The sequence below is a fragment of the Ranitomeya variabilis genome, chromosome 7, assembly GCF_051348905.1.
Source record: "Ranitomeya variabilis isolate aRanVar5 chromosome 7, aRanVar5.hap1, whole genome shotgun sequence".
In the NCBI taxonomy this organism is placed as follows: Eukaryota; Metazoa; Chordata; class Amphibia; order Anura; family Dendrobatidae; genus Ranitomeya; species Ranitomeya variabilis.
The window spans coordinates 165,597,325-165,669,413 of record NC_135238.1 but is presented as its reverse complement, the minus strand read 5'-3'; positions in this window follow the sequence as shown (position 1 = coordinate 165,669,413).

Genomic DNA, 72,089 nt, shown 5'->3' with positions numbered 1-72,089 from the left:
AGGTGATGTACTCTAGAGGCCACAGGAGTGCTTGCTGCTTTCTTGGCAGCCTGGTCTGCCAGTGCGTTACCCTTTTGTCCGTCCATCAGTGCCTTTGGTATGTGCCTTTACCTTTATGATGCCTGATTGGGTGGGAAACTGTAGTGCATTCATAAGTTGCTGGACTGCCTCAGCATGTTCAAAGGGGTGGCCATTTGCTGTCAGAAAAGCCCTGGCTCTCCAGATAGGCCCATAATCGTGTGCAATGTCAAAGGCATACCTGGAATCAGTGTAGATATTTACAGTCTTACCTTCTGCTAGTTTGCACGCTTCTTGTGCAGACATATGAGCTGGCATTGACTCTGCCTTGATTACCTCATGTTCTGAGACCACAGCATATCTGGTACAGAAGCATCCTTGGTCATCTTGGTGATGGGATCCATCTACAAAAAGCTCAAAATCAGCATTAGAATAGGCACACTAGAGACCAGCCGTTTCCTAAGACATTAATTCCAGACAATCATGTGGTTTGGAAACCTAATCTTGTTCCTCTGGATCCATTCTAGAAAGAAAAAGAGTGTCCTTGCTCATGTCACCTACTCCTCCCCCCTTTGGATCCAGGGGAACTAGGAGAAAAGTAGCGGGGTTCAGAACAGTGCACCTTTTCAAAGTCACATTAGTAGGCATGAGAATAGCACACCGAAGTCGCAGCTGTCCAGCCATGGACATGTGGCCAGGTTGTACTTGGTTAAAGATACTATGTACATCGTGTGGAGTGTGGACCATAGCTTCTCCTGGTTGCAAGGGGCCATAAGTGGCAAGGTAGGCCTGACACTCTTGGGCTATGACTGGGCTTCCCTTGTTGGCTATCTGCTGGGCCAAACAACCTCTATGTGACAGGATAGAGTTGACTGGGTTCACTATGGCTCCTGCCTGGTGGGTAATTATGTCCCCATACCCCTACTGAGAAAAGAACCTGGGAGCCCTGAGGTGTAATGTAGTAGCGTGAATGACAGGGGAACCAACTTCAGGTTCTTGGAGAGTCTGGCCTTGTAAGTGTGAAGGTTTCACTGGAAGAGGAGATCTAGGGGCCTTTCCGGGCTGGGGGGGGTCTGCCATTTACACCGATTAAAACAAGCTCTTGGTCTGAAAATTGACATAAGGAAGCTGGGAGGGAGTTAGATTCCTATACAGGGTTAAAGGTGTATTGGAGTGTGAAGCTGGACTTGCATGTACGATAGGAGGAGACAGAAACTAGAGTCTGTTACATGGAGATAAGGAACACTATGACCTCGCAGCTACAGCGGTGGGGGCCAGTGAGCGAGCAAGAATTACTAGGCTAGTGATTTAACCCTTATCTTTCCTGCTAAGCTAAATTCTTTTGAAAACCTTTTACTATTTGCAATGCATCATCCGGAGTGGAAATCTCAATATCGGGTCTACTACAAAAAAGTATGAATGGGCTTTTTGTTACAGTGAGAATCCCAGATCTTCAAACACTACCATAAGACGCCCATAGAACTTCTCGGCAATCCAGGATATATATTGCTGTAAGGGGCACAGGGTTTACAGTCGGGAGTAGAGGCTTAATTTCCTGGGGAGGGACCATATTATCCAGCAGGGAGACCCCCCCCTATCCCAAATTTTTAATTGCTTGCTTTACTCAACTCTTTTACCAATCTTTCAATTACACTGATACAAATTTCCTTATAAAACCAGGCACTATATTTCACTTTCAAAGTCCAGATTATAATATTTCTTCATACTTCAAAACAATGTTGTCGCTTTAAACCAGACACAGATCTACCAGAGAAAATACAGAGAACACCGTTACAGTATGTGCTCTCTCCATTCCAAGGACACAGAGATAAGAGAGATCACAGCATTCCTCTACACAGAGAAAAGAGACTACTAGAAACAGCACAGAATTCCTCAGCGTACAAGGGAGAATATTGAGCCCAGCTCTTTGCCCCCCCTCCTTCTCCGGCACGTAGCGTAGATAAGGAGAAGAGAGGAGAACTGACAAAGAAATCTCGCAGCGGTCTGCCTCGCCCCTCCCCTACACTACACAGCACTGATACAAAGCTCCGTATCCTCTACAAAGTCACAAATTACAGCAGTTTTCAGACCTAATTTCTACAAAACTTTCCTATAATCCTCCGTGGTCTGGGCGGAGCCCCAAGGACGGTCCGTACACACACACGCGGCAGGTCTCCACCCAGGTTGGATTCTGCACAACACAAACAGGACACCCCTACGCTTCTGGAGAGCTCGTCTCGCCACCATTACAGGGCGCTGGCTGGGACTACATTTTCATCATCAGTGGCACGGCGGCCATTTTACAATCTGTAAGATCACAGTTCACAGGCATTTTATAACCAAACACGGGCTCTACATTATCTGATCCTTCCTCTCCATCAACGTATTTTCATCCTTTGTTCTTTAAGCCTCGCGCAACTCGCAGATAAGCTTCTTGACTGCCTCTTGCCCTCCCGTGACCATTGTCTTGACTTCCACGACATCCTCATCTAACTTGTGGGGCACAGACTTCTTTTGCTTTAAGATACGCAGCTTGGCTCCCAGGATACTATGGCCTCCTGCAGTAGGCCACTGGCAGCGATCTTCAACACTGGGTTCCACAATACGGAATCTCGCTCAATGTATTAGAAAAAGAAGAGCCTCGCGCTCAATATTTTCTGTCCCTAACCTGAACACCAGTGATTAACAGACTATCCTGCCACGATATCCTAAACAGTCGGGAGGCGGTCTCCTAGTGAGAGCCCTCCACAGAAATACAGGTGGTCCCTGCTCGGGACGTCTTAATTACCTAGCTGGTACAATATCACAGAGGCTGCGTCTCCTATCCCTTCTCTAAGCTGCCCCACAATCTACAACTAGCTCAATTTATCACTCCACTTCACTACTAGACAATAGTCACGGGTAGGGTGGTTGAATGGAGGAGTACAATGACCGGTGGGGGAGGTGTGGTGTACAGAGGTCGCACAGGATGCGACGTCTCTCAGTTGCTGGTTCAGAGCGTGGCACAGGATCGCGTTCGGTCTCACCACTCGACCGGTCACTCTCCAGACCCAAAGAGACCACAGACAAACCAATAACGGCTGAGACACTAGCAAGTGTGACACATACAGTGTATATGATCGCCACTTACCGTGTACAGAGGGTGATCAGTCCTCGAGGTCAGCCACTACGGGTATCATCCACAGACATCCAGGCATGGGTCCAGAGGGTCTCGGATCGCTGGCCACGCCCCCCGTTGGGCTGCCAAAATTGTCGGGGTCGTAAACGACAATTACCCTTCCTTCACCAGTCATTCCAAATTAAAGTATGAGCCGAGCATTTGGTACCGGGTAAGAATGACTCAGACAAGGTGCTGATTCAATCTCAATTGAATGCCCGTGCATCTACTCATGTCTGCAACGGTCACAACAACTGGCTTTATTCTAAAATACACAATACTATATTGAGTGTTAGGGGAAGGCGTGCATTAGGCGGGGTTTAAGCTAGCATCCAGTCTTTCTGATTTGTTCTGACGTCTTCTGGTGGATTCCTCCTTTTCTTCACATTCCTTAAGTTTCGATTTCCAAAGAAATGACTTAACCCTTCGGTCACTAACCTGAAACGAAACTGAACACTGGCAACCATCTTTAAATACAATTACATATGCATTAGCTAGCAGATAGGAAAAAACTTATTGTTTCACAGTATAAGAGTATAAAAGTACAAAAAGATATATAAGAAATATATTTTCACCTTGACAGGATATTGCCCCTTTTTCCAGATTATTAACATCAGCCCCCAGCTAAAGGCAACAAAAAATCAATTGTGTGTCCGTGTTTGTATTTAGGGCTCGTTCACATCTGCTTATATAAAATCGTCTTAGGCAAGATGAACGGTTGTGTGAAGTCAGCATAGGCCAGCACGGGGGCCTCCGTCAATGCCTTCTTCAAAGCCAAGAATGCCTCCTCCTGATGCTTCCCCCACTGTATGTTCCTGTTTTTGGCGCAAGAGGGCACTCCCCTCAACAACTCCTGGAGTGGATTAGCAAGGCGGGTAAAGTATTTTACAAAGCGTCTGAAGTATCCCGTGAGTCCCAGGAATGAACGCACATCTTTCACCGTTTTTGGAGTTGGCCACTCTTGTACCGCAGCGATCTTCTCCTGGGAAGGCCTCACCCCTTCAGCGGAGACAACATGTCCCAAGTATTCAATCTCGGTACGGAAGAGGTGACATTTCTGGGGTTTCACTTTCAAGCCATACTTCTGTAGCCGACTCAGAACTTGCTCTAATCTCTGCAGATGCTCCTCAAAGGTGGGGGCAAAGACGATGATATCATCCAAGTAGATCAAAGTGGCTTCAAAGTTCAGGTCTCCCAGACATCTCTCCATGAGTCACTGAAATGTTCCTGGGGCGTTTGCTAGGCCGAAGGGCATCCGGTCAAACTCATACAGTCCCATCGGAAGGATGAAGGCCGTCTTGGCTCGGTCTTGCTCAGACATGGGCACCTGCCAGTAGCCGCTGGCCAAGTCTAACGTGGAGAAATATCTGGCATTCCCTAGTGCCATCAGGGACTCATCTATCCTGGGCAGTGGGTACAAGTCCCGCACTGTGCAAGCATTGAGCCGCCGATAGTCCACACAGAACCGCAGGGACCCGTCTTTCTTTCTCACCAAGACGATAGGGGCAGCCCACGGGCTCTGACTCTCACGTATAACTCCCTTCTTCAGCATGTGTGACAGCATTCCCTTCACCTCCTGGTACATCTGTGGAGGTATTTGGCGGTACCGTTCCCGGATTGGCGCCGCATCCCCGGTGGGTATCTCGTGGGTAATGGCCGTGGTACGTCCAAAGTCATCTTCATCTTTGGCGAACGCATCCTGAAATTTCCCCAATACAGCTTCTACCTGAGGTACCTGCTGCGGAGTAAGTTCCGAGAGCTCCGCCCTCATGCGTTCCAGTATCTGGCACCCTTCTTGCATTAACCTGGAGTCCGGAGCTGCCTCCGCCTTGACGGTCACCAGCCACGGATCTTCTGGCCTTGCTGTCAGCTGTACCGCCTCAGTGGGGACCAATTCGTCTGGAAGGCCCAGGACTTGAGCGACTTTGTTTCTAGGGGGCAAAGTTATATCTGTCTCCCCCAAATTGATGCAGCGCACAAGGACAGTTCCATCCCGCACGGTAGCCAGGGACCGTGCGACCAATATTCCTGACGGCAGCTGGTCGGCTCTGCTGGGCTCAATTTGAACTTCGACTCCCTCCAGCGGGATGCCAGCTCGTACAGGCAGGGGAAGCACTGTCTGTCCAGGGGGCAACACTCGATTGACTGAGGCGGGGACGACGACTTTGCCGAGTTCCTTTCCGTCGCTGTATGCTTCCCGGACCTGGGTGGTCCGTATCAGTTGTTGGAAGACCCTTCTCTGGGGAGTTTGGTCGCTCCATTGTTGTAGGAACTGTTCCGGGGACTCGTTGAAAACGAGGCTTCCGAGGTCTTTTAACACATTCATGCCCAGGGTCACGGTATGGTCTTTAGCTACCTCTCCATCCACCAATACCACTCCTCTCCTCCCGAGGTCTTTTCCGCAGACCTCTATGTTCATCCATACCACCCCTGCGACCAGGATGGGCAAGTGATTGGCCGCCATAAGTTTGATCACAGGACCCCATTCGGGCCGTAGCGCCTCTGTGAAGTGATGGTGGAAATATCTCTCAGGCATGGTGGTCACTTGCGAGCCGGTGTCTATCAAGCATCGCACTGCTCTTCCATTGATTTCTGCCCAGACCAGAGGGCACGTGGAAACAAGGCTGTGGGGACTTTTACTCCTCCTCCTCTGTTCTTCACGCTCTGAGCGGCGCCCCTCAAGCCCAGAGCCACCTAGTTTAAAGGAGGATGCGGGGATGGTCGGCTCCGCTGGGGACACCATCGAGCAATGTGGCCGGACTCTCCACAAGTGTAGCATGTAAGAGGGCTTCTCCTCCTGGTAGTTTCACCCTCCCTTCGGGGGGCAGCTTCTCTGTCTCGCACCAGAGGGCCGGGCCCCTCTGCCAGAGTTCTTCTGGAGGCCGCCATTTCTTCACGGATCTGTCTAATCTCCATTCTCAGGTCCTCCACCCACTGGGGAATATTGCCTGCGGTGGTGGTTACCTCCCCGCTCTGCACCCTTCCTACCAGCCCCGTCACTCCCTGTTCTTGTTCTCGCACACGCGCCTCACTGCCAACCTCAGAGAAAGTCATGTCTGGCTTTACTCGCATGCGCTCTCACAGTGCCTGTTTCATCATTGCGTCACGCAGTCCTGTCACTAGCTGATCTCTGAGCACCACATCAACTGACCCTACCCCTACACCGTCCTTTCGTCTGATAGCAGTGTGAAGCTCTTGTAGGGCGTTCATGAATTGGGTCATGGTCTCCCCCTCCCATTGTACCCGGTGAAACAGTCGCATGCGAAGTTCCCCTACGTCAGTGGGGTCCCCATGCATTTCCTCAAGTATGCGCAGCACTTTGTCCAGGGTATCTCTCTCCCGGGGGGACCTATGCATGACAGAATCCCGCGCCTCCCCCTCCAGAGCCATCAATGCAATTTCTGCCTCCAGGGCTGGTGTCATGGGGTGCATCCGCATCATTCCCCGGATACGCTCTGTCCAACTCCACAACATTACATTGTTCCCAGTGAACCTTGGCAAATTATTCAACATGGCTCCCAGGGAAATGCTAGACCTGGGAACTTCCCCCGCTGCTTGGTCTGCCCTATCCGCACTACCGTGTGACATCCTGCCGACTACGCCAAATGTAATAACGTGCAGGTACTGAGTATGTCACCACGGAACAGGCAGACCAACAGTTGAGGGGTTTAATAACAGGAATTAGGTTCTCCTTGCAGGGAGGAAGCAATGGAAAATAACTAGCAATAAAACGATGCAAGAATACGGGAGTTAAACAATAACACAGAATTAAGCAGGATTTCTTGAGAAAAGAACACTTATCAGTCTCATGAGGACTTGCTTGGAGGGTCGTCTTCTCCAACGTAGGCGCCGAGAATCAGTGGCACTTGTCGTCCCTCTGTGGTCCGTGAGCAGAGTAGTCTCTGAGAGCCTGCTGCCTGGGGTTTCGGGAGTTAATATGGTATGCACAGGCTCTGAGTCTTTAACTTTTATAGCACAGCCAGAAAATCAGGGCTCCGCACGGTTGTCTCTGTACCAGGAAAACAAGGGGCTCTGCACTAAGTCTCTGTACCAGGAGTCAGGGGCCAGGGTGTAGTAGTCTCTCAACGGGTCTCAAAGCGCCCCCCTAAAGTCACAGCAGAGTCCGCTTTAAGTACTCACTGGATGCAGTCTTTCTGGGCAGTCTCTACAAGATGCAGTCTTTCTGGGCAGTCTCTACAAGATGCAGTCTTTCTGGGCAGTCTCTTTCTCTCTCTCTTCTGGAGCGCAGCTGCACCCGGCTCTGCACACTGCTCTGCAAGCTGCTCTCTCCCCTGCATGCGTCCCTTTCCCGCTCTCAGGCTGCTTCTTCCCTCCTGTCCCAGTCTACAAGTCTCTCCCCTAGGGAACCTGCGGCACAGCTCAAAGGTTCCGGGCACAGAGCCGAGAAGGTAACCGCCCCCAGACTCTTCTGGTGCTTTTAACTCCTTACAGCTGCATAGAAGATATGAATAATAGTGTTTAAATGATTGATCTATGTGTCCGCCGCCCTCCCACCCCCTGTGCGCCCCCCCGCTGTTCTGAAAATACTCACCCGCATCCCTCGTTGGCTGTCGCTCCTTCCTGGTCTGGCCGCGGCTTCCACTGTATGCGGTCACGTGGGGCCGCTCATTTACAGTCATGATTAGGCGGCTCCACCTCCCATAGGGGCGGAGCCGACTATTCATGATTGTAAATGAGCGGCCCCACGTGACCGCATACAGTAGAAGCCGCGGCCAGACCAGGAAGCAGTGACAGCCAACGTGGGAGCGGGTGAGTATTTTCTGAACAGCGGGGGGGGGGGCGCACAGGGGGTGGGAGGTCGGCGGACACATAGATCTTTCATTTAAACACTATTATTCATATCTTCTATGCAGCAAACGCTGCGGCACAGAAGATATGAATCGCGGCTTCAGCACCATGTGGGGGGGACAGCGCTTACTGTAGCGCTGTCTCCTGCACGCCACAGGGACCGCACACGGAGAACGTCCGTGTGAGGTCCGTGTTTTACACGGACCCATTGACTTTAATGGGTCCGTGTAATACGTGCGCTCCCACGAACACTGACATGTCTCCGTGTTTGGCACACGGAGACACGGTCCGCAAAAAATCAATGACATCTGCACAGATGCATTGATTTTAATGGGTCTACGTGTGTCAGTGGCTCCGATACGTGAGGAAACTGTCACCTCACGTACTGGAGACACTGACGTGTGAAACCAGCCTTAGGCCTCCTTCACACATCCTGGTGACTCCTGTACAGGAATATCCAGTGCTGGTGAGATCCGTGGTCCCTTTGCTCTCTGTTTCACAGCAGAGTAACATCTGTGAACAGTTTGTATGACACGTACCGCCACCTGGGAAAAGCACTACAGTTCACACTGATCCAGAGGTGTATCTAGGGTTTCTGACACCCGGGGCAAGAATTCAGATTGGCGCCCCCCCCCCCCCCCCCCCTCCAGGACATATGCGACTTTCACACTTAATTCATGTACCGACGAGCTCCTCTCCCTTAAGCTCCAAATATTCAGTGAAAAACTGAGAGAAGCAGAAGAGAAGCTCGTTGTTACAGGACCATAAGTATGGAAGTCGCATATGAGTGAAGTGTCCATGTGATGACGACTGGAACCTGCAGAGCTGAATCCTGACATCGCAGCTTCTGAATTCTCACAACTAATGCACTGCACACTTTTAGGATTCTCCCTTGCCAGTGGACAGTCATGTCAGCACAAGCATGCGATTTGTATACTTCTGACCACATTCCGACTAGACGTGCCTGGCCTCGCTCAGTTCATTATCATTGAGTGAGGCCACACATATCTAGTCAGTATGTGACCGCATGTATGTAAATCACCAGCACGAGAGAATCCTGACAGCGTGCAGGGCGCACTGTGTGAATTCAGAAGTCTGCAGTCACAAAGAATGACTGCAGACTTACCACAAACCTGGATATCCCCTTTAATGCTCCTAACATAAATAAAAACATGAGAGTTAGTATCACAAATAACATTTATATCCAGGTACCTTATAGATGACGTCGCCTCTGGAGTTGTTCTCCTTCATTTCTTCAACTTGTCCAGACCCCATGATGAGATTTCTCATCCACAGCCGTCTCTGCAGACTTCCATCTTCTCCGCTCTTTTGCAGAAAATCTCCACATGATACCCCTAAAGATACAGTGTCTTTAAAGTGTCATTAAAATGCTCCTGAATAAAAAATTGCCCCTCACTATATTGTCTGCATAAAATATGACCCCCACACTGTTCCTCTTATGGTACATGCTCTTTACACTGACCTCTCCTTTCCATACCGGCCCCCTCTTCACACTTTCCTCTCACACTATGTCCCCCCTATAGGGCCCAGTATTTATACTGTACTCTATCATCACACTCTCCCTCCTTGGTATACTGTCCGCTCCTGGCTGTGCCCTTACACTGTCCCCCATGCTACGCATGCACACATCCCAACACCCTCACTCCCCGTTCTCTGTCCACATACGTTTTTCACATCGCTACTCATACTGTGTCCGCATACATTCCCCAGTTTGACCCCAAATTGTCTGCACCCATCCCCCATACTGTTTCCTCATACATGCCCCCCATCTCCCCCTTTGCTCTTCATTTTGTGTCCTCAGATCTCCCCCACACATTAAATCCCCCCATCCCCATGACAAATCTCCCCCCACACACATTCAATCCCCCATCTCCACTCCAATTCTCCCCACACACAATAAATACCCCCATCTCCACTCACATTAAATCCCTTCCCCACAATAAATCCCCCCATCTCCACTCATATTAAATCTCCCCCCCACAATAAATCCCCCCTACCTACTCACATTAAATCTCCTACCACAATAAATCCCCCCATCTCCACTCACATTAAATCTCCCCCCCCACAATAAATCCCCACTCACATTAAATCTCCCCCCCACAATAAATCCCCACTCACATTAAATCCCCCTACAATATATCCCCCCATCCCCACTCACATTAAATCCCCCACAATATATCCCCCCATTCCCACTCACATTAAAACCCCCCCCACAATATATGCCCCCCATCCCCACTCACATTAAATCCCCCCACAATATATCCCCCCCCATTCCCAATCACATTAAATCCCCCCTGCACCTTTGGTGTCTTCAGCTCCACTGGAGCACTTACCACCGATCTGCGTCTCCTGCTCTGCCGCGCAGGTGAGTGACGTCAGCAGCGTGATCACATGACCTGATCACGCTGCTGGCATCGCTCTGACCCGGCAGTCAGAGCTTCAATTGTACTCGCATCTCAGATACGAGTACAATTGAACACTGGGAGCCGGCACGCTGCAGCTTCTCTGTGCCGGCTGTCAGCTTGACAGTCGGCACAGAGAACAGCAGACTCCCAGTGCGGGGGGCGGCAGAATGCAGCCGCCGGGGGAGACACTGCGGACCACCGCTTTAGGCGGCCCAGCTGCGCCCCCTGTTGTGAATTCCGTTCTCGAACTCCCTCCTGTGGTCATGAATGGTACTTCGGTGAGTTCTGTCCCGGACTCCCTCTGGTGGCTGTGAGTGGAGCTGCTGGTTCTGAGATTCCTTCCCCAGCTGCCCTCGTTTAGGGCTAGGCTGGATTCTCTATTTAACTCCACTCAGATCGTTACTCCATGCCAGCTGTCAATGTTCTAGTACTGGTTCAGAGCTCTCCTGGATCTTTCTGAGGACCTGTCTACTCCAGCATAAGCTAAGTTCCTGCTTGTACATTTGTTACATATGGTTTTTCTTGCTAAGTTCTAGTCCAGCTTGCTATCATGAAACTGCCTGGCTAGCTGGAAGCTCTGGGGGTGCAGAGTGGCACCACCGCACCGTGAGTCGGTGCGGGGGTATTTTTTGCACACTCTGCGTGGTTTTTGTAGTTTGTTGTGTTGACCGCAAAGATCCCTTTTCTATCCTCAATCTGTTTAGTTAGACTGGCCTCCCTTTGCTAAAACCTATTTCATCCTGTGTTTGTGATTTCCTCTTAACTCACAGTCAATACTTGTGGGGGGCTGCTTTTAACTTTGGGGAAATTTCTCTGAGGCAAGTGAGGCTTTGTTTCCTTTCTTTAGGGGTAGTTAGCTCTTAGGCTGTGATGAGGCGTCTAGGCAGAGTCAGGCACGCTCCACGGCTATTTCTAGTTGTGTTGATAGGAGTAGGGTTTGCGGTCAGCAGAGTTCCCATTTCCCCAGAGCTCGTTCCGATTCCGTGTTTAACTATCAGGTCATTCCGGGTGCACCTAACCACCAGGTCCATAACAGTACAGCTGGCCCAAAAAGTGTTAATGCATCTCAATAGAGGGAAAAGAAAAGTTCTGAGACCATTTTTTTTTTCTCTGCAGTGTGTTCTGCCTTTCTTTTCCCATTAAACTCTGGGTGGTTCAGAACTCAGGAGTGGATATGGACATTCAAGGTCTGTCCTCTAGTGTAGATCAACTTGCTGCAAGGGTACAAAACATTCAAGATTATGTAGTTCAGAATCCTATGTTGGAGCTTAGAATTCCAATTCCTGATTTGTTTTCTGGGGATAGATCTAAATTTCTGAATTTCAAAAACAATTGTAAACTGTTTCTTGCTCTGAAACCCCGCTCTTCTGGTGACCCTATTCAGCAAGTAAGAATCATTATTTCTTTGTTGCGTGGCGACCCTCAAGACTGGGCATTCGCCCTGGCGCCAGGAGATCCTGCATTGCGTAATGTAGATGCGTTTTTTCTGGCGCTGGGATTGCTTTATGATGAACCGAATTCTGTGGATCAGGCAGAGAAAATTTTGCTGGCTTTGTGTCAGGGTCAGGATGAAGCGGAGGTATATTGCCAGAAGTTCAGAAAGTGGTCTGTGCTTACTCAGTGGAATGAGTGTGCCCTGGCAGCAATTTTCAGAAAGGGTCTTTCTGAAGCCCTTAAGGATGTTATGGTGGGGTTCCCCACGCCTGCTGGTCTGAATGAATCAATGTCCTTGGCCATACAGATCGATCGGCGCTTACGTGAGCGCAAAACTGTGCACCATTTGGCGGTATCCTCTGAGCAGAGGCCTGAGCCTATGCAATGTGATAGGACTTTGACCAGAGCTGAACGGCAAGAACATAGACGTCAGAATGGGCTGTGTTTTTACTGTGGTGACTCCACTCATGCTATCTCTGATTGTCCTAAGTGCACTAAGCGGTTCGCTAGGTCCGTCACCATTGGTACTATACAGCCTAAATTTCTTTTGTCCGTTACTCTGATTTGCTCTTTGTCATCCTATTCTGTTATGGCATTTGTGGATTCAGGCGCTACCCTGAATTTGATGGACTTAGAGTTTGCCAGGCGCTGTGGTTTTTTCTTGGAGCCCTTGCAGCATCCCATTCCTTTGAGGGGAATTCATGCTACGCCTTTGGCCAAGAATAAGCCTCAGTACTGGACCCAGCTGACCATGTGCATGGCTCCTGCGCATCAAGAGGATATTCACTTTTTGGTGTTGCATAATCTGCATGATGTGGTCGTGTTGGGTTTGCCATGGCTGCAGGTCCATAATCCAGTATTGGATTGGAAATCAATGTCGGTGTCCAGTTGGGGTTGTCAGGGGGTACATGGGGATGTTTCATTGTTGTCAATTTCTTCCTCCACTCCTTCTGAAGTCCCTGAGTTTTTGTCGGATTACCGGGATGTATTTGATGAGCCCAAGTCTAGTGCCCTACCTCCTCATAGGGATTGTGATTGTGCTATTAATTTGATTCCTGGTAGCAAGTTCCCTAAGGGACGACTTTTCAATTTGTCTGTGCCAGAACACGCCGCTATGCGGAGTTATATAAAGGAGCCCTTGGAGAAAGGGCATATTCGCCCGTCGTCGTCACCATTGGGAGCAGGGTTCTTTTTTGTGGCCAAGAAGGATGGTTCTCTGAGACCTTGTATAGATTACCGCCTTCTTAATAAAATCACGGTCAAATTTCAGTACCCTTTGCCTCTACTGTCTGATTTATTTGCTCGGATTAAGGGGGCTAGTTGGTTCACCAAGATAGACCTTCGAGGGGCGTATAATCTCGTGCGTATTAAACAGGGCGATGAATGGAAAACAGCATTTAATACGCCCGAGGGCCATTTTGAGTACCTGGTGATGCCATTCGGCCTTTCTAATGCTCCCTCTGTGTTTCAGTCCTTTATGCATGACATCTTCCGAAAGTATCTGGATAGATTCATGATCGTATATTTGGATGATATTTTGGTCTTTTCGGATGATTGGGAGTCCCATGTGAAGCAGGTCAGAATGGTGTTCCAGGTCCTTCGTGCTAATTCCTTGTTTGTGAAGGGATCTAAGTGTCTCTTTGGAGTTCAGAAGGTTTCCTTTTTGGGCTTCATTTTTTCCCCTTCTACAATCGAGATGGATCCTGTTAAAGTCCAAGCTATTTATGATTGGACTCGGCCTACATCTGTGAAGAGCCTTCAGAAATTTCTGGGCTTTGCCAATTTTTACCGTCGCTTCATCGCTCATTTTTCTAGTGTTGTTAAACCGTTGACTGATTTGACCAAGAAGGGTGCTGATGTGGTGAATTGGTCCTCTGCGGCCGTTGAGGCTTTTCAGGAGTTGAAATGTCGTTTCTCTTCGGCTCCTGTGTTGTCAGCCAGATGTTTCGCTCCCTTTTCAGGTCGAGGTTGATGCTTCTGAAATTGGAGCAGGGGCTGTTTTGTCTCAGAGAAGTTCTGATTGCTCTGTAATGAAGCCATGCGCTTTCTTTTCGAGAAAGTTTTCGCCTGCTGAGCGTAATTATGATGTTGGCAATCGGGAGTTGTTGGCTATGAAGTGGGCATTCGAGGAGTGGCGACATTGGCTTGAAGGAGCCAAGCATCACGTGGTGGTCTTGACAGATCACAAGAATCTGACTTATCTCGAGTCTGCCAAGCGGTTGAATCCTAGACAGGCTCGTTGGTCGCTGTTTTTCTCCCGTTTCAATTTTGTGGTTTCGTACCTTCCGGGTTCTAAGAATGTGAAGGCTGATGCCCTTTCAAGGAGTTTTGTGATTGATTCTCCTGGGGTTCCTGGGCCGGCTGGTATTCTCAGAGAGGTGGTAGTTCTGTCTGCCATCTCCCCTGATTTGCGGCGGGTGCTGCAGGAGTTCCAGGCTGATAGACCTGACCGTTGTCCAGCGGAGAAACTGTTTGTCCCTGATAGATGGACTAATAGAGTTATCTCTGAGGTTCATTGTTCGGTGTTGGCTGGTCATCCTGGGATTTTTGATACCAGAGATTTGGTGGCTAGGTCCTTTTGGTGGCCTTCCTTGTCGCGGGATGTGCGTTCTTTTGTACAGTCTTGTGGGACTTGTGCTCGGGCTAAGCCCTGCTGTTCTCGTGCCAGTGGGTTACTTTTGCCCTTGCCGGTCCCGAAAAGGCCCTGGACGCATGTTTCCATGGATTTTATTTCAGATCTTCCTGTTTCTCAAAGGATGTCGGTCATCTGGGTGGTTTGTGATCGCTTCTCTAAAATGGTCCATTTGGTACCCTTGCCTAAATTGCCTTCTTCCTCTGATTTGGTTCCATTATTTTTCCAACATGTGGTTCGTTTGCATGGCATTCCGGAGAACATCGTGTCTGACAGAGGTTCCCAGTTTGTTTCAAGGTTTTGGCGGTCCTTTTGTGCTAAGATGGGCATTGATTTGTCTTTTTCTTCGGCTTTCCATCCTCAGACAAATGGCCAAACCGAACGAACCAATCAGACTTTGGAAACTTATCTGAGATGCTTTGTTTCTGCGGATCAGGATGATTGGGTGACCTTCTTGCCATTGGCTGAGTTCGCCCTTAATAATCGGGCCAGTTCGGCTACTTTGGTTTCGCCTTTTTTTTGTAATTCTGGTTTTCATCCTCGTTTTTCTTCAGGGCAGGTTGAGCCTTCGGACTGTCCTGGTGTGGATTCTGTGGTGGACAGGTTGCAACAAATTTGGACTCATGTGGTGGACAATTTGACCTTGTCCCAAGAGAAGGCTCAACATTTCGCTAACCGCCGTCGCTGTGTTGGTCCCCGACTTCGTGTTGGGGATTTGGTTTGGTTATCATCTTGTTATGTTCCTATGAAGGTTTCTTCTCCTAAGTTTAAGCCTCGTTTCATTGGTCCTTATAAGATTTCTGAAATTCTTAATCCTGTATCATTTCGTTTGGCCCTTCCTGCTTCTTTTGCCATCCATAATGTGTTCCATAGGTCGTTGCTGCAGAGATATGTGGCGCCTATGGTTCCCTCCGTTGATCCTCCTGCTCCGGTGTTGGTCGAGGGGGAGTTGGAGTATGTGGTGGAGAAGATTTTGGATTCTCGTATTTCGAGACGAAAACTTCAGTACTTGGTCAAATGGAAGGGCTATGGTCAGGAGGATAATTCCTGGGTTGTTGCCTCTGATGTCCATGCTGCCGATTTAGTTCGTGCCTTTCATTTGGCTCGTCCTGATCGGCCTGGAGGCTCTGGTGAGGGTTCGGTGACCCCTCCTCAAGGGGGGGGTACTGTTGTGAATTCCGTTCTCGAACTCCCTCCTGTGGTCATGAATGGTACTTCGGTGAGTTCTGTCCGTGGACTCCCTCTGGTGGCTGTGAGTGGAGCTGCTGGTTCTGAGATTCCTTCCCCAGCTGCCCTCGTTTAGGGCTAGGCTGGATTCTCTATTTATCTCCACTCAGATCGTTACTCCATGCCAGCTGTCAATGTTCTAGTACTGGTTCAGAGATCTCCTGGATCTTTCTGAGGACCTGTCTACTCCAGCATAAGCTAAGTTCCTGCTTGTACATTTGTTACATATGGTTTTTCTTGCTAAGTTCTAGTCCAGCTTGCTATCATGAAACTGCCTGGCTAGCTGGAAGCTCTGGGGGTGCAGAGTGGCACCACCGCACCGTGATTCGGTGCGGGCGTATTTTTTGCACACTCTGCGTGGTTTTTGTAGTTTGTTGTGTTGACCGCAAAGATCCCTTTTCTATCCTCAATCTGTTTAGTTAGACTGGCCTCCCTTTGCTAAAACCTATTTCATCCTGTGTTTGTGATTTCCTCTTAACTCACAGTCAATACTTGTGGGGGGCTGCTTTTACCTTTGGGGAAATTTCTCTGAGGCAAGTGAGGCTTTGTTTCCTTTCTTTAGGGGTAGTTAGCTCTTAGGCTGTGAAGAGGCATCTAGGCAGAGTCAGGCACGCTCCACGGCTATTTCTAGTTGTGTTGATAGGAGTAGGGTTTGCGGTCAGCAGAGTTCCCATTTCCCCAGAGCTCGTTCCGATTCCGTGTTTAACTATCAGGTCATTCCGGGTGCACCTAACCACGAGGTCCATAACAGCCTCCCTGCCGGCTGCGCCCGGGGCACATGCCCCGGCTGCCCCCCCTACATACGCCACTGCACTGATCCCAAGCATCGGCTGCTAAAGGCTGCTCTCATCATTGTCGCTTGGTCTCCCTGAGATCAGCGCAACTTGGCGACAATTATGAGAATTGTATTCAGCAGTAGCTGTGTTCCTGTGTAAAATAAAAGACACTGCATGGGCTCCTACCCAATTTTCATAACCAGCAGAGGTAAAGTTTACAGCTGGGGGCTGATACAAAATAACATATAATATCACATCATTAGTGTTGAGCGATACCTTCCGATATTTGAAAGTATCGGTATCGGATTGGATCGGCCGATATCCAAAAAATATCGGATATCGCCGATACCGATACCCGATACCAATACAAGTCAATGGGACACAAGTATCAGAAGCTATCCTGGATGGTTCCCAGGGTCTGAAGGAGAGGAAACTCTCCTTCAGGCCCTGGGATCCATATTCATGTAAAAAATAAAGAATAAAAATAAAAAATATGGATATACTCACCCTCGGACGAGCCCTGGCTGTCACCGCTGCAAGCGTCTGCCTCCATTCCTAAGAATGCAGAGAGTGAAGGACCTTCGATGACGTCGCAGTCACGTGAGCGGTCACATGAGCGATCACGCGACCAATCACAAGACCGCGACGTCATCGCAGGTCCTACACTCACTGCATTCTTAGGAACGGAGGCTGCCGGTTGCACCGCTGCGAGCCGGGGGCCGTCGGAGGAGTGAGTATATCCATATTTTTTATTTTTATTCTTTATTTTTTAAATGATTATGGATCCCGATTCCCGATATCGCAAAAATATCGGAACTCGGTATCGGAATTCCGATACAGCGAATATCGGCCGATACCCGATATTTGCAGTATCGGAATGCTCAACACTACACATCATTACAAAATAATGATATATATTCCCTTGAGGAGGTGGCCCCGTGTTGCCGCGAAACGTGTGTCGGGGTATACTATCTACTTCTCACCTGCTCACCGGTAAGCTCTGTGCAGTTTTTTGCCTTCCCTGGCACTATGTTTATGAGGTTTACTGTTATGAGTCTTCTTTGAGGGGTTTCTATGGCCATGTGACTGTTTTTCATTCCTCATGAGCTTACTTGGAGTGTGTTATTTCCCCTGTATCTGTCAATTGGTTTATACCGTTATATATGGGTTTTTCTTGCGAGGCAATCAGAGTGGGTGGGGGGTTAACTATTCTACATTGGATTGGTATTTTTTGTAATGATATGATATATGTTATTTTTTATCTTGATATGGTGACTAATAAAATTGACTTTTGCTCTTATTAGAAGTCATCATTTTGCTCCTAGTTCTCCTATTGTTCTTTGATGTCTATTAGAGCTGGTGTAGTTTTTCTGGGGGTTGTCGCTACTATTTGTCACCACCCTGGTCTATAAAAATGTATTTGGGATTTTTTGTTGCCTTTAGCTGGGGGCTGATGTTAATAATCTGGAAAAAGGGGCAACATCCCATAAGGTTCCCAGGCTATTAATAACCGCTCACAGCTGTCTGCTTAGCCTTAGATATTGCTTCCCCCCAGGCTACCAACATCAGCCCTCAGCTGCTCCAGAAACGGCGCATCCATAAGATGTGCCAAATCTGGTGCTTAGCTTCGCTCTTCCCACTTGCCCTGTGGTGGCAAGTGGGGTAATATTTGTAGATGCCACTCCATTGCTAACCCCTGGGCCTAATGTCACCTGACAATACAAAGCTGACACTGCACCAGGGCAAGTGAGAAAAGCTAGGCTAAGTGCCAGATTTGGCGCACCTTATGGATGTGCCATTTATGTGGTGGCTGAGGGGTGATGTTGGTAGCCTGGCAATATCCATGACCCCTTCCCAGGCTATTAATATAACCCGACATCTGTCTGTTTAACCTTTGCTGGTTTGAATTTATAAGGGGACCCTAAGTCATTTTTTTTTCTGGGGTCCCCGTAAATTCAGGAAAGGCTAAGCAAAGGCTAAGCAAAGAGCTGTGAGCTGTTATTAATAGCCTGGGAACCTTATGGAATATTCCCCTTTTCCCAGATTATTAACATTAGCCCCCAGCCGTGGGCTTTCCCTCTGCTGTTTATGAAAATTGTGTGGGAGGCCATACCATTTTTTTTTTATTCTTTATTTTACACAGGGTACTTAACGACCTATGATGTATGGATACGTCATGGTGATCTCTCGCGCACAAGGGCTGTGTGCAGGTGTTCGCCGACGGCTGTTAGCTGATTTTGACAGTTGACACCCGACACTCAGTGCAGGAGTGATGCCTACACTGCTCCTGGCACTTTTACCCCCTAAATGCTGCAATCTAAATCGAACGCAGTATTTAGCAGGAAAGTAGAGGAAGGGAGGCCCTTCTGCTCTGTGATCGGCACCCCCAAAAGGGCTGATCATTGCCATGGTGACCTGATGTCATCATAGCTACATCCGGGTCAGAAGAGGTAGTAGGCTTGCTACAACATGCTCAGAGCATGCTGTAGCAAGATTGTCAATGCAGCGCTGACAGTTTGTAAAGCATAGCAAAGCTTCTGCATTCCTATGCTTTACAAGCAATCAGACTGCAAAAAGTGAAAGTCCCATAGTGGGACAAAGTAAAAAATGTAAAAAAAAATTGGCAAAATATATATTAAAAAATAATCATAAAATAATAAAGAAAAAATAAAATATATTGTACCCATAAATAAATATTTTTACGAAAAAAAAACAAAAAACGTACACATATTTGCTATCACCATGTTCGGAACGACCCAGCCTATAAAACTGTCCCACTAGTTAACCCCTTTAGCAATCACCACAAAAAAAGAGGCAGAAAACGATGCTTTATCATCATATCACTGAACAAAAAAGTAGGATAAAATGCGATCAAAAAGATGGAAAAAAAAACTATATAAATTGACCCTAAGAATAAAGTCACCTAATCACTTATACCGCATGAGGAACGTTAAAATAAAAAAATAAAAATTCTTCACCTGCTGTTGATTTTTTTTCATTCTGCCTTCCAAAGATCACAGTAAGGCACGGCTCACCTTTATCCCTTGCTCTGTGCTGAGCGCTTACACTGGGGTTACCGTGTAAATCTCTGAAGTATGTGATTCAGATGGAACCTGCGGCAGGAGATTCCCTATCATGAGGCAGATGGAGGCACTGTGGATGCCGTCTGGCCTATGATCCAGCGGTGTCCGTCTTTTTAGGATTGCATAAAAACGTCGTCAGCCATAGTTTTGTGCACTACTGAAAAAAGGACATAGCTGAACAGAGCCCAGACTGAGTCCAGTGTAACTCTGCTGCCTCATTATAGTGAATGGATGCCTCAGGGGTTTCATCTAAATCTAGTCACTCTGAGATTTAGATGGAAAACCCAAAGTAACGCTGCCGTCACACTATCAGTATTTGGTCAGTATTTTACATCAGTATTTGCAAGCCAAAACCAGGAGTGGGTGATAAATGAAGAAGTGGTGCATATGTTTCTATTATAGCTTTCCTCTAATTGTTCCACTCCTGGTTTTGGCTTACAAATACTGATGTAAAATACTGACCAAATACTGCTAGTGTGACGGCAGCCTAAGTGTTCAGCATAGAGTGCTGGATAAATGTGAACCCAATCGTTAGGTGAAATGTTCCCAATAGAAGCTTTAAATCAATCCACAAAAAAATTCCCCACTCAGGTCCGTCATCTGTCAATGGAACTATAGGGGGCTTCCATGTTACTGGTATCACAAAGTCTCTGGAAAAGCAAAATGGCTCCTGGCCCCCCAAAAGAAATTCAGCAAATTCTGCGCTCCCAAATCCAAATTCCTCCTCCCTTCCGAGGCCCACAGTTTGACTAATCCACTTTTATCGTCCAGATGTTTGGCATTTCTGTAACAAGAGCCCACCTAATTTAGGGGTGCGTGTCTCCAGAAGCATGAGCTAGGCATCACTTACTGGTCACTACAATGGCAGTTTCCAATTTTTATTCAGCAACATCCACTGCTGTCTCTGGAGAACACTCATAGAGTCAAAATTGTCACTACACCTGTAGATAAATTGCCAAAGGGATATAATTTTTAAAATGGGGTCACTTGATAGGGAGATTCTGCTGTTCTAGCACTTAGGGGCTCTGTATATGGAGTGTGCAAACTTCTAAGAAAATCTGCGCTGCATGAGGAAAATAGCGCTCCATCCCTCCCGAGTCTCTCCATGTTTCTAAGTGTAGCAATTGCAGGAACGTGAGATGTCGTCACGGACAGGAGACAGATCAAGAGTTATCAGGTTTATTAACAACACGTATACTCCGTGCAGGGAGCGGCAGAACACGGGAGGTGTGTTAGGGAGAGGGGCAGAACTGGGAGCTAGGACAGGGTAGGACAGGAATGAACGATAGTTCAATAGGAAGAAACAAGGGCAATAAAACTTATCAGTCTGAAGGCTGCTTGATTGCAGCGTCTCGGTTCTCCAATAGTGGCACCGACAATAGCGGCACGTGATGTCTCGGAGGTGTCTGTAGAGGACGGGGTTCCAATCCATGGAGCAGATGACGAGTCTTTGAAGGGTGCGGGGGGTTCCCGCACTCACGAACGCCAACCACTGTACTCAGTCCAGTATGTAGAACCGCCGGAACAAGACTTTGCTCCGCTGTGTATACAGGTACTTGGCTAAAAGGCTCTGGCCTAGTCACCTGCTTCTCACTGCGCTGTGCACACGTTACAGTCTCTGGTTTCAACTGAGAGTCACATCCTGGCACCGAGGATAGCGGGGAACTGGCAGTCTGTCATCAACCTACAGTGGACCTATATGCAGAGGATCTGTCAAGTTGACCTGCGCTCAAGAGATGCTCTGTTTTCACAGCAGACACTGCTCCCGACTGTCCGCTTAGCTTTCCCGCCTGGACTCTGTCTCTTTTCCCACTCGCAGCGCTTTTTAACATGGCCCTGCCTACCACAGTCACATGCAAGGGTCAGTTCTTGTCTGAAAATCTTCCCCCTTGCAACCTTGGTGAGAGTCCCGGTAGTTCCAGAACTGGTGTGAGAAAGGTATACACGATCTAGTACTTCCTCTTACATTCCCCCTTTCTTTTAGCTCACCATTCCACAGGCGAGAGTCTTCTTAGCTCACGCTGACACTCTTCCAGTCCTTGAACTATTTGCTGCCAAACAAACTGATCCTGATTGTATCAGTTAGGGGGTACACCTGCTGTAGATCGTTCAGAGGGCCATAGGAGGGAAGGAGCAGTAGATTCCATTGGAGCAACTGAATCAAGTTGTCCTCGGGCAATGGAAGACACATTTTCCCCGACTGAACCGTCGGCGTCGGATTCTTCCTCTTCATATTCAGCAAGGACTGTCAGAACTTCATTTGGAGCATCCAGTGTCTTTTGTCCTTGGTTGGCATCTCTTGATAAGCAGGGTCATAACATGTTTCGATGGACTATGCGAGTGGGGGCACTTTCCACTCCCTCAGGCTAAATCTCATAGACGGGTCCCTTAGTGTCGACTCTACGCTTCACCCGATACGGGTCCATGCAAACTTCCATCTGTAGAATGAACAGCTGTGTAAAGTCGGCATAGGCCAGCACTGATGCCTCCATCAAGGCCAATTTCAGGGCTTGAAATGCTTCCTTTTGTCACTCGCCCCACCCCATTGTACAGTTCTGTTTATTGCACTAGACAGTACCCCCTTCAATAGCTCCAGCAGCGGGTTCACGATGCAGGTAAAGTTCTTTACAAAGTATCTAAAATATCCTTTGAGTCCTAGGAAAGCCCGCACGTCTTTCACGGTTTTTGTGGTAGGCCAATCTTGTACCATAGCAATCTTTTCTTGAGATGATCTCACTCCTTCTGCAGAGGCAATGTTTCCCAGATACTCAATTTGAGTGTGAAACAGATGACACTTCTGAGGCTTCACTTTTAGACCATGCTGTTGTAGATGACTCAACACCTGTTCAAGTCTCTGGAGATGTTCTTCAAACGAGGGAGCAAAGACAATTATGTCATCCAGATAGATCAGAGTGGCCTCGAAGTTTAAATCTCCCAAACACCTCTCCATGAGTCGCTCAAACGTACCTGGGGCGTTGACCAGGCCGAATGGCAACCGATCAAACTCGAATAATCCCATGGGGAGTATAAAGGCTGTTTTGGCTCGATCTTGCTCGGACATTGGCACTTGCCAGTAGCCAATGGAAAAGTATTTAGCATTTCCCAGGGTGGACAAGGACACCTCAATCCTCGGCAGCAAATAAGAATTCTGTACTGTACAGGCATTGAGTTTGAGGTAATCCACACAGTAGCGTAACATCCCATCCTTCTTCTGCACCAGCATGATGGGGGCAACCCATGGGCTCTGACTATCGAATTACCCCCTTCTGTAGCATCTGGGTCAGCATGCCTTTCAGCTCCTGGTACATTTGGGGAGGAATTTGACGGTAACCCTCTCTTGTGAGTGCAACACTTCCTTGTGTGATTGCCGTCGTTCACCCAAAGTCATCCTCGTGTCTCACGAACACATTCTGGTATCTCCCCAAGAAAGCTTCCACCTGCTGTACCTGTTGTGGTGTGAGCTCAATAAGCTCAGCCCTCATCTGTTTCAGGATTTGTCCCACCTTCAAATGTCGAGGGTCGGGTGACAAAGCAGTGTCCATTGTCACCATCCAAGGATCCCCTTGTTTGACAGTCAGCTGTACAGCCTAAGGTGATATCATCTCTTCTGGCATACCCAGGACGTGAGTCACTTCGCTTCTGGGGGTATTATGACATCATTTTCCCCCAAATTCACACAGTGTATAAGACCTGCTCCTTCACGCACCGTAGCTAATGTCCACGCACTACACTGGTCAGCATTACTCTTGTACTTCCTCTTACATAAGCAGTATTGTAAAGCCATATATGGGCATTTCTACATTCAGCAGAAATTGTGGGAACATTTTTGTGCTATTTTTACCCATTTCCAAATGTGAAAAGGTAAAATCTGGGGCTAAAACAAAAATTTTGGAGGTAAAAATGTAATTTATGTTTTTCTTCACTACCCAATGGTATAACATTCTGAGACCCACATGTGGTGTCATTATGATCACTGCACCTCTAGATGAATTTACTGAGAGGTGTAGTTTGTAAAATGGTATCTCTTATGGGAGTTTTGCTGTTTTGGCACCTCAGGTGCTCTGCCAATGTGACATAGCACTCTCAAACCACTGCAGAAAAGTCTGAACTTCAATATGGCACTTCTTCCATACTGAGCTTTACTTTTCAACCACATATAGTGTATAGACATACTCAGGAGAAATTCTTTCCTGTTACCCTTGTGAAAATAAAATAATTGGGGCTAAAATAACATTTTTTTAAAAAAAATGTGATTTTGCAGCGCCCCAGAGTCCTGGTCGTTGCAGTACTGTGGCTCCGCCGCTAAGGGGGGCTATGGTACGTCTGATGGCACTGAAGTAGTTCATCTGACCAGGTATCACATACACCAATACATTTCACAGTCGGGCCTCCAGGGGGAGCTAAGGGTGCTATTTATTAGGCCACTCCTCACCGTGTGGGTAAACTGGGGGTCAGGCAGGAAGTTAGACAGAAAGCTGACTGGGTTGGAACCAGGCAACACCTTGTGGCAGGGGGTGTTGTGGGGAAGATTCGGTAGGGTCCCTGTCAGGTTTGGGACCCTGACAGAGGCCTGGCAACAAGAAAGAACGTCACGGGACCGTGCCTGCTCAGCATAGCGGCGGTGCCCTAAGAAAGGAACAGAAGTGAGATATATTGTGCTGAGTGAGAAACGAGATCAAAGCAAGAAGGAGAATACCAGTAGGAGTCGTGCTGTAAGACCGAGGCAACATCCTACTGAGGCGCACAACCGGCGGCCGGAACGCCGAGGAAGTATTCATATATCTAGCTCCAGGCAATACTTCAAACCAACGGCAGGACAGTCAGTCACAGGCGGGCTGTCTCACCTAAATCACCTATGCAGATATGGGGGGCAACCTGTGGAGAGGGGCGACACTAGGGTCCCGGAAGAGCTCTGAGCCTACCCATCATACGGGTGCGTCCCAACCATAACACCGGGAGGGACGGAGGATTAGCAGAACATCATCTAATCGAGTTGTTGTGAGGGAACACGAGAAACAGACACAACAGTTGTGGGGACTATCCCGTAAGCACAGCAGGGGAGGACCACAACACATAGCGCTAGCAGGAAGGCACAGATTTCCACCTGCAAAGAGAACTCTGGAGGTGCCATTGGACCGGCCGGACTTGCGCAGCCTGGTGAACCGTATACCGGACTGAGGACTCAGAGATCTTCAGTAAAGAGGTAAAGAGACTGCAACCTGGTGTCCTCGTTATTTACTGCACTGCACCACCACCACTATCCACATCCACCATTCACTGTACGCCCCTCAGCAGGGTCACGGACCGGGCCTAGCCACCGTGACAACCCCAGAGCAGAGACTCAGAGGCCCGGTACCGGGTACCCCTCGGCCCTGCGGCAGTGGGGGCGCTACAATTTTTTTTTCAAGGCTCTACGTGTTAAACTTCTATGAAGGACCTGGGGGTTCAAGGTGCTCATCACACATCTAGATACATTCAATGACGAGCCTAGTTATCAAAATGGGATCACTTATGGGGGGTTTCCACTGTTTAGGCACATCAGGGGCTCTCCAAACGCGACATGGCACCCGCTATTTTTTCCAGCAAATTATGCTTTTAAAAAGCCAAATGGTTCTTCACTTTCAAGCCCTGCTATGTGCCCAAACAGTAGTTTTCCTCCACGTATTGGGTATTGGTGTACTCAGGAGAAATTGCACAACAAATTTTATGATGCTATTTTTCCTGTTACATTCCTGTTTTATTGTGAAAATAAAGAATTTGGGGCTAAAAAACATTTTTGTGGGAAAAATGTGATTTTTTTAATTTTTTTTTATTTTCATGGCTCAATGTTATAAACGTCTGTGAAGCACCTGGGGGTTCAAGATGCTTCCCACAAATCTAGATAAATTCCCTGTGGGATCTAGTTTCCAAAATGGTGTCACTTTCCAAAGTTTAGGCATATCAGGGGCTCTCCAAACGCGACATGGCATCTGCTAATTATTCTAGCAAATTTTGCATTCAAAAAGTCAAATGGCGCATTTTCCCTTCCGAGTTCTGCCATGTACCCAAACAGTGGCTTTCCCCCACATATGGGGTATTTGCGTACTCAGGACAAATTGTACAACAAATTTTGGGGTTCAGGTTTTCCTGATACCCTTGAGGAAAAAAAAATGGGTCAATAGTAAAATTTTGGTGAAAAAAAGTTAAATGTTCATTTTTTACTTCCACATTCTAAAAATTCATGTGAAGCACCTGAACGTTAATAAAGTTCTTGAATGTGGTTTTGAGCACCTTGAGGGGTGCAGTTTTTAGAATTATGTCACTGTTGGGTATTTTCTGTCATATAGATCCTTCAAAGTCACTTCAAATGTAATGTGGTCCCTAAAAATGAGAAATCGCTGATCAACTTCAAACCCTTAAAAGTCCCTAACAAAAAATGTTTGTTTCAAACATTATGCTGATGGAAAATAGACGTGGGGAATGTTGTTTATTAACTATTTTCAAAATTTTTGTCAAGATTCCGGGGGTTTTTTAAACACGAGTCATATCGAAGAAATTTTACCACTATCATGAAGTACAATATATCGTGAAAAAATATTTTTAGAATCAGTGGGATCTGTTCAATAGTTACAGAGTTATTACCTCATAAAATCACACTGGTCAGAGTTGTAAAATTTAGCCTGTTCATGAAGGTGACGTATGAGAAAAACAGACTGATTATTTTTATCAGACTGTGGTCCGAGTGTCATCTGATGTTCTCGTACTTGGGGAAAACAAAAAATTCTCAACCTTTTCCATTCTGACAGTTGATGAAAATTGGATCGCACACAATTTTTTCCATGGACCCATTAATATGGATTGTCGATTTTGATCGACATCGGACATATCTCTGTGATTTTCCACGATTAGGTCCTTGTAAAATCACGGATATGTGAATGGCCGCATAGACTATCACAAGTATGAGTGAAAGACACGGATAGCACTCGTATGTGAAAATCGGGCATCTGGATGAGCGTAAGTTAGAGCTGTAAATCAAGCGAGAGAATGGAGGAGATCAATGTTAAGCAAGTAGGTGAGAAGTTAGACTGATCTACTCCGCCACGCTAATTCCTCATTCACACTTCAGTTTTTCTTGTACAAACTTTATCTGTGTTTCTAACAGATAGCACTTGTACCTGTGAAAGTTTATGGGGCTGTTTAGATGTCAGTGATGATTTGTGTACCAAGTCGTTTATGCAAAATTGCGGAGACATGTTCTGTCTTGATCCGAGTGTCTGATCAAAATCAGTAATGAAAGTTTATGGGTCCATGAAAAAAAAAAATCGACCCACACTCTAATCCCATACAAGTGCTGTCTGTTTTGATTTTCATAGACTGACGGAGAAGGCAGAAAAACGTTTGTTTGTTTCTCATCCGAAAAAAACTGATGAAACTCTCACTGATGTGTGCATGAAGCCTGAGAGTGCACCAAGGGTCTGTGCTTGGATTGAACAGTCATTTTGTGCCGACATTTCTTTATGCCTGGTCGTATATGAAAGACTGTATACATATTTATTACTTTTAACATTCAAAATCATTGCAATCGTAAGATTGGCATTTATAAAATCAGCAAAAATGTTATGTGAACTTGATTTTTATGAGATTAATGACATTTATTTTAACTTTTTTTAATTGTGCTACAATTTTTCTGGTCCATTGTTACATTGAGAAATTGTAGCCTTGTTGTAAGATAACACAATGTAATAATCTTTGCAATAAGACACAATATGAAAATATAGGATTTAATTTTCCACCGTAATGTGCAGGGAATGTTACTTCTACATAGTAAAACCTGATTGTCTCCAAGTCTGATTGTCTCCAAGTCTGAGTTTCACAGAGACATTTCTGCAGGACTGAATTAGAACTTGAGTGGAACAGCTTTAAGTGTTAAGCAAGATGTGAGCTATTATGGGCTTTGCCAGTTGTTCCTCCTTTGCTGTAGTCTCCATTTGGATGGACTGTACCAGCTGGAAACTAAGCTCATAGGCTAAAACAAAAAGGCCTGTTTAACCTCGTCCTTACCCGGGGCATCGCCTTTCATAATGGTTTGAAATAACTTTTCTAGTTTAGGATCTTTAGACTAAATAGCGATGACAGTTCTAATTGTACAGGGATTTAGCTTAATAGTTACATTGATGATATTTGCATACCAGCACAACTGTAATAATCAGATAATTGCTATTTAACCTGACACATTGAAGATAAAAAAATAAAACGTTTTATAGAAAGCATTGACTGCGGCCATGCATAAGTTTGACCCTCAAGGGCATGTGTAGCCTACGTGGTCACATCGGACACTTCCCTCATCCCTACTGAAGGGGGTACTACCAATGGCCTAATACCCATGGCTGACCCTAAATGGCATGTGTAGCCTATGTGGTCACACCAGACACTTCCCTCAACCCTACTGAAGGGGGTACTACCAATGGCCTAATACCCATGGCTTGTGATGTCGCAGAATGTTAACCCCTTTCCACCGCTGCCAATTTTCTCTTTCGTTAATAAGGAGGCGAGCTGATGTTTTTATTGATAATATTCTACTCTATATTCAATGTCTTGATCACTTTTACTGCATTTTGAGGGGGAGGAGTGGTGACCAAAAAATGCCAAATCAGGTGTTTTCATTATTTTTTTTTCTTAATGGGTAATTTTATATTTTGTTAAATCTGACTTTTTTGGATTTGGAGTTACCACATATGTTTGATTTTCTTTATTTTTACAGGATAAATGGGGTTGATTAAAAATTTTTTTTATCAATATATTTTTTAAGACTAAAAAATTATTAGGGAACTTGAACTTGTGATAATTTGATACTAAATGCTGAACAACATACTATGTACAAAAAATACCGTTGTACAATAAAACTCAGTCCATTTAAATGTCATAACCAGAGACTGAGAGCGACCATTGAATGATTAAAGGGAATCGGTCACCAGGATTTCCTAATATAATCTACAGCTGCCACCTGCTGAGATCATAGCAAAGTACAGTAATGCGCATGCATCGGGGAAGGCCAAAGTCCGTTGATGACCAAGGAGTGAGGCGGCCGTCACACTAGCAGTATTTGATCAGTATCTTACATCAGTATTTGTAAGCCAAAACTGTTGTGAACTCTATTTTTGGGCTCCCTCTAGTGGTCACAAGCGGTACTGTGTAGTGTTGTCTTTCTGCAGGTTGGCAGCATCAGCTGGTTCGTTATCCTTGGTTGGTTTCCTATTTAGCTCACCTGGAGACTCAGTTCCTTGCCTGCTATCAATGTATTCAGTGCTCTTCAGATTCCTTGTGACTACCTTGCTCCCAGTCTCTCCAAGACAAGCTAAGTTTTTGTTTGTTCATTTTTTGATTATCAGCATTCATTATGTTTCTTGTCCAGCTTGCTAAAATGTGATTTCCTCGCTTGCTGGTTGCTCTAGGGGACTGAGTTTCTCCCCCCACACCGTTAGTTGGTGTGGGGGTTCTTGAAATCTCAGAGTGGATATTTTGTAAGGGTTTTTTACTGACCGCATAGATTCCCTTTTCTATTTTCTGCTATCTAGTATTAGTGGGCCTCATTTGCTGAATCTGCTTTCACCCCTGTGTATGTGCCTTCCTCTTACCTCACCGTTATTATTTGTTGGGGGCTTCTATATCTTTGGGGATTATTTCTCTTGAGGCAAGAGAGGTCTTTCTTTCTCTCTAGGGGTAGTTAGTTCCTCAGGCTGGCTCGAGACATCTAGGATTTTTAGGCACATTCACCGGCTACTTCTAGTGTGTTTGGATAGGTTCAGATTTGCGGTCAGTCCAGTTTGCCACCTTCCTAGAGCTTGTCCTATGTTTGTTACTTAGCTGGAGTAATTTGTGATCCTCAACCACTAAGGATCATAACAGTATAGCAGGCCCAAAAAGTGTTTAATGCATCGCAGAAGTGGGATAAAAAGAAGACCTGAGTACATTTTTTTTTTTTTTCCTCCTGCTTTTCCTTTGCTGCAGTCTGTTTAGCTTCTTTCATCCCCTTGAACTCTGGGTGGTTTTGAGCTCAGCTGCAGACATGAATATTCAGACTCTGACTTCTAGTGTGGATCATCTTACGGCACGGGTGCAAAGTATTCAGGATTTTGTTATTCATAGCCCTATGTCAGAACCAAAGATACCCATTCCTGAGGTGTTTTCTGGAGATAGATCTAGGTTTCTAAATTTTAAAAATAATTGTAAGTTATTTCTATCTCTGAGACCTCATTCCTCTGGTGATTCCGCTCAGCAAGTTAAAATTGTTATCTCCTTGTTGCGTGGCGACCCTCAAGATTGGGCTTTCTCTCTGGCGCCAGGAGATCCTGCATTGCTTAATGTAGATGCATTTTTTCTGGCTCTTGGACTGCTTTATGAGGAGCCTAATCTTGAGAATCAGGCAGAAAAAGCGTTGCTGGCTATCTCTCAAGGTCAGGGTGAAGCAGAGGTGTATTGTCAAAAATTTCGGAAATGGTCGGTGCTTACTCAATGGAATGAGTGTGCCCTGGCTGCAAATTTCAGAGAAGGTCTTTCTGAGGCCGTTAAGAATGTTTTGGTGGGGTTTCCCATCGCTACAAGTCTGAGTGATTCTATGGCTTTAGCCATTCAGGTTGATCTGCGTTTGCGGGAGCGCAAATCTGCTCATCCTTTGGCGGTGTTTTCTGAACAGAGACCTGAGTCTATGCAATGTGACCGAACTCTGACCAGAATTGAGCGACAAAGTCATAGACGTCAAAATGGGTTGTGCTTTTACTGTGGTGATTCTACTCATGTTATCTCAGCATGCTCTAAACGCTTAAAAAAATTCGCTAAACCTGTCACCATTGGTACTATACAGCCTAAATTTATTTTGTCTGTTACTTTGATTTGTTCTTTGTCGTCCTACCCGGTTATGGCTTTTGTGGATTCGGGTGCTGCCCTGAATCTGATGGATTTGTCATTTGCCAGGCGCTGTGGTTTTGTCCTGGAGCCTTTGGAATTTCCTATTCCTCTGAGGGGAATTGATGCTATGCCATTGGCAGAGAATAAGCCTCAGTATTGGACGCAAATGACCATGTGCATGACTCCCGTACATCAGGAGGTGATTCGCTTTCTTGTTCTGCATAATTTGCATCATGTTGTCATTTTGGGTCTGCCATGGCTGCAGGCTCATAATCCAGTTTTAGATTGGAAAGCTATGTCTGTGTCAAGTTGGGGTTGTCAGGGAATTCATGGCGATACTCCGTTGGTGTCTATTGCTTCTTCCACTCCTTCTGAGGTCCCTGAGTTTTTGTCTGACTACCAGGATGTATTTGATGAGCCCAGGTCCAGTGCCCTGCCCCCTCATAGGGATTGTGACTGCGCTATAAATCTAATTCCTGGTAGTAAATTTCCTAAGGGACGACTTTTTAATTTGTCTATACCAGAGCATGCCGCGATGCGGAGTTATATAAAGGAGTCTTTGGAGAAGGGACATATTCGCCCATCCTCTTCCCCTCTTGGTGCAGGATTTTTTTTTGTGGCTAAGAAGGACAGTTCTTTGAGACCTTGTATATATTATCGTCTTCTGAATAAAATCACAGTCAAATTTCAGTATCCTTTGCCACTATTGTCTGATTTGTTTGCTCGGATTAAGGGTGCCAGTTGGTTCACCAAGATAGATCTCCGTGGTGCGTATAACCTTGTGCGCATTAAGCAGGGAGATGAATGGAAAACAGCATTTAATATGCCCGAAGGCCATTTTGAGTACTTGGTGATGCCTTTTGGACTCTCTAATGCCCCTTCTGTGTTTCAGTCCTTCATGCATGACATCTTCCGAGAATATCTGGATAAATTTATGATTGTTTATCTGGATGACATTTTGGTCTTTTCTGATGATTGGGAGTCCCATGTGAAGCAGGTCAGGATGGTGTTTCAGGTCCTGCGTGCTAATGCTTTATTTGTGAAGGGCTCAAAATGTCTCTTCGGAGTACAGAAGGTCTCCTTTTTGGGTTTTATTTTTTCTCCTTCTACTGTGGAGATGGACCCAGTCAAGGTCCAGGCTATTCATGACTGGACTCAGCCCACGTCTGTTAAGAGTCTTCAGAAGTTCTTGGGTTTTGCTAATTTTTTCCGTCGTTTCATCGCTAATTTTTCTAGCATGGTTAAACCTTTGACGGATTTGACCAAGAAGGGTTCTGATGTGACTAATTGGTCTCCTGCGGCCGTGGAGGCCTTTCGGGAGCTGAAGCACCGGTTTTCTTCAGCTCCAGTCTTATGTCAGCCAGATGTCTCTCTCCCCTTCCAGGTCGAGGTTGATGCTTCTGAGATTGGAGCAGGGGCTGTTTTGTCGCAGAGAAGCTCTGATGGCTCTGTGATGAAGCCATGTGCTTTCTTTTCAAGAAAGTTTTCGACTGCCGAGCGGAATTATGATGTTGGTAATCGGGAGTTGTTGGCTATGAAGTGGGCATTTGAGGAGTGGCGACATTGGCTCGAAGGAGCTAAACATCGTGTGGTGGTCTTGACTGATCACAAAAATCTGATTTATCTTGAATCTGCCAAGCGCCTGAATCCTAGACAGGCTCGTTGGTCGTTGTTTTTCTCCCGTTTCAACTTCGTGGTCTCATACCTGCCTGGTTCGAAGAACGTGAAAGCTGATGCACTTTCTAGGAGTTTTGTGCCTGACTCTCCGGGAGTTTCTGAGCCGGCTGGTATTCTCAGAGAGGGAGTGATTTTGTCTGCCATTTCCCCAGATTTGAGACGAGTGCTACAGAAATTTCAGGCGGATAGACCTGACCGTTGTCCACCAGAGAGACTGTTTGTCCCGGGTAGATGGACCAGCAGAGTTATTTCCGAGGTCCATTCTTCGGTGTTGGCGGGTCATCCTGGGATTTTTGGTACCAGAGATTGGTGGCTACGTCCTTCTGGTGGCCTTCCTTGTCGCGGGATGTGCGTTCCTTTGTGCAGTCTTGTGGGATTTGTGCTCGGGCTAAGCCTTGCTGTTCTCGTGCCAGCGGTTTGCTTTTGCCTTTGCCTGTTCCGAAAAGGCCTTGGACGCACATTTCCATGGATTTTATTTCGGATCTTCCAGTATCTCAGAAAATGTCTGTCATCTGGGTGGTGTGTGATCGTTTTTCCAAGATGGTCCATTTGGTGCCCTTGCCTAAGTTGCGGTCTTCCTCCGATTTGGTACCTCTATTTTTTCAGAATGTGGTTCGCTTGCACGGCATTCCTGAAAATATTGTGTCTGATAGAGGATCCCAGTTTGTGTCCAGGTTTTGGCGGACTTTTTGTGCTAAGATGGGCATTGATTTGTCTTTTTCGTCGGCCTTCCATCCTCAGACTAATGGCCAAACCGAGCGAACTAATCAGACGTTGGAAACTTATTTGAGATGTTTTGTTTCTGCTGATCAGGATGATTGGGTGACTTTTTTGCCATTGGGCGAGTTTGCCCTTAATAATCGGGCTAGTTCTGCTACTTTGGTTTCGCCTTTTTTCTGCAATTCTGGTTTCCATCCTCGTTTTTCCTCGGGTCAGGTTGAGCCTTCTGACTGTCCTGGGGTGGATTCTGTGGTGGATAGGTTGCAGCAGATTTGGAACCATGTGGTGGACAATTTGAGGTTGTCACAGGAGAAGGCTCAGCGCTTTGCCAACCGCCGCCGCGGTGTGGGTCCCCGACTTCGTGTTGGGGATTTGGTGTGGCTGTCTTCTCGGTATGTTCCTATGAAGGTCTCCTCTCCTAAATTTAAGCCTCGCTTCATCGGTCCTTATAAGTTCTTGGAAATCCTTAACCCGGTGTCTTTTCGTTTGGATCTCCCAGCATCGTTTGCCATTCATAATGTGTTCCATAGGTCTTTGTTGCGGAGGTATGTGGTACCTGTGGTTCCTTCTGTTGAGCCTCCTGCTCCGGTGCTGGTTGAGGGCGAATTGGAGTACGTGGTGGAGAAGATTTTGGATTCTCGTATCTCTAGACGGAGGCTTCAGTATTTGGTTAAGTGGAAGGGCTATGGCCAGGAGGATAATTCCTGGGTTGTCGCCTCTGATGTTCATGCGGCCGATTTGGTTCGTGCCTTCCACGCGGCTCATCCTGATCGCCCTGGGGGTCTTGATGAGGGTTCGGTGACCCCTCCTCAAGGGGGGGGTACAGTTGTGAACTCTATTTTTGGGCTCCCTCTAGTGGTCACAAGCGGTACTGTGTAGTGTTGTCTTTCTGCAGGTTGGCAGCATCAGCTGGTTCGTTATCCTTGGTTGGTTTCCTATTTAGCTCACCTGGAGACTCAGTTCCTTGCCTGCTATCAATGTATTCAGTGCTCTTCAGATTCCTTGTGACTACCTTGCTCCCAGTCTCTCCAAGACAAGCTAAGTTTTTGTTTGTTCATTTTTTGATTATCAGCATTCATTATGTTTCTTGTCCAGCTTGCTAAAATGTGATTTCCTCGCTTGCTGGTTGCTCTAGGGGACTGAGTTTCTCCCCCCACACCGTTAGTTGGTGTGGGGGTTCTTGAAATCTCAGAGTGGATATTTTGTAAGGGTTTTTTACTGACCGCATAGATTCCCTTTTCTATTTTCTGCTATCTAGTATTAGTGGGCCTCATTTGCTGAATCTGCTTTCACCCCTGTGTATGTGCCTTCCTCTTACCTCACCGTTATTATTTGTTGGGGGCTTCTATATCTTTGGGGATTATTTCTCTTGAGGCAAGAGAGGTCTTTCTTTCTCTCTAGGGGTAGTTAGTTCCTCAGGCTGGCTCGAGACATCTAGGATTTTTAGGCACATTCACCGGCTACTTCTAGTGTGTTTGGATAGGTTCAGATTTGCGGTCAGTCCAGTTTGCCACCTCCCTAGAGCTTGTCCTATGTTTGTTACTTAGCTGGAGTAATTTGTGATCCTCAACCACTAAGGATCATAACACAAAACCAGGAGTGGGTGATAAATGCAGAAGTGGTGCATATGTTTCTATTATACTTTTCCTCTAATTGTTCCACTCCTGGTTTTGGCTTACAAATACTGATGTAAAATACTGACCAAATACTGCTAGTGTGACGGCAGCCTAAAGCCTTCGCATGCGCATTACAGTACTTCACTCAGACCTCAGCAAAGCAGAGAGGAGTGAGCTTGCATAGGAGCATGATTGGGACACCGTGTTGATGACGTAGGATGCTTCATGCAAATGTAGCGGGGGGAAGGAGGATGGCGATTGACATAAGGAGCGGGGGCAAAAGCATCGGCGCTCATCTGACCAGACTGTGCCCTATAGGGTATTTTGGGGGGGGGGCTATGCAGAGGGGATTGGGGACTTATATACATCTGGAATACTGTAAAAGAGGGCTTAAAGGTGGTGGCCACATTTTATATTGGAAAAACCTGATGACAGGTTTCTTTTAAACATTGGAGATAGGACTTGGCTTTAACTGTTGCTGTTACAGGATGATGCCAGCTGTGTAACACAGCCAGAATCTACCAGATATGGTGTGGGCTCTGTTCCAGAGGTTGTACCAAAGACTCAAGGTAATTTATCACCTATCAATAGTGCAGCACTCTGCTATCTTCATCCATTCCAAAGACTTTGAATGGAGCATCATTGCCCATGTCCAACCACTCTGGAGGTCCTTCATTCTCATGATTTATTAGGGCCCAGAGGTGATACTCTCAGCAATCATCTACAGCAGACCTGTGCGAACTTGTGGCCCTCTGGCTGTTCTAATCTGGCCCACGGACCGAGACAGCTGAAAGGCTGAAAGAGTGACCCACAGGCCATACCATATCCTCCCCAGCCCGCTGTCCATCCGCTACGTTAGCTTGCTGTTACCGGTTTCTGCATCTTCGGGAAAACAGAGTTGAATACATTGGTGGTGTGTATGGGCTCATACAATATATAGGGGGATGTCAGCATACTTAATTCTGCTCAATATTAACCCCTTCACCCCCAAGGGTGGTTTGCACGTTAATGACCGGGCCAATTTTTACAATTCTGACCACTGTCCCTTTATGAGGATATAACTCTGGAATGCTTCAACGGATCCTGGCGATTCTGACAATGTTTTCTCGTGACATATTGTACTTCATGATAGTGGTAAAATTTCTTTGATATAACTTGCGTTTATTTGTGAAAAAAACGGAAATTTGGCGAAAATTTTGAAAATTTCGCAATTTTCCAACTTTGAATTTTTATGCCCTTAAATCACAGAGATATGTCACACAAAATACTTAATAGGTAACATTTACCACATGTCTACTTTACATCAGCACAATTTAGGAACCAAAATTTTTTTTTTGTTAGGGAGTTATAAGGGTTAAAATTTGACCAGCAATTTCTCATTTTTACAACACCATTTTTTTTTAGGGACCACATCTCATTTGAATTCATTTTGAGGGGTCTATATGACAGAAAATACCCAAGTGTGACACCATTCTAAAAACTGCACCCCTCAAGGTGCTCAAAACAACATTCAAGAAGTTTATTAACCCTTCAGGTGTTTCACAGGAATTTTTGGAATGTTTAAATAAAAATGAACATTTAACTTATTTTTACACAAAATTTATTTCAGCTCCAATTTGTTTTATTTTACCAAGGGTAACAGGAGAAAATGGACCCCAAAAGTTGTTGTACAGTTTGTGCTGAGTATGCTGATACCCCATTTGTGGGGGTAAACCACTGTTTGGGCGCACCGCAGAGCTCGGAACGGAAGGAGCGCCATTTGACTTTTCAATGCAAAATTGACTGGAATTGAGATGGAACGCCATGTTGCGTTTGGAGAGCCCCTGATGTGCCTAAACATTGAAACCCCCCACAAGTGACACCATTTTGGAAAGTAGACCCCCTAAGGAACTCATCTAGATGTGTGGTGAGCACTTTGACCCACCAAGTGCTTCACAGAAGTTTATAATGCAGAGCCGTAAAAATAAAAAATCATATTTTTTCACAAAAATTATATTTTCGCCCCTAATTTTTTATTTTCCCAAGGGTAAGAGAAGAAATTAGACCACAAAAGTTGTTGTGCAATTTGTCTTGAGTATGCCGATACCCCATATGTGGGGGTAAACGACTGTTTGGACGCACCGCAGAGCTCGGAAGGGAAGGAGCGCCATTTGACTTTTCAATGCAAAATTGACTGGAATTAAGATGGGACGCCATGTCGCGTTTGGAGAGCCACTGATGTGCCTAAACATTAAACCCCCCCACAAGTGACACCATTTTGGAAAGTAGACCCCCTAAGGAACTTATCTAGATGTGTTTTGAGAGCTTTGATCCCCCAAGTGTTTCACTACAGTTTATAACGCAGACCCGTGAAAATAATTTTTTTTTTTTTTTCGCAAAAATGATTTTTTAGCCCCCAGTTTTGTATTTTCACAAGGGTAACAGGATAAATTGGACCCCAAAAGTTGTTTTCCAATTTGTCCTGAGTATGCTGATACCCCATATGTGGGGGGGAACCATTGTTTGGGCGCATGGCAGAGCTCGGGAGGGAAGGAGCGCCATTTGGAATGCAGACTTAGATGGATTGGTTTGCAGGCGTCACGTTGCATTTGCAGAGCCCCTGATGTGCCCAAACAGTAGAAACCCCCCACAAGTGACCCCATATTGGAAACTAGACCTCCCAAGGAACTTATCTAGATGTGTTGTGCCAACTTTGAACCCCCAAGTGTTTCACTACAGTTTATAACGCAGAGCCGTGAAAATAAAAAACATTTTTTTCCACAAAAATGATTTTTTTTAGCCCCCATTTTTGTATTTTCCCAAGGGTAACAGGAGAAATTGGACCCCAAAAGTTGTTGTCCAATTTGTCCTGAGTATGCTGATACCCCATATGTGGGAGGGAACCACTGTTTGGGCGCATGGCAGAGCTCGGAAGGGAAGGAGCGCCATTTGGAATGCAGACTTAGATGGATTGGTCTGCAGGCATCACGTTGCATTTGCAGAGCCCCTGATGTACCCAAACAGTAGAAACCCCCAAAAGTGACCCCATATTGGAAACTAGACCTCCCAAGGAACTTATATAGATGTGTTGTGAGAACTTTTAACCCCCAAGTGTTTCACTACAGTTTACAACGCAGAGCCGTGAAAACAAGAAATCTTTTTTTCCCCACAAAAATGATTTTTAGCCCCCCAAATTTATATTTTCCCAAGGGTAACAAGAGAACTTGGACCCCAAAAGTTGTTGTGCAATTTGTCCCGAGTACGCTGATGCCCCATATGTTGGGGTAAACCCCTGTTTGGGCGCACAGGAAAGCTCGGAAGGGAAGGAGCACTGTTTTACTTTTTCAATGCAGAATTGGCCGGAATTGAGATCGGACGCCATGTCGCGTTTGGAGCGCCCCTGATGTGCCTAAACAGTGGAAACTCCCCAATTCTAACTGAAACCCTGATCCAAACACACCCCTAGCCCTAATCCCAATGGTAACCCTAACCACACCCCTAACCCTGACACACCCCTAACTCTAATCCCAACCCTAATCCCAACTGTAAATGTGATCCAAACCCTAACCCCAACTTTAGCCCCAACCCTAACCCTATCTTTAGCCCCAACCCTAACCCTAACTTTAGCTCCAACCCTAGCCCCAACCCTAACCCTAGCCCTAACCCTAGCCCTAACCCTAGCCCTAACCCTACCCCTAGCCCTAACCCTAGCCCTAACCCTAACCCTAGCCCTAACCCTAACCCTAGCCCTAACCCTAGCCCTAACCCTAACGGGAAAATGGAAATAAATACATTTTTTTAATTTTATTATTTTTCCCTAACTAAGGGGGTGATGAAGGGGGGTTTGATTTACTTTTATAGCGTTTTTTATATCGGATTTTTATGATTGGCAGCCGTCACACACTAAAAGACGCTTTTTATAGCAAAAAAGTTTTTGCGTCTCCACATTTTGAGACCTATAATTTTTCCATATTTTGGTCCACAGAGTCATGTGAGGTCTTTTTTTTTGCGGGATGAGTTGAAGTTTTTAATGGTAACATTTTCGGACACGTGACAGTTTTTGATCGCTTTTTATTCCGATTTTTGTGAGACAGAATGACAAAAAAACAGCTATTCATGAATCTCTTTTGGGGGAGGCGTTTATACCATTCCACGTTTGGTAAAATTGATAAAGCAGTTTTATTCTTCGGGTCAGTACGATTACAGCAATACCTCATTTATATAATTTTTTAATGTTTTGGCGCTTTTATACGATAAAAACTATTTTATAGAAAAAATAATTATTTTGGCATCGCTTTATTCTGAGGACTATAACTTTTTTATTTTTTCTTTGATGATGCTGTATCGTTTCTCGTTTTTTGCGGGACAAGATGACGTTTTCAGCGGTACCATGAATATTTATATCCGTCTTTTTGATCGCGTGTTATTCCACTTTTTGTTCGGCGGTATGATAATAAAGCGTTGTTTTTTGCCTCGGTTTTTTTTTTTTCCCCTACGGTGTTCACTGAAGGGGTTAACTAGTGATATAGTTTTATAGGTGGGGACGTTACGGACGCGGCGATACTAAATATGTGTACTTTTATTGTTTGGGTTTTTTTATTTAGATAAAGAAATGTATTTATGGGAATAATATATATATATTTTTTTCTTTATTTAGGAATTTTTTTTATTATTTTTTTTTACACATGTGGAAATTTTTTTTTTTACTTTTTTACTTTGTCCCAGGGGGGGACATCACAGATCGGTGATCTGACAGTTTGCATAGCACTCTGTCAGATCACCGATCTGACTTAGAGCACTGCAGGCTTACCAGCGCCTGCTCTGAGCAGGCGCTCGGTAAGCCACCTCCCTCCCTGCAGGACCCGGATGCCGCGGCCATCTTGGATCCGGGACCTGCAGCGAGGAAGGAGGTAGGAGACCCTCGGAGCAACGTGATCACATCGCGTTGCTCCGGGGGTCTCAGGGAAGCCCGCAGGGAGCCCCCTCCCTGCGCGATGCTTCCCTGTACCGCCGGTACACCGCGATCATGTTTGATCGCGGTGTGCCGGGGGTTAATGTGCCGGGGGCGGTCCGTGACCGCTCCTGGCACATAGTGCCGGATGTCAGCTGCGATAGTCAGCTGAGACCCGGCCGCGATCGGCCGCGCTCCCCCCGTGAGCGCCGCCGATCGCGCTGGACATACTATCCCGTCGGTGGTCATACGGGCCCACCCCACCTCGACGGGATGGTACGTCCAATGTCAGAAAGGGGTTAACTGATATAATTATTTATATTAATATTGTAATTAATATGTTTATATTAATATTGAGCTAGTGTTGAGCGATACCGTCCGATACTTGAAAGTATCGGTATCGGAAAGTATCGGCCGATACCGGCAAAGTATCGGATCTAATCCGATACCGATACCCGATACCAATACAAGTCAATGGGACTCATGTATCCGACGGTATTCCTGATGGTTCCCAGGGTCTGAAGGAGAGGAAACTCTCCTTCAGGCCCTGGGAACCATATTAATGTGTAAAATAAGGAATTAAAATAAAAAATATTGCTATACTCACCTCTCCGACGCAGCCTGGACCTCACCGAGGGAACCGGCAGCGTTCTGTGCTTAAAATGCGCGCGTATCCTTCCTTCCGTGACGTCACGGCTTCTGATTGGTCGCGTGCCGCCCATGTGGCCGCGACGCGACCAATCACAGCAAGCCGTGACATAATTTTGAGGTCCTGGAAGCCTAATTCTAGGCATTCAGGATTTTAAAATTACGTTCCGGCTTGTGAATGCCTATTTCTGCATTCAGGACCTGAAATTACGTCACGGCTTGCTGTGATTGGTCGTGTCGCGGCCACATGGGCGGCACGCAACCAATCACAAGCCGTGACGTAATTTTAAAATGCGCGCGTGTCCTGCCTCCCGTGACGTCACGGCTTGTGATTGGTCGCGTCGCCCATGTGACCGCGACGCGACCAATCACAAGCCGGAACGTAATTTTAAAATCCTGAATGCCTAGAATTAGGCTTCCAGGACCTCAAAATTACGTCACGGCTTGCTGTGATTGGTCGCGTCGCGGCCACATGGGCGGCACGCGACCAATCAGAAGCCGTGACGTCGCGGGAGGCAGGAAACGCGCGCATTTTAAGCAAACAACGCTGCCGGTTCCCTCGGTGAGGTCAAGGCTGCGTCGGAGAGGTGAGTATAGCAATATTTTTTATTTTAATTCTTTATTTTACACATTAATGTTGTATTTTACACATTAATGTTGTTTCGATACCGATACCCGATACCACAAAAGTATCGGATCTCAGTATCGGAATTCCGATACCCGCAAGTATCGGCCGATACCCGATACTTGCGGTATCGGAATGCTCAACACTATATTGAGCAGAATTAATTAAGCCTGTTGGTTCAGCCCTCCACAACAGTCACGGTCTCTCATGTGGCCCCTCGGGAAATTTAATTGCGATGTGAGAGTCACTTTAACCCCTTCCTGACGTCGGACGGGATAGTATGTCCGACGTCAGGTCCCCTGCTTTGATGCAGGGCTCCGCGGTGAGCCCGCATCAAAGCCGGGACATGTCAGCTGTTTTGAACAGCTGACATGTGCCCGCAATAGGCGCGGGCAAGATGTGGGCAATATGAAAATCACACCTGACACCAGATAAAAAGGGTGGAAGTTGACTCTTTGCATTGTGTTTCTGTGTGTGTAATTAGCACTAAACATGGAGAATGGAAAGAGAAGTGTCTAAGAACTTGAGAACCAAAATTGTTCAAAATATCAACAATTTCAAGGATACAAGTCCATCTCCAGAGATCTTGTTGTTTCTTTGTCCACAGTGCGCAACATAATCGAGAAGTTTACAATCCATGCAACTGCAGCTAATCTCCCTGAATGTGGATGGCAAAGAAAAACTGATGAAAAGTTGCAATTCAAGATAGTTCAGATGGTGAATAAACAGCCTTTAATCAAGTTCCAAAGAAATTTAAGCTGTCCTACAGGCTCAGAGTGCATCAGAGTTCATGAAAATGAAAATACTATGGCAGCAGACTCAGGAGGACCCAATTGCTGACAAAGAGACATAAAAAACTAGACTGCAGTTTGCCAAAATGTATGTAAACCAAAATCCTTCTGGGAGATCGTCTTGTAGACAGATGAGATGAAGATAGAGCTGTTTGGAAAAGCACATAATTCTACTATTTACCGAAAATGGAATGAGACGTACAAAGAAAAAAACACTACCTGCAGTCAAATATGGTGGAGGTTCAAAAATGTTTTGGGGTTGGCTTGCTGCCTCTTGCACTGGATGCCTTGACTGTGTGCGAGGCATCAGAAATCTGAAAACTACCAAAAGATTTTGAGTCGCAATGTAGTGTCCAGTGTCTGAAAGCTGGATTTGCTTCCTAGGTCATGGGTCTTCCAGTAGGACAATGAACCCAAACATACTTCAAGAAGCACCCAGAAATGGATGGAAACAAAGCACTGGAGAGTTCTGAAGTGCCCACCAATGAGTCAGAATCTAAATCCCATTGAAAACCTTTGGAGATATCTTAAAATTGCTGTTGGTAGAAGTCTCCCTTCAAATATGAGAGATGTGGAGCAGTTTGCAAAAGAAGAGTGGTCCCAAATTCTAGTTTAGAGGTGTAAGAAGCTTTGTGACAGTTATAGGAAGTGATTGCAACTATTTATTCCAAATGGTGAGCAACCAAATATTAAGTTGAGGGTGCCAACAATTTTATCGGGCCCATTTTGGGGTTTTTTGTGTGAAATTATGTCTAATTTGCCTTTTTTCCCTATTTTTTGTGTTGTTCCCATACATTCAAAGGAAATAAACATATGTATAACAAGACGTGTAATTGCAACAATTTTCTTGGAGAAATACTTCATTTTCTGGAACAATTTCCAGGGTTCCAACACATTCGGGCATGACTGTATATAGAAACAGGAAGTCTCTTTTCCCTGCATGAGTTATCATTAGAACTACAATTTTACCTCACTTTAAGGTCCCTGGCAGGGGAAGAAGCCTAGCAGCTGTAACAGAAGTTGAAGAGGTGATGGAGCTTGGGCTGCCAGGGTCTCTGCACCTACATCATGTTACTCTCAGATGGGTTTGCAAAAAGCTGATGACAGATTCCCTTTAAACTGTACTCCTAAGCAGGTCTCATATACAAACAAATGCTATATAATATTATACTTTTCTAGAACCTTTAGTGTTAGTGCCTGTGCATGGAGGAATTCAGTGTGCTAGTCAGAACAGACAACATTTTGCAAGAACACAGCAGAAGAGAGAGAAATCAGAACTTTTGATGACCTATCATTTTCCATAGCAATATACATCACTGAAAAGTCCCTGGCAGGGAGGTGCGAAGCAGCTGGGCTGGGTCAGGAGTTGAAGAGGGGGTGGAGCTGGGTTACATGGACTTTGCAGTGATGTAGCATGGTAGTTCTAATGATAACTCATGCAGAGAAAAGAGACTTCCTGTTTCTACATAGCGTTTAGAAGGATTCAGCTAGTCTATTTTTAATCACATGGTATCATAGACCTAATGGAAAAGAGAATTAACTGTGTTGAAAGGCTAAATGAACAACTGTAAGTGCACAGTGCCATATAATGTGATGATCGCTATATATTAAGAGATTAAAAACTTTGATGGGAGTACTTCTTTAATTGTAGAGCAGGCAATGGAAATAACTTGTAGGGCAACAATTATTTTCTATTGACAGATGTACAGATGGCTTTTATGCTTTGTTGATCAAAGTAGTTATTAACTAAGTACCCTATTTTATTTACATGTACTATTACTTATTACAGGGTATTGCTCATTTTGTTCGTACCTTAGGTTTTGTCTGTTAAATGGCCACAGTGTGAATGCACACATATGCATTGCACATTGTAGAATTGTAGTTCTAATGATGCCTCATGCAGGGAAAAGAGGCTTCCTGTTTTTGCATAGAGCTTAAAAGGTTTCAGCTAGCCTGTTTTTAATCACATGAAATCATAGACATAATGGGAAAGGAAATAATTAGATGGGTAGTGTCAGGCATCTTTGTTTGAACCCTTGAGCCTGTGCTTTGTGGTCAGCTGCTCTGTCTGTTGAGCCACAGCAGATTTACCTTTGTTTCTGGGTGTTTAGTTCCTTTCATCCATGCTTCAGTCTTTTTAGGGTAACAGATGTTTTCATTTACTCATTTGTTTGCCCTATCACCTTTCAGGTGTGGCTTTATATACCTTCCCCTTGCTGGTGATCATTTCATTTGGATGTTCAGCCATACTGCTGTAGTTTTAGCCAGTCAGTGAAAGACCAGCTAGGGTTTATTTATCTGCTGTTTATGTTCTTTACCCTGCACCTATCTTCTGTTTCTTTTTAGGAAGTAGGAGGCAAATTCTCTAACATTACGTACTAAATCCTTTATTTTGTATTCTGACGTTTGTTTTACTCACTGTTGGATCTTTTTCTATTTCACTATTTCAGCAGACTTTCCTTTCTGTTGGTAATTTACTCTCTGCTTTGCCCTCTGGTTCTTTAGGAGGAACGTGAAGAGCCCGACGGCCTGGTCTGAGTTGCCATCATCTAGTCTGTAGTTAGGGCTTTCTTATCTCATGCAGGGATCACTAAGGACTGTGACGTCAGGATCTCTAGCCTGTACAGGAACTGACAGGGTAAGTTGCAGTTTTTAGGGTGTTACCTATTTTTCTGAGTGAGTTGCTACACTATCATAACAAGTAGAAGGGCAAAATGAGCAATTGTAAGTACACAGTGCTATATAATATGACGATTGCAATAATTTAAGAGAAAAAAACTTTGATGGGAATTCTTCTTTAATTGTAGAGCAAACAATGGAAATAAACTGCAGGGCAAAAAGTAATTTGTATTGACTGATGTACACATTCAGTTCAATAAAAAGTAGCTGCACATTGGTATGCACTTTGAACACTAGGTGGAGTTATACTATATATGAATATGTCATACTAGATGGTGGCCCGATTCGAACGCATCGGGTATTGTAGAATATGTACTGTATGTCCACGTAGTATATTGCCCAGCCACGTAGTGTATTGCCCAGCCACGTAGTATATTGCCCAGCCACGTAGTATATTGCCCAGCCACTTAGTATATTGCCCAGCCACGTAGTATATTGCCCAGTGACGTTGTATATTGCCCAGCCACGTTGTATATTGCCCAGCCACGTAGTATATTGCCCAGTTACGTAGTATATTGCCCAGTTACATTGTATATTGCCCAGTGGCGTAGTATATTGCCCAGTTACGTAGTATATTGCCCAGTTACGTAGTATATTGCCCAGTTACATTGTATATTGCCCAGTGACGTAGTATATTGCCCAGTTACATTGTATATTGCCCAGTTACGTAGTATACAGCACAGAGCCACATAGTATATTGCCCAGTTACATAGTATATTGCCCAGTGACATAGTATATTGCCCAGTGACGTAGTATATTGCCCAGTGACGTAGTATACAGCACAGAGCCACGTAGTATATTGCCCAGCCACGTAGTATATTGCCCAGTGACGTAGTATACAGCACAGAGCCACATAGTATATTGCGCAGCCCATGTAGTATATTGCCCAGCTACGTAGTATATTGCCCAGCCACGTATGACACAGGTTAAAAAAATAAAAAATATACATATACTCACCTTCCACAGGCGCGTTGTAGCTCTGTGGCCTGTGTGGGGTGCAGGCGGCAGCTTCCGGTCCCAGGGTGTGATGACGTCGCGGTCACGTGACCGTGTCGCGGTCACATGACCGTGACGTCACGGCAGGTCCTTGTCGCGCAGGTGCGCAGGACTTGTGATGACATCGCGGTCACATGACAGTCATGGCAGGTCCTTCTGCCAGACCATCCTTGCTACCGGAACGTGCTGCTTGCATCGCGAGGAGCGGGAAAGGCGGCGTAGGTGAGTATATAATCATTTTTAATTTTTTTTATTTTTAACATTAGATGTTTTTACTATTGACGCTGCATAGGCTGCGTCAATAGTAAAAAAAACTTGGTCACACAGGGTTAATAGCAGCGGTAACGGAGTGCATTACCCGCGGCATAACGCGGTCCGTTACCGCCGGCATTAACCCTGCGTGAGCGGTGACCGGAGGGGTGTATGCGGGCGCCAGGCAGTGAGTAAGGAGGGGAGTAAGGAGCAGCCATTTTCTTCCGGACTGTGCGTGTCGCTGATTGGTCGTGGCAATGGTCATGGGCGTTTTGCCACGACCAATCAGCGACTTGGATTCCATGACAGACAGAGGCCGTGACCAATGAATATCTGTGACAGACAGAAGGACAGACAGACAGAAAGACAGAAGTGACCCTTAGACAATTATATAGTAGATATCTTGACTAGAAGGCTTTTTAAAAGCAAATACATTGCACATAATATTTTTTATGATATGTACAATGGATGTGTTATATTATAGTAGGCTGACCCCATTAACATAGATAACCTCCCTACTCAAGTGAAATGTGTTGTACAAGATTAGAAAACTATGGTTGCTTTCTTCCATGAACTGTGCCACTCTTGTCCGTGGGCTGTTTCTAGTACTGTCTAATACGTATGGACTTGTAAGCTGTTGTAGGATTGTGTGCTTCCTTTATTTCTCTTTTACTGTTGAATAATCTTCATAAAATGTAGTAATTCCAATCTTCATCCACTGTGAAGAATAAGTTGTAGACTTGCCCTATTCTCTTCAATATACCATTTCAGCCACAGCTTGCAGTGTCCTCCACATTCTCCTTCAAGTGGTTTCTTCTTCGGCTCCAGTCTCATATTGGCTCTGAGCACACAGCTAGAAATTATGAAATGACGTTTCTTGGAAACCCTCATAACTACTATGAAAATGAATCCTGGCTGGCCACACGGGTGACACATACCGCGCAAGCTCCAAGTTGTAAGATACATTTGTTGCTAGGCAAAACCAACCAATCATCACCCTGATACGTGTGTATGAGGCCATCTCATTGGTTCAAAGTTCCAGTGTGAGACAAACATGTTGTACAGCCTGGAATCAAGAAAACACATAGAGAGAGATGGCAGTACAGCGAACCAAGGAAATGCACAGCTAAATAATTGTTAAATGTTGTAAGAATTTTAATCAAAATATTAATAAGGAAAAATAAATTGGCATATGGGACTCCAAAACCCAAGTGAAAATGGCTGACCAAATCCACCCCTCTGTTTTCAGTGGAAAACTGCATATGGCCATCATTTTTACAATATAGCTTTCAAAGCATATTCCGCCTCCAAACTGCAGATAGAAAAATGATACTCAGATAACTGAGTATTTTCCTTTGTGGACGTACTCTTGGTGTGTGGTCCGACAGGGCATATATATGTATCAGATTTTCAATCTGAGTGTTTCAGTAGAAGCATTGTTAATAAGATGAATATTGTTTTTCTAAATTCATTGCAATCTCAGAAAATCACTTTAAACTGGTATTTCCATCTTAGACATTTATGCCCAGCTATTTCCGAAATGACTGTATACTTTTATGGAGAGAACCACGCATTAAATCAAATCTGTCACTAGATTTTAGTCAAGCTATAGTATAAGAGTTCTCGTGAGTCCAAGTGTATTCAATCTCCATCTACCCAGTCTGACTAACAGCTGCAGATTCTACTGAGCAGGGTGAGATCTCAGCAGCAGGGGGAGGTACATTGAGGAGCTGTCTATCAAGCTAGGTGATGGAGCTTGAGATAAAGAACAATTACATACATATAGGGGATTTAGAGGATTTAGTCTATATAAAATTCATACTAGTACTGAAGATTTTACTAATTTCATTATATATAAAAACAGTTTTATTACATATGTGAATAAGGGGACTTTGTTGCACACTTGGCATGACAAAGACTCAATGCTCTGTTACGTCCCCTCAATCACTATCTTCTGCACCTCCACTTATGCTGATTGACAACAGTACACCTCAACACATATGTCAGAAAACAGCATTTAATATGGGATGCCATACTACTTAATACTCCCCCACAAATGTGTCCCATTTATTCCAAACAAAATTTGTTATTTTGTACACCCAAAAAAGTAATTTTCCTAACAGATTCATTCAAGGCCATGTTGCATAACTGAGTGCACACCAATAAATGTCTTATGAGTAAAGCTAAAGTTTAGACTACAAAACTCTAAATAACAAGAATTCAACCACAGGTAAGTCTAATTATTCATTTAACAGGTGTCCAGCAGATAGTTGACTATAAAAGATGTTACTTGCCATCAGCAATGGCACCACATGGTAGAGAAATGTCACAAGACCTTTGCACAAATAAGGTAAAGGTTAGAAGATCAGCAAAGCTTTACTTATCAGTCAGAAAAATGTAGTAAAGCTGATGCAAAAATGTAACAAAGATGGAACTTCAACCATCTCATGGAGATGTCCAGGCCAACCATGGAAGCTAACACCTAGACAAGAGCTTCTTCCGATGAGAAGGGTTAAAGAAAATCAACATGCAAGTTCACTACAGTTAGCTAAAGAAGTAGAAAGCCAAACCGGGGTGTTTCCTGTCACATAATATGGCACATACTGCAGAGGAGTGGCATCTATAGGTGTCGTCCATGAAGGAAGATTCTTCTAAAACCCATGCACAAAATAGCCTTCCTACAATTTGCTAGGGCCCATGCTGAAAAATAAGAAGACAACTGGGACTTTATACTCTGAAGTGATGAGACCAAGATAAATGTTTTTGTAACTGATAGCTTAAAAACTGTATGGCATCGCAATTTATGGTGAGGAGTAAAATTAAAAATACTTGGAGCCTACAGTGAAACATGATGGCGGCAGTATCCTTTTCTTAAATTTGTTTTTATTAAACATTTTTCAACAGAAGTAAATCACAAAAAATAAACATTTGGATTCCAGGATGTTATTTAAAAAAACTTATGTTGATTGTCATTTGTTATCTGGTAAGACATATGAAAATAAAAAGTAGTAAAAGAAAACTCAAAAATACAGGCATCTTTTGTTTTATGAGCACCGTTTTTCCTAGATACAAAAGTAGCAATCACATAGAATATATCTATAGCAAAACTTATCTTAGGTTTAACTAAAACTTTTAACCTATAATATTAATATTATTTTAAACTTTTCCATCTTTTCCTGCCAAGATTATCTCCATACAATATTAGATCTAGTCATAGATACACACCCTTATCAAGATTCACCCTATCTAAATGTGACAATCAGAAATAGTGCTGTTGTTACTTCAAAAGCATCCAGCAGCTAGAGGGGTTAACACAGTCACAGGAGACAGGGAGTGGTTAGCAGAGCCCCAGGGGGATGGTGGGAAACTTGTTTACCAGTCAGTAGTGATGGGCAGTCCGGCTCTTTTTGGTGATTCGGCTCTCATGGCTCCGCTCACCAAAAAGAGCCGGCTCTTTCGGCTCACGAACTGGCTCTTTTTGGATCCTAAATGGATCCGTATTGAATATCTGAGCAGGCGTCCGAAACTCCGCCCATCTACTGCAAAAACTCCGCCCTCTTCCTAGAGCCAATTAATTTGAAGAGTGGGCGGGGTTTTGCTCAGGTGGGCGGAGTTACACATGCCGAAGTCCGGGATTTTACGCCCAGTGAGAGCCATTCAGGAATTTTAGTGGCTCTCACTGGTGTGCCGGCTCCCATCGTTCACAGCAGGGAGCCGGCTCTTTGTGTCGGCTCGTTCGTGAACGACACATCACTACCAGTCAGGCAGCAGCCAAAGGAATGAGTGGTGTGTTTCTGTGATCTCTCTCATAGAAGTTCAGGCAAATGAACCACAGGGGTACTGGATTCATGTACAGAGTGGAGTTTGGCTACCACTGTACTGCTAGCTGAGGAAGTCTAACAGGAGCGGAAAGATAAGGACTGAAAGAGGTTGTGTACAGGGATAATCTCCCTCAGCAAACCCCCCTCCCGCTTCCATTACACCGTGCTGGAAGGAATGCTGTATACTCCTGTGCTTTTGTAAAGAGTCTTGATCTGTGCTGAACTGTGCTATCTAAAGAGACTGTCAAAATGCACGGTATATACACTGTTCATCTGTTCATGAGGACTCTATCAATTGTATCTGTGTGAGCAAGTGGATCCATCTTGTGCCTGAGGAAGCTGCAGTACATGGTCGCCCTGAGTAACAGCTCCCCCAGAGTTCCAAAGAATTCATGAGACCTGTTCCACCCCTATCTGACTCTAACAGTGTGCATGTAACATTGGTGGCCCATACGGGGAATTCTGAGTGGGAATTAGCGTGTAGAGGGAAAAGAGGCAAAGTGACTGGAAACTATAGCAGCACAGCACCTCAACTCAACTCTGCTACACCAGTTAAAGGGGACCAGTCTTAAAGAAAACTCACTAGCAGCAATGGATGTGGAAATACAAATGGACAGGATCAATGAACTGCTTCTTCAGTTAACATGTGAAGAACAGTAGCAGAACAGTAGCAGAACATACAAAGATGTCAGAAGAACAGATCTCTAAAGCACACTTCCGCAGACAACTTGTAGCTGCTATTAATACACAGATGGATGATCTGGGGGAGAAAGAAGCTGAAGATGTCATGAGGACCTTCCTCTAGGAGCTAACACAGCTTCTAACCGGGTTGAGAGGTTGGAGGAGCAGCACCAATTACCAAGAGCAGGAATCTCCTTCCGCCGACAGAACTACAGGAATTGAAAGAACAATTAAAAGCCTTAACAACAGCCCTGCAGAAATCTACCCAACCCTCTGAACATGTGATAGACTCTGACAGAACCTTTACCCTGCTTGGGTTTGATAAATCAGGAAAACAGTACTCTCAAAACCACAAATCACCATAAGGAAAGAATTCAAAATCCTGGGACAGATTGGAGAGTGTGAGCAGAAAGAGAAACTGTCTTATATGAACTTGTTGCACCAGATTGATGCAGGATTATTGAAAGTCTACCAGCCAGATGAGATCATTGAGGGGATGGTGAAAGCGATCAACCCAGGACTGAACCTCCGCAGTATGCTAGAGATGAAAAGTCAATTGACCCTACCACAGTTGAAGATGATTTTAAAAGGACACTATAAAGAAAAGAGTCCTTCAGAATTGTTCCACCGACTCATTAACATCTCGCAGAACAATTTTTAATCACCCCAAAGTTTCTTGTTCAGAGCGATTGAACTTAAGGATAGACTGTTGTTCGCATGCAGAGATGTAGCGGCGGAGGAGAAGTTCGATGCTGGGCTAGTCCAGAAGAAGTTCTTAAGATCATTGGGAACAGGCTTAGTCAGCAAAGATATTAAGTTACAGCTGAAACAGTACCTAGAAGATCCTGGCATTCTGGATGAAGTCCTAATTGAAAAAATGAATGAGGCAGCTAGTTTGGAGTCAGAGAGCAAACAGAAGTTAAAGAAGGGTTCGGCTCCTAAAATCACAAAAATGAGTCAGCTGAAGTTTGAGACCTCCGGTTGCCAGTCGAAAGATCATGATGAAGATCCTCCAGTACCACCGCTGAGAGTGAACCTTAAACCACCAACAAAAAGGAGGACAGCCAGAGCTGACTAGGAAGAAGTAATAGAACTGCGAGCTGAGCTGATGGAGGTGAAAGAGTTGTTTCGTTCCAGGCCAGAATCTGTATCTCTCAGACTCAGGAGTGGATTCCAAAACAGAAGATACCAGGCTTCTGAAGCCTGCTGTTCATCAAATCAGAGTGCGGTATGTGTCCACTGTTTAAGATGTGGTGAGGAAGGACGTTATGCCAAGGAATGCCAATGGTCATGATCATTTGGGTTAAAAGACAGGAGGTTGCTAGTGTGGGGTGACTGGTAACCATGGCACAGAGGAGGCCCCAGAAGCAAATCCAAATCCCATCAACCCCCAGAATGGCGCATGAGGTAAAACCGCTGTTCAGCACTATCCCCAACTGTGTTCCCTTCTACAACAGCTGCAAGAGACACAGGTGCATCAGTTACTTAATGCCCAGTGTGGAGGTCTAACGTCATACTCCTGGGTGGAGGATTCCTCAGTCAGTAAAAATAGCCTCATCAGCCTAATCAGTGAAAGGTGCTACATACAATGCCAGCTAGATGGACTCCTGGTAATAGCACTGTGGGACACAGGAGCCCAGGCGAGCCTTTTAAATGAAGAATGGAGAAGGCAACAACTATCACATACCTGCCTTCAGTCGCTAAAGGAACTCTTAGGACCAGTGGAACTCCATGGCAAAGCCGTCAACCAGACCGAAATTCCTTTCATAGGCTGGGTAGAAGTGACTTTCCAACTCAGGGCCACGAAGAACAGCAACACCATTGAGCTTTTGGTCCCTTTTCTCGTGACCAGTGATCAGAACGTGGCAGAGGATCCTATACTGGGTTATAATGTAATCAATGAGGTCATCACGAAACACAAGTCAGGGACACTGATAGTGGATGCAATTGCCACATCGTTTGCCATACCCAATGCTGTGGCAGAAAATGCGATTCATGGAGTAAAGAAAGCACAGAATACAATGGACCTGAAAGAAGTCAAGGTAGGCCTGCGCCCAACCATCATCCTTGCAAACCAAATGGTGGGAGTGAGGTGTCGAGTCCGGTTGGAACTGGGAGGAAAAGTCCAGAAGAGACAGTTTGTGCCAAAAGACTCCTCTGAACTTCCAAAAGGCCTAGTTCAAGGTGAGACTGTGCTTACAATTCCTAAAGGTGGGTTTGCCCGAGTGACAGTGCCGGTGATGAATACCATGAAACACGCAATTAGACTGGATCCAAAGACTGTGTTAGGTCACATTGAAACCGTCAAAATGGTGTATCCAGCCAATGTGAGACCCGCCCAGTGTTCTACCATGAATTCAGTCCCCTCACCAAGGTACAGGAGTTGCCTAGGGAAGGAAATTGCACTAACCACCTCAGACCCCTGGAACACTTGTGTGCTGAAGATCTAGCGGTAGCAAAACATGCTGAGTGAAGATTGTCATGCATTTTCTAAAGATAACTGATATAGGCTGTATTCCATCATTGCAGTTGAAAATTAATTTGAAAGACACGATCCCAGTAACCAAAAGTTACATGTCGGTGCCGAAACCATTACACCGTGAAGTGAAAGAGTATTTACAAGATCTAATCAACAGAGGTTGGGTCCAAAAGTCAAAGTCGTCTTATTCCTCTCCTATTGTCTGTGTTAGGAAGAAGGATGGTATGTTGAGACTCTGCTGTGATTACCAGGAACTAAACCGAAAGTCAGTACCTGATCGACAACCGATACCAAAGATCCAAGATATGCTGGATAGCCTCTCAGGAAGTACCTGGTTCTCTGTCCTCGATCAGGGTAAGGCATACCACCAAGGGTTTGTCGAGGAGTGCAGTAGACCCTTGACAGCATTCATCACACCATGGGGATTATATGAGTGGATCTGTATATGGTTTGGGCTCAGTTCAGCTCCAGCAGAATTCCAGAGTAGCATGGAGACATGTTTAGAAGGCTTAAGGGATAATATTTGTCAGCTGTACTTGGATGACAATGTGGTACACAGCAAAACCGTCCGAGAGCATGTTGAACACGTGAGGACCGTACTTCAGCGATATCAACAACACGGAGTTAAGTTGACCCCAAAGAAGTGTGAACTGTTCAAAAGGCAAGTCCGATTTCTAGGAAAAATTGTGTCCGGAGAAGGATATACCATGGACCCAGCAGAAATCGCTCTGGTACTGTCCTTAAAAAACAAGCGGCCTTCTACTGTCGGGGAGGTGAGGCAGATCATAGGATTCCTCTCCTACTATCGTACTTATATCTGAAACTTCTCCAGGATTGCTGCCCCACTATATCTCCTCTTGGGGGACGACAGAGTCAACAACACCCATGGAGAAAAAGAAGAATGCGGGCAGGACCGGACTTAAAAGAAACAACGCCGTTTCATCCCAGCAGCCCATTGTCTGGACATCAGAGCACCAGGAGGTATTGGAAGAACTAGTGGATTGCCTGGTAAAACCATCCATATTGGGATATCCTGATTTCAATTTACCATTTGTTCTTCATTGTGATGCTTCTCAAGTTGGACTGGGAGCTGTCCTGTATCAGCATAAAGATGGGAAATTGAGAGTCATCGGTTATGGTTCCAGAACATTGACAAATGCCGAGAGAAATTACCATCTACATTCTGGAAAATTGGAGTTCCTGTCATTGAAATGGGCTATCTGTGAACGATTTAGAGATTACCTCTATTACAGCAAAGAGTTTGAGGTTTACACGGACAATAACCCCTTGACCTATGTTCTTACTACAGCCAAACTGAATGTAACGGGTCAGAGATGGGTAGCTGAACTAGCTGGCTTTAATTTCAGCATTAAGTACGGGCCAGGGAAATGCAATGTGGATGCTGACGGATTGTTGAGAATGTGTAAAAGATCAATCTGAGGGCAAAAATAAGATATGCAGAATATATCTTTTATTTATCTTCGACCAGACATACAATAATACGCCAACGTTTCGGCCAAATCTGGCCTTTTGCACGGCAATTTATCTAGAAATACATTCCAGGAAACAAAATTAAATCACGATAAACAAAATAAATTGAATATCACATATAAATCAATATCATTTAAGTTCCTCATGGTCGAAGTAACAAAACAGAAGTTTCCATCCAAAGTGATATATCCACTTGATGATCCTAATATTCATATATACAAAAGAAAAGAAAAGTAGAAAATAAAGGCAAATCCTAACACCAAGCAGTGCTAAAAAGTCCCAACAAGATAGACATATAATCCTGGTATATCAGAGTCAGTCCAGTGGGTCTAAAAGGAAAAGGTGAGAAGTGAAATAAATAATTACCTGTATGTCGGTATAGGTAATAATGCTGAAATAGTAAGGTAAGTAATAATAAGTAGACCGATCAATAGATAGGTGCTCGATCAGAAAGGTGAAAAAAAGAAGAAACAGCTAAACATACCTGAGCGTGTGCCCTCAGATTGATCTTTTACAGATATAGTATTTTTCTGAGGACAGTCTAAAATTGAGACTTTTTTGACCCCTTGATCGATTAGGATTGTTGAGAATGCCATTAGAGCCTGAAGAGTTAATGCAAGAATGCACAGAGGAAGTCAGTCTGGAAGCTATTGAGAGCACTACCCTGTAATAATTATAGGGGATAACTCAGGAGACTCTTTGCGTGGAACAAGACAACTACAGGACACAGTTTTATAAGTGGAAAGTCTATATTATCACACGGTGATTCAAACAGGTGCAGAGAGAAACTCAAGTCCACAACACATGGAGTAAATATTAAATGCAGCTTAGCAGTCTATAGGAAACTTCAGAGGAAAATGCAATCACGCAGAAAGTCTATGAAGCACAATTATTCTTGAGGATACTTGACACGAATAAGTCCTTGCTTAGTCCAAAACACAGATAGATATGCTTATAAGGCAGTTCAAATAATATCTTAGCTCAACCAGGGAGGTCTGGGTGATAGTCTCAGGTTCTTGCAGAGCAGAAAGAGCTTACATGTCCAGCAAATGCAGATGGAAGTAAACTGGAACTGGTGTATGCAGCAGGAACTCAGAGCAGAGTAGCGGTATAACCCCACAGGTTCACAGGAGCAGGTATATAGCCACGGAGTCACCAGAGGTCAGGAGCTGGATGCAAGGCAGAATACTCTAGCACAGACTGAAGGCTGGGGTGGAGTTTTATAGCAGGAAGATACAGTGCACATGAGACCAAAGACGCCATCTTGGAAAAGGGCAGTAATGTACAAAAGGTAATAAAAAATGTCCAGAGTTCTGACATTACTCCCTCCTTAGAAGCGGCCTCAGGAAGATCCTGGACCTGGTTTCTCAGGGAATCTATGATGAAAACGAGAAATCTTCTGTTGGGCATTGATGTTTTCCACAGGTTCCCAAGTCTTCCTCAGGGGGATATCCCTGCCATCTTATCAGATATTGGAGCGGATTCCTGCGAATCCTGGAATCAACAATTTCCTCCACCACAAATTGTTCTTGCCCATCAATCACCACAGGCTGCGGAGGTGGCACAACACGTCCCTGGAAGGTATTAGGAGATACAGGCTTTAGTAAAGATACATGAAAAACTGGGTGTACCTTCATAGTCCTAGGCAGCTTCAGCCGGCAGGCCACAGAGCTCACAATAACGTTGATCTTGAGAGGGCCAATGAATTTCTGTCCAAGTTTTTGTGAAGGAATGTTTAACTTCAGATTCTTAGTTGCTAACCACATGGAATCTCCTACCTTGAACATGGGTGAAGGTTTACGGAATCTATCAGCCGATCTCTTATAACGTTCTTGAGCTGTGGTCAGGGATTCCTTCAGAACCTCCAGATTTTGCCTCATCACAGTCAGCCTTTCCTCCACTGCCGGAACCGGAGAATTAATTGGAGACCTAGGTAAGATACACGGATGATAACCCAGATTGGTGTAAATTTAGTGGAGGTGCTCTGAGAATTGTTATATGAAAATGCGGCTAACGGCAGCAACTCCAACCAATCATCCTGGAGATGGCTGACATAGCATCTTAGATATTGTTCCAGCGTCTGGTTGGTACGCTCAGTCTGACCATTTGTCTGGGGATGGTAAGCGGAAGAGAGACAGACATTAATATTGAGTGCAGAGCAAAACCCCTTCCAGAATCTTGACGTGAACTGCACTCCACGGTCATAGATGATCTCATCCGGAACCCCATGCAACCGAAAGACATTCTGTATAACCAAGTTCACTGTATCTTTAGCTGAGGGGAGGCAGGTGTAAAATGCGCAGCTTTAGTCAGGCGATCACCACCTGACTACCACCATGATTGTATTCATGCCCCCGATGTAGGCAGCTCCACAATAAAGTCCATTGATGTAGACCCCCAAGGGCGGGATGGAACAGGTAATGGTTGTAGAAGACCCGTAGGTGCCACATGAGGAGTCTTGTAACAAGCACATACCTCGCAAGAGAGAACATAGTCCTTGGTATCCTTCAGGCAAGTTGGCCACCAGAAGAATCGGCTCAGGAACTCTTGTGTCTTCTGTACCCCCCTGTGACCAGCCAACTTGGAGTCATGTACCAACTTGAGGATCTGCAGACGGACGACCTCAGGGATGCAGATACGTCGATCTCTGAACCGCATGCCACCCTTAAAGACAAGGTTAATATCCACAGGTGGGTTGGCCAGAAATACATCACCGTCATAGGCCTCCCTGCACTCCTTCCACAAGTCCTGATCGTGGATAACTCCGATGAAATTGGCATCAGATAGAATGGTCTTGGATGGGGCTCCAGGTATGGAATCCACAGCATGGATTCGAGATAAAGCATCAGCCTTCCCATTACGAGAACCTGGACGGTACGAGATAACAAAGTTAAATTGATTTAAAAATAAGTTCCAATGAGCCTGACGAGGAGAAAGACATCTAGCGGATCTAAGGAACTCTAAATTGCGATGGTCAATTAGCACTATAATCTGATGTGCAGCTCCTTGCAGATGATGCCTCCATTCTTTGAAAGCCGCAATAATAGCCAGCAATTCCTTGTCTCCCAAGTCATAATTCTTCTCTGCTGAGGTTAGTCTACGGGAAAAGAAAGCACAAGGATGTAGCAGATCCTTCTCTCCAGTTCTTTGGGAGAGAATAGCCCCCAAAGCATTATCAGAAGCGTCCACCTCCACAATGAAAGAAAGTGTTAGATCTGGGTGTATCAACAGCGGTGCTGATGTGAAACAGATCTTAAGCCGATCAAAAGCTTCTTGAGCCTGTGATGACCACTTAACCCCTTAACGACAGCTGATACGCCTTTTAACGGCGGCCGCTAAGGGTACTTAAACCACTGCGCCGTTAATTAACGGCGCTGTGGAAAAAGTGAATAGCGCCCCCCAGAGTCGGATTTTCTCTGGGGTCTCGGTTGCCGAGGGTAGCATGATTCGGGGGGTTTTTACCGACCCCCGAGTTGCGAACGCCGGTAATTAACCGTTTACCGGCGGTCGCAACAAAATAAAACAAACCGCGATTTGCCATTTAATTTCTCTGTCCTCCGATGTGATCGCACATCGGAAGACAGAGAAATAGGGTCCCCGATGGCCTCCGATAGCCCCCCAATACTCACCTATCTCCCCCGGTGCTCCTCGTGGCTCCCGATGGGCGCCGCCATCTTTTTTCCGGGGAAAAAATGGCGGGCGCACGCGCAGTGCGCCCGAAGCCCGGCACCCGGAAGATCTTTGGGGTCTCGGCTGCCGGGGGTAGCCGAGACCCCAAAGAACATGATCAGGGTCGGTTTGCACCGACTTCTGTTTTGCGATCACCGGTAATTAACAGTTTACCGGCGACTGCAAAAAAAAAAAAAAGCGATCTGTAATTCTCTGTCCTCTGATGTTATCGCACATCAGAGGACAGAGAAATAGGGGGATTCGGGGACCTGTTATGATCCTTAGTGGTTGAGGATCACGAATTACTCCAGCTAAGTAACAAACATAGGACAAGCTCTAGGGAGGTGGCAAACTGGACTGACCGCAAATCTGAACCTATCCAAACACACTAGAAGTAGCTGGTGAACGTGCCTAAAAAATTCCTAGATGTCTCGAGCCAGCCTGAGGAACTAACTACCCATGGAGAGAAAGAAAGACCTCTCTTGCCTCCAGAGAAATAATCCCCAAAGATATAGAAGCCCCCAACAAATAATAACGGTGAGGTAAGAGGAAGGCACATACACAGGGGTGAAAACAGATTCAGCAAATGAGGCCCACTAATACTAGATAGCAGAAAATAGTAAAGGGGTCTGTGCGGTCAGTAAAAAACCCTTACAAAATATCCACACTGAGATTCAAGAACCCCCGCACCAACTAACGGTGTGGGGGGAGAAACTCAGTCCCCTAGAGCAACCAGCAAGCGAGGAGATCACATCCTAGCAAGCTGGACAAGAAACATGATGAATGCTGATAATCAAAAAATGAACGGACAAAAACTTAGCTTGTCTTGGAGAGGCTGGGAGCAAGGTAATCACAAGGATAGCAGGCAAGGAACTGAGTATCCAGGTGGGCTAAATAGGAAACCAACCAAGGATAACGAACCAGCTGAGGAAGCAACCTGCAGAAAGACAACACTACCCAGTACCGCTTGTGACCACTAGAGGGAGCCCAAAAATAGAGTTCACAACAGTACCCCCCCCTTGAGGAGGGGTCACCGAACCCTCATCACGACCCCCAGGGCGATCAGGACGAGCTGCGTGGAAGGCGCGAACCAAATCGGCCGCATGAACATCAGAGGCGACAACCCAGGAATTATCCTCCTGACCATAGCCCTTCCACTTAACCAGATACTGAAGTCTCCGTCTAGAGATACGAGAATCCAAAATCTTCTCCACCACGTACTCCAATTCGCCCTCGACCAGCACCGGAGCAGGAGGCTCAACAGAAGGAACCACAGGTACCACATACCTCCGCAACAAAGACCTATGGAACACATTATGGATGGCAAACGATGCCGGGAGATCCAAACGAAAAGACACCGGGTTAAGGATTTCCAAGATCTTATAAGGACCAATGAAGCGAGGCTTAAACTTAGGAGATGAGACCTTCATAGGAACATACCGAGAAGACAGCCACACCAAATCCCCAACACGAAGTCGGGGACCCACACCGCGGCGGCGGTTGGCAAAGCGCTGAGCCCTCTCCTGTGACAATTTCAGATTGTCCACCACATGGCTCCAAATCTGCTGCAACCTATCCACCACAGAATCCACCCCAGGACAGTCAGAAGACTAAACCTGACCCGAGGAAAAACGAGGATGGAAACCAGAATTGCAGAAAAAAGGCGAAACCAAGGTAGCAGAACTAGCCCGATTATTAAGGGCAAACTCGGCCAATGGCAAAAAAGTCACCCAATCATCCTGATCAGCAGAAACAAAACATCTCAAATAAGTCTCCAACGTCTGATTAGTTCGCTTGGTTTGGCCATTAGTCTGAGGATGGAAGGCCGACGAAAAAGACAAATCAATGCCCATCTTAGCACAAAAAGTTCGCCAAAACCTGGACACAAACTGGGATCCTCTATCAGACACAATATTTTCAGGAATGCCGTGCAAGCAAACCACATTCTGAAAAAATAGAGGAACCAAATCGGAGGAGGAAGGCAGCTTAGGCAAGGGCACCAAATGGACCATCTTGGAAAAACGATCACACACCACCCAGATGACAGACATTTTCTGAGATACTGGCAGATCCGAAATAAAATCCATGGAAATGTGCGTCCAAGGCCTTTTCGGGACAGGCAAAGGCAAAAGCAAACCGCTGGCACGAGAACAGCAAGGCTTAGCCCGAGCACAAATCCCACAAGACTGCACAAAGGAACGCACATCCCGCGACAAGGAAGGCCACCAGAAGGACCTAGCCACCAAATCTCTGGTACCAAAAATCCCAGGATGACCCGCCAACACCGAAGAATGAACCTCGGAAATAACTCTGCTGGTCCATCTATCCGGGACAAACAGTCTCTCTGGTGGACAACGGTCAGGTCTATCCGCCTGAAATTTCTGCAGCACTCGTCGCAAATCTGGAGAAATGGCAGACAAAATCACTCCCTCTCTGAGAATACCAGCCGGCTCAGAAACTCCCGGAGAGTCAGGCACAAAACTCCTAGAAAGTGCATCAGCTTTCACGTTCTTCGAACCAGGCAGGTATGAGACCACGAAGTTGAAACGGGAGAAAAACAATGACCAACGAGCCTGTCTAGGATTCAGGCGCTTGGCAGACTCGAGGTAAATCAGATTTTTGTGATCAGTCAGGGCCACCACACGATGTTTAGCTCCTTCGAGCCAATGTCGCCACTCCTCAAATGCCCACTTCATAGCCAACAACTCCCGATTACCAACATCATAATTTCGCTCGGCAGGCGAAAACTTTCTTGAAAAGAAAGCACACGGCTTCATCACAGAGCCCTCAGAGCTTCTCTGCGACAAAACAGCCCCTGCTCCAATCTCGGAAGCATCAACCTCGACCTGGAAGGGGAGAGAGACATCTGGCTGACATAAGACTGGAGCTGAAGAAAACCGGTGCTTAAGCTCCCGAAAGGCCTCCACGGCCGCATGAGACCAATTAGTCACATCAGAGCCCTTCTTGGTCAAATCCGTCAAAGGTTTAACCACGCTATAAAAATTAGCGATGAAACGACGGTAAAAATTAGCAAAACCCAAGAACTTCTGAAGACTCTTAACAGATGTGGGCTGAGTCCAGTCATGAATAGCCTGGACCTTGACTGGGTCCATCTCCACAGTAGAAGGAGAAAAAATAAAACCCAAAAAGGAGACCTTCTGTACTCCGAAGAGGCATTTTGAGCCCTTCACAAATAAAGCATTAGCATGCAGGACCCGAAACACCATCCTGACCTGCTTCACATGGGACTCCTAATCATCAGAAAAGACCAAAATGTCATCCAGATAAACAATCATAAATTTATCCAGATATTCTCGGAAGATGTCATGCATGAAGGACTGAAACACAGAAGGAGCATTAGAGAGTCCAAAAGGCATCACCAAGTACTCAAAATGGCCTTCGGGCGTATTAAATGCTGTTTTCCATTCATCCCCCTGCTTAATGCGCACAAGATTATACGCACCACGGAGATCTATCTTGGTGAACCAACTGGCACCCTTAATCCGAGCAAACAAATCAGACAATAGTGGCAAAGGATACTGAAATTTGACTGTGATTTTATTCAGAAGGCGATAATCTATACACGGTCTCAGAGAACCGTCCTTCTTGGCCACAAAAAAGAATCCTGCACCAAGAGGGGAAGAGGATGGGCGAATATGTCCCTTCTCCAAAGACTCCTTTATATAACTCCGCATCGCGGCATGCTCTGGTATAGACAAATTAAAAAGTCGTCCCTTAGGGAATTTACTACCAGGAATTAAATTTATAGCACAGTCACAATCCCTATGAGGGGGCAGGGCACTGGAACTGGGCTCATCAAATACATCCTGGTAGTCAGACAAAAACTCAGGGACCTCAGAAGGAGTGGAAGAAGCAATAGACACCAATGGAGTATCGCCATGAATTCCCTGACAACCCCAACTAGACACAGACATAACTTTCCAATCTAAAACTGGATTATGAGCCTGCAGCCATGGCAGACCCAAAACGACAACATCATGTAAATTATGCAAAACAAGAAAGCGAATCACCTCCTGATGAACGGGAGTCATGCACATGGTCATTTGCGTCCAATACTGAGGTTTATTCTCAGCCAATGGCGTAGCATCAATTCCCCTCAGAGGAATAGGAAATTCCAAAGGCTCCAGGACAAAACCACAGCGCCTGGCAAATGACAAATCCATCAGATTCAGGGCAGCGCCCGAATCCACAAAGGCCATAACCGAGTAGGACGACAAAGAACAAATCAAAGTAACAGACAAAATAAATTTAGGCTGTATAGTACCAATGGTGACAGGTTTAGCGACCTTTTTTAAGCGTTTAGAGCATGCTGAGATAACATGAGCAGAATCACCACAGTAAAAGCACAACCCTTTTTGACGTCTATGACTTTGTCGCTCAATTCTGGTCAGAGTTCGATCACATTACATAGACTCAGGTCTCTGTTCAGAAAATACCTCCAAAGGATGAGCAGATTTGCGCTCCCGCAAACGCCGATCAACCTGAATGGCTAAGGCCATAGAATCACTCAGACTTGTAGGGGTGGGGAACCCCACCATAACATCCTTAATGGCTTCAGAAAGACCTTCTCTGAAATTTGCAGCCAGAGCACACTCATTCCATTGAGTAAGCACTGACCATTTGCGAAATTTTTGACAATACACCTCTGCTTCATCTTGCCCTTGAGAGAGGGCCAGCAACGCTTTTTCTGCCTGATTCTCAAGATTAGGCTCCTCATAAAGCAATCCAAGAGCCAGAAAAAACGCATCCACATTAAGCAATGCAGGATCTCCTGGCGCCAGAGAGAAGGCCCAATCCTGAGGGTCGCCACGCAACAAGGAGATAACAATTTTTACTTGCTGAGCGGAATCACCAGAGGAACGAGGTCTCAGAGATAGAAATAACTTACAATTATTCTTAAAATTCTGAAACCTAGATCTATCTCCAGAAAACAACTCAGGAATGGGTATCTTTGGTTCTGACATAGGGCTATGAATAACAAAATCCTGAATACTTTGTACCCGTGCAGCAAGATGATCCACACTAGAAGTCAGAGTCTGAACATCCATGTCTGCAGCTGAGCTCAAAACCACTCAGAGTTCAAGGAGATGAAAAGAAGCTAGACAGACTGCAGCACACAAAAAAAAAAAAATGTACTCAGGTCTTCTTTTAATCCCACTTCAGCGATGCATTAAACACTTTGGGCCTGCTATACTGTTATGATCCTTAGTGGTTGAGGATCACGAATTACTCCAGCTAAGTAACAAACATAGGACAAGCTCTAGGGAGGTGGCAAACTGGACTGACCGCAAATCTGAACCTATCCAAACACACTAGAAGTAGCTGGTGAACGTGCCTAAAAAATTCCTAGATGTCTCGAGCCAGCCTGAGGAACTAACTACCCCTGGAGAGAAAGAAAGACCTCTCTTGCCTCCAGAGAAATAATCCCCAAAGATATAGAAGCCCCCAACAAATAATAACGGTGAGGTAAGAGGAAGGCACATACACAGGGGTGAAAACAGATTCAGCAAATGAGGCCCACTAATACTAGATAGCAGAAAATAGTAAAGGGGTCTGTGCGGTCAGTTAAAAAACCCTTACAAAATATCCACACTGAGATTCAAGAACCCCCGCACCAACTAACGGTGTGGGGGGAGAAACTCAGTCCCCTAGAGCAACCAGCAAGCGAGGAGATCACATCCTAGCAAGCTGGACAAGAAACATGATGAATGCTGATAATCAAAAAATGAACGGACAAAAACTTAGCTTGTCTTGGAGAGGCTGGGAGCAAGGTAATCACAAGGAATCTGAAGAGCACTGAATACATTGATAGCAGGCAAGGAACTGAGTATCCAGGTGGGCTAAATAGGAAACCAACCAAGGATAACGAACCAGCTGAGGAAGCAACCTGCAGAAAGACAACACTACCCAGTACCGCTTGTGACCACTAGAGGGAGCCCAAAAATAGAGTTCACAACAGGGACCCTATCATACTCACCCGGTGTCCCTGGGTCTTCATCCGTCTCCTCCTGCCGGCCGGCTTTTTCCTCATGGCGGGCGCATGAGCAGTGCGCCCGCCATCTGCTGCCATCTGCCGGCCGGCAGGAGAGACGAGTTGGGGCTAAAATTAGGGTTAGGGTTAGGGTTAGGGCTAGGGTTAGGGCTAGGGTTAGGGCTAGGGTTAGGGTTAGGGTTGGGGCTAAGTTTAGGGTTAGGGCTAGGGTTAGGGTTAGGGTTAGGCTACTTTCACACTAGCGTTTTTGGCTTCCGTCGCAATGCGTCGTTGGAGAAAAAACGCATCCTGCAAAAGTGCTTGCAGGATGCGTTTTTTCTCCATTGGCTTGTATTAGCGACGCATTGCGACGGATTGCCACACGTCGCATCCGTCGTGCGACGGATGCGTCGTGCTTTGGCGGACCGTCGGCACAAAAAAAGCTACATGTAACTTTTTTGTGCGACGTGGCCGCCATTTCCGACCGTGCATGCGCGGCCGGAACTCCGCCCCCGCCTCCCCGCACCTCACAATGGGGGCAGCGGATGTGTTGAAAAAACAGCATCCGCTGCACCCGTTGTGCGGCGCTTACAACGCTAGCGTCGGTACGTCGGCCCGACACACTGCGATGGGCCGAGTACGACGCTAGTGTGAAAGTAGCCTTAGGCTTCTTTCACACTTGCGTCGGTACGGGGCGGTCGCAATGCGTCGGCCCGACGTACCAACGCACATTGTGAAAATTGTGCACAACGTGGGCAGCGGATGCAGTTTTTCAACGCATCCGCTGCCCAGTCTATGTCCTGGGGAGGGGGGGGGCAGAGTTACGGCCACGCATGCGCGGAAATGGCGGACGCGACGTACAAAAAAAAGGTTACATTGAACTTTTTTTGTGACGACGGGGCTAAAGTTATGGTTAGGGTTGGGGCTAAAGTTAGGGTTAGGGTTGGGGCTAAAGTTAGGGTTAGAGTTGGGATTAGAGTTAGGGTTTGGATTAGGGTTGGGATTAGGGTTACGTTTGGGATTAGGGTTGGGATTAGGGTTACGTTTGGGATTAGGGTTGGGATTAGGGTTAGGGTTGGGATTAGGGTTGGGATTAGGATTAGGGGTGTGTTGGATTTAGGGTTTTGATTAGGGTTATGGTTAGGGTTGAGATTAGGGCTGTTTTGGGGTTAGGGTTGTGATTATCGTTAGGGTTGTGATTAGGATTATGGATCGGGTTGAGATTAGGGTTAGGGGTGTGTTGGAGTTAGGGTTGGAGTTATAATTTGGGGGTTTCCACTGTTTAGGTACATCAGGGGGTCTCCAAACACGACAGCCAATTTTGCGCTAAAAAAGTCAAATGGTGCTCCCTCCCTTCTGAGCTCTGCCGTGCGCCCAAACAGTGGTTTACCCCCACATATGGGGCATCAGCGTACTCGAGATAAATTGGACAACAACTTTTGGGGTCCAATTTCTCTTGTTACCCTTGTGAAAATAAAAACTTGGGGGCTAAAAAATCTTTATTGTTAAAAAAAATATATTTTTTATTTTCACGACTCTGCATTATAAACTTCTGTGATGCACTTGGGCATTCAAAGTTCTCACTACACATCTAGATAAGTTCCTTAGGGGGTCTAGTTTCCAAAATTTGGTCACTTGTGGGGGGTTTCTACTGTTTAGGTACATCAGGGGCTCTGCAAACGCAACATAACACCCACAGACAATTCTATCAAAGTCTGAATTCCAAAATGGCGCTCCTTCTCTTCCGAGCTCTGCCGTGTGCCAAAACAGTGGTTCACCCCTACATATGGGGTACCAGCATACTCAGGACAAATTTGAGAACAAATATTGGCATCCAATTTCTCTTGTTACCCTTGTGAAAATAAAAACTTGGGGGCTAAAAAATCTTTTTTGTGGAAAAAAAAAATATTTTCTATTTTCACTACTCTGCATTATAAACTTCTGTGAAGCACTTGGGCATTCAAAGTTCTCACCACATGTCTAGATAAGTTCCTTGGGGGGTCTAGTTTTCAAAATGGGGTCACTTGTGGGGGGTTTCTACTGTTTAGGTACATCAGTGGCTCTGCAAACGCAACATAACGCCCGCAGACCATTCTATCAAAGCCTGCATTTCAAAATGGCGCTCCTTCCCTTCCGAGCTCTGCCGTGCGCCCAAACAGTGGTTTACCCCCACATATTGGGTACCAGCATACTCAGAACAAATTGGACAACAACTTTTGGGGTCAAATTTCTCTTGTTACCCTTGTGAAAATAAAAATTTGGGGGCTAAAAAAATCTTTTGTGTGGGAAAAAAAAATATTTTTTATTTTCACTACTCTGCATTATAAACTTCTGTGAAGAACTTGGGCATTCAAAGTTCTCACCACATATCTAGATAAGTTCCTTGGGGGTCTATTTTCCAAAATTTGGTCACTTGTGGGGGGTTTCTACTGTTTAGGTACATCAGGGGCTCTGCAAATGCAACATAACACCCACAGACAATTCTATCAAAGTCTAAATTCCAAAATGGCGCTCCTTCTCTTCCGAGCTCTGCCGTGTGCCAAAACAATGGTTTACCCCCACATATGGGGTACCAGCATACTGAGGACAAATTGGAGAACAAATATTGGCATCCAATTTCTCTTGTTACCCTTGTGAAAATAAAAACTTGGGGGCTAAAAAATCTTTTTTGTGGAAAAAAAAATATTTTCTATTTTCACTACTCTGCATTATAAACTTCTGTGAAGCACTTGGGCATTCAAAGTTCTCACCACATATCTAGATAAGTTCCTTGGGGGGTCTAGTTTCCAAAATAGGGTCACTTGTTGGGGGTTTCTACTGTTTAGGTACATTAGGGGTCTGCAAACGCAACATAACGCCCGCAGACAATTCTATCAAAGTCTGCATTCCAAAATGGCGCTCCTTCCCTTCTGAGCTCTGCCGTGCGCCCAAACAGTGGTTTACCCCCACATATGGGGTACCAGCATACTCAGGATAAATTGCACAACAACTTTTGGGGTCCAATTTCTCTTGTTACCCTTGTGAAAATAAAAACTTGGGGGCTAAAAAATCTTTATTGTTAAAAAAAAAATATTTTTTATTTTCACGACTCTGCATTATAAACTTCTGTGATGCACTTGGGCATTCAAAGTTCTCACTACACATCTAGATAAATTCCATGGGGGGTCTAGTTTCCAAAATGGGGTCACTTTTTGGGGGTTTCTACTGTTTAGGCACATAAGGGGCTCTCCAAGCGCGACATGGCGTCCGATCTCAATTCCAGTCAATTTTGCATTGAAAAGTCAAATGGCGCTCCTTTGCTTCTGAGCTCAGCCATGCGCCCAAACAGTGGTTTACCCCCACATATGGGGTGTCGGCGTACTCAAGACAAATTGTACAACAACTTCTGGGGTCCATTTTCTCCTGTTACCCTTTGTAAAATAAAAATTTGGAGGCAAAAAGATCATTTTTGTAGAAAAAATGTGATTTTTTTATTTTCACGGCTCTACGTTATAAACTTCTGTGAAGCACCTGGGGGTTTAAAGTGCTCACCACACATCTAGATAAGTTCCTTATGGGGTCTAGTTTCCAAAATGGTGTCATTTGTGGGGGGTCTCCACTGTTTAGGCACATCAGCGGCTCTCCAAACGTGACATGGCGTCCGATCTCAATTCCAGCCAATTCTACATTGAAAAAGTAAAACGACACTCCTTCTCTTCCAAGCTCTGCGGTGCGCCCAAACAGTGGTTTACCCCCACATATGGGGTATCGACGTACTCAGGAGAAATTGCACAACAACTTTTGTGGTCTAATTTCTCCTGTTACCCTTGTGAAAATAAAAATGTTGGGGCAAAAAGATCATTTTTGTAGAAAAAATGTGATTTTTTATTTTCACGGCTCTACGTTATAAACTTCTGTGAAGCACTTGGGTGTTCAAAGTGCTCACCACACATCTAGCTAAGTTCCTTAAGGGGTCTAGTTTCCAAAATGTTATCACTTGTGGGGGGTTTCCACTGTTTAGGCACATCAGGGGCTCTCCAAACGCGACATGGCATCCGATCTCAATTCCAGCCAATTCTGCATTGAAAAAGTCAAACGGTGCTCCTTCACTTCCAAGCTCTGCGGTGCGCCCAAACAGTGGTTTACCTCCACATATGGGGTATCGATGTACTCAGGAGAAATTGCACAACAACTTTTGTGGTCTAATTTCTCCTGTTACCCTTGTGAAAATAAGAATTTGTGGGCGAAAAAATCATTTTTGTGAAAACAAATGCGATTTTTTATTTTCACGGCTCTACGTTATAAACTTCTGTGAAGCACTTGGGGGTTTAAAGTGCTCACCACACATCTAGATAAGTTCCTTAAGGGTCTATTTTCCAAAATGGTGTCACTTGTGGGGGGTTTCCACTGTTTAGGCACATTAGGGGCTCTCCAAACGCGACATGGCGTCCGATCTCAATTCCAGTCAATTCTGCATTGAAACAGTCAAACGGTGCTCCTTCACTTCCAAGCTCTGCGGTGCGCCCAAACAGTGGTTTACCTCCACATATGGGGTATCGGCGTACTCAGGAAAAATTGCACAACAAAATTTGTGGTTAAATTTCTGTTTTTACACTTGTGAAAATTAAAAAAAATGGTTCTGAAGTAAAATGTTTGCAAAAAAAAGTTAAATGTTCATTTTTTTCTTCCACATTGTTTCAGTTCCTGTGAAGTACGTAAAGGGTTAATAAACTTCTTGAATGTGGTTTTGAGCAGCTTGAGGGGTGCAGTTTTTAGAATGGTGTCACACTTGGTTATTTTCTATCATATAGACCCCTCAAAATGACTTCAAAGGTGATGTGGTCCCTAAAAAAAACATGGTGTTGTAAAAATGAGAAATTGCTGGTCAACTTTTAACCCTTATAACTCCCTAACAAAAAAAAAATTGTTTCCAAAATTGTGCTGATGTAAAGTAGACATGTGGGAAATGTTATTTATTAACTATTTTTGTGACATATCTCTCTGATTTAAGGGCATAAAAATACAAAGTTTGAAAATTGCAAAATTTTAAAAGTTTTCGCCATATTTCCATTTTTTTCATAAATAATCGCAAGTAATATCGAAGAAATGTTACCACTAACTTGAAGTACAATATGTCACGAAAAAACATTCTCAGAATCAGTGGGATCCGATAAAGCGTTACAGAGTTATAACCTCTTAAAGTGACACTGGTCAGAATTGTAAAAATTGGCTCGTCATTAAGTACCAAATTGGTTCTGTCACTAAGGGGTTAAAGGGCTTTTCCTTCTTTGTCAAGGAAGTAATGGGACAGACAATATCAGAAAAATTTCGAACGAAGCGTCTGTAGAAATTTGCAAAACCAATAAAACGTTGGACCTCCTTAACGTTCTTGGGTATCGGCCAGTCAAGGATAGCCTGAATCTTACCAGATTCCATGTTCAGCCTCTGGGGAGAGATGATATAACCTAAGAACTGTATCTCAGAACGATGGAACTCGCATTTCTCAGGCTTAATATACAGATGGTTCTCTTTCAGACATCTTAAAACAGTTTTGACATGTTCTTCATGTTCCTGTAGAGAGTCAGAAAAGATTAGTAATCGTCCAAATAGATCACTACAAACTGGTCCAACAAATCTCTGAAAATGTCATTAGCAAGGTGTTGAAACGTTGCAGGGGCGTTACAAAGCCCGAATGGCATCACAAGATATTCAAATTGTCCATACCGGCATCTGAATGCTGTCTTCCACTCATCCCCTGGACGAATACTCACCAAATTATAAGCCCCACGAAGATCCAGTTTAGAGAACACCTTAGCATGGCGGACTCTTTCCAGTAATTTGGGAATCAGAGGCAAAGGGTAACGGTTTCGTACGGTTACCTTATTGAGTTCCCGATAGTCAACACAGGGTCTCAGGGTCCCATCCTTCTTCTTTACAAGAAAGATACGTGCCCCTGCTGGTGAGGAAGAAGGACGTATGAAGCCTTTGGCCAGATTTTCATCAATATACTCTTTTAAGGTTTGAAGCTCAGGTGACGCCAAAGGGTATACGTTACCAAAAGGAATAGCTGTCCCAGGAAGCAACTCAATGCATTCTTCTTGTCACAGATGTCAGAGAACTCTTTATATGCTGGAGGTAAAGAAAATACCTGTACATGTGGTTTCATAGCCGTGGACTCAGGGACAGCTTCTGTTAACGCTGAGTTGCTCCTTGTTGGAAAGATAATCTCCTGGTCTCCCAGTTGATAATTGGGTTCTGAGAACTGTTGTGAATTAGACTTTTTTGGCTCCCTCTTGTGGTTACTAGTGATATGACTCTGGGATTTCCTTCCCTCAGTTTGCACCCAGCTGGGTCGTTACTTCAGGGGTGTTGCTATATAAACCTCCTGGAACCTTAGTCCAGTGCCTGGCATCGGTGTTATCAGACACATTCTGTTTGCTCCTGTTTGCTGGTCCTGGTTCGTGCAAAATTAAGCTAAGTCTTGCTTCCTTGTTTTTTGGGTTATTTGTTTGCTATCATTTTTGTCCAGCTTGTACTAAATGTGATTCCTGACCTTGCTGGAAGCTCTAGGGGGCTGGTGTTCTCCCCCCGGGCCGTTAGTCGGTTCGGGGGTTCTTGAATTTCCAGTGTGGATATTTTTGATAGGATTTTTTGCTGACCATATAAGTTATCTTTCTATATTCTGCTATTAGCTAGTGGGCCTCTCTTTGCTAAATACCTAGCTCATTCTTATGTTTGTCTTTTCCTCTTACCTCACCGTTATTATTTGTGGGGGGCTTCGATCCAACTTTTGGGGTATTTCCTCTGGAGGCAAGAAAGGTCTTTTTTTTCCCTTCTAGGGGTAGTTAGCTCTCCGGCTGGCGCGAGACGTCTAGGATCAACGTAGGAACGTTCCCCGGCTGCTGGTATTTGTGGTGCTAGGATTAGTTATATGGTCAGCCCAGTTACCACTGCCCTATGAGCTGGTTTTCTGTATTTACAGACGTAGCATTATTCCTGAGACCCTCTGCCATTGGGGTCATAACAGTATGCCAGGCCAACATTGAATGTTTAAAGCATTGCAGAAGTGGGATAATAAAAAAGGAAATTCTGAGTTTTTTTTTTTTCTTTCCTTCTCTTCCTCCCCTTTACCTTTGAGTGGCTTGTGCTTGCTGCAGACATGAATGTCCAGACCTTTATTACAAGTGTAGACCAGCTGGCAGCTCGTGTGCAGGGTATACAAGATTTTGTTACCAGTAGTCCTATGTCTGAACCTAAAATACCTATTCCGGAACTGTTTTCTGGAGACCGATTTAGGTTTAGGAATTTCAAGAATAATTGTAAATTGTTTCTTTCTCTGAGACCCCGTTCATCTGGAGATTCAGCTCAACAAGTTAAAATTGTTATTTCTTTTTTGCGGGGCGACCCTCAGGATTGGGCTTTCTCGCTAGCGCCAGGAGATCCGGCATTGGCGAATATTGATGCGTTTTTTCTGGCGCTCGGATTGCTTTACGAGGAACCCAATCTTGAAATTCAGGCAGAAAAAGCCTTGCTGGCTATTTCTCAGGGTCAGGATGAAGCTGAAGTGTATTGCCAAAAATTTCGGAAATGGTCCGTGCTTACTCAGTGGAATGAGTGTGCTCTGGCCGCAAATTTCAGAAATGGCCTTTCTGAAGCCATTAAGAATGTGATGGTGGGTTTCCCCATTCCTACAAGTCTGAATGATTCTATGGCGCTTGCTATTCAAATTGACCGGCGTTTGCGGGAGCGCAAAACCGCTAATCCTCTGGTGGTGTTTTCTGAACAAACACCTGATTTAATGCAATGTGATAGAATTCAGACTAGAAATGAACGGAAAAATCATAGACGTCAGAATGGGTTGTGTTTTTACTGTGGTGATTCTACACATGTTATATCAGCATGCTCTAAACGCCTAACAAGGGTTGTTAGTCCTGTCGCCATTGGTAATTTGCAACCTAAATTTATTTTGTCTGTGACTTTAATTTGCTCTTTGTCTTCTTACCCTGTTATGGCGTTTGTGGATTCAGGTGCTGCCCTGAGTCTTATGGATCTGTCATTTGCCAAGCGCTGTGGTTTTGTTCTTGAACCGTTAGTAAATCCTATTCCTCTTAGAGGTATTGATGCTACGCCATTGGCGGAAAATAAACTGCAGTTTTGGACACAGGTGACCATGTGCATGACTCCTGAACATCGGGAGGTGATTCGTTTTCTTGTTCTGCATAAAATGCATGATTTGGTCGTTTTGGGTCTGCCATGGTTACAGACCCACAATCCAGTCTTGGATTGGAAGGCAATGTCTGTGTCAAGTTGGGGCTGTCGGGGAATTCATGCTGATTCCCCGCCGGTGTCTATTGCTTCCTCTACTCCTTCGGAAGTTCCTGAGTATTTGTCTGATTATCAGGATGTATTGAGTGAGTCCAGATCCAGTGCTCTGCCTCCTCATAGGGACTGTGACTGCGCCATAGATTTGATTCCAGGTAGTAAATTTCCTAAGGGAAGATTATTTAATCTGTCAGTACCTGAGCATGCCGCAATGCGTTCATATATCAAGGAGTCTCTGGAGAAGGGGCATATCCGTCCATCCTCTTCCCCTCTTG